At 44.8% G+C, this 72,089-nt stretch overlaps 1 long non-coding RNA gene across 1 annotated transcript; it reads right to left on the reverse strand.

Moving 5' to 3' along the window:
* Window positions 1-20,095: 20,095 nt before the first annotated feature.
* Window positions 20,096-36,258, reverse strand: LOC141147829 (uncharacterized). The gene is made up of 3 exons (XR_012245159.1): window positions 35,976-36,258; window positions 20,870-21,028; window positions 20,096-20,733 (listed from the first exon to the last, which is right to left on the reverse strand). It is a non-coding gene; the product is annotated as an uncharacterized lncRNA (long non-coding RNA).
* Between the last annotated feature and the right edge of the window lie 35,831 nt (window positions 36,259-72,089).

A 72,089-nucleotide genomic window follows, 5' to 3' on the forward strand; every position in this document is an offset into this window, starting at 1 on the left:
GATAGGCTGTGTTGATGAGTCGGCACTGATGGGCACTGATAGACTGCGTTGATGAGGCTGCACTGATGGGCACTGATAGGCTGCATTGATGAGGCAGCACTGATGGGCACTGATAGGCTGCGTTGATGAGGCAGCACTGATGGACAATGACAGGCTGCATTGATGAGGCGGCACTGATGGGCACTGATAGGCTATGTTGATGAGGCGGCATTGATAGGTACTGATGGGCTGCGTTGATGAGGCGGCACTGATGGGCTGCGTTGATGAGGCAGCACTGATAGGCTGCGTTGATGAGGTGGCACTGATGGACACTGATAGGCTGCGTTGATGAGGCGGCACTGATAGGCTACGTTGATGAGGCGGCACTGATGGGCACTGATGGGCGTCGTTGATGAGGCGGCACTGATGGACACTGATAGGCTGCATTGATGAGGCGGCACTAATGGGCACTGATAGGCTGCGTTGATGAGGCGGCACTGATAGGCTGCGATGATGAGGCGGCACTGATAGGCACTGATAGGCTGTGTTGATGAGTCGGCACTGATGGGCACTGATAGACTGCGTTGATGAGGTGGCACTGATGGGCACTATTAGACTGCCTTGATGAGGCGGCACTGATGTGCACTGATAGGCTGTGTTGATGAGGCGGCACTGATAGGCTGCGTTGATGAGGCCGTAATGATGGGCACTGATAGACTGCGTTGATGAGGCGGCACTGATGTGCACTGATAGGCTGCGTTGATGAGGCGGCACTGATGTGCACTGATAGGCTGCGTTGATGAGGCGGCACTGATGTGCACTGATAGGCTGCATTGATGAGGCGGCACTGGTAGGCTGCGTTGATGAGGCGGCAACGATGGGCACTGATAGACTGCGTTGATGAGGCGGCAATGATGGGCACTGATAGACTGCGTTGATGAGGCGGCACTGATGGGCACTGATAGACTGCGTTGATGAGGCGGCACTGATGGGCACTGATAGACTGTGTTGATGAGGCGGCACTGATGGGCACTGATAGACTGTGTTGATGAGGCGGCACTGATAGGCTGCGTTGATGAGGCGGCACTGATGGGCACTGATAGACTGTGTTGATGAGGCGGCACTGATAGACACTGATAGACAGCATTTATGAGGCGGCACTGATGGGCACTGATAGACTGTGTTGATGAGGCGGCACTGATAGACACTGATAGACAGCATTTATGAGGCGGCACTAATGGGTACTGATAGACTGTGTTGATGAGGCGGTACTGATGTGCACTGATAGGCTGCGTTGATGAGGCGGCACTGATGGGCACTAATGAGGAGATACTACTATGTAGACATGTGCAATTTGTTTTGTTCCGAATGAGCGAATGAGTTTTTTAACAAATTTTCAACATATTCGTTCATTCGGAAATATCCGAATTAACGAAAACCCGCTTAACAAATTTTTCTGAATATTTGTAAATTCGAAAAATTAATCAATTTGAAAATTCAAAATAATAACTAACTAATAATAACTTAACTATTGTTGAACGTTACGAATTATCCGAAATAACGATTTGCCGTATCTAAATGAATGGGACTTAACTTGTAATTAGTAATAATAATAATAATAATTTTAAAAATGTATTATTATTATTCTTATTATTAATATTTATTATTAATTCATTCCGTTCCATTTGTTTAGATGCGGCGTTCGTTATTTCTGATAATTCATAACTTCGGATAAATTTGTATTTGTTACGTTCACTAACAGCCAAATTTGAAAGGAAATTCGTTATCCGAAATAACGAATGCCGTATCTAAACGGATGGAACGTAACTAATTAATAATAATAAATAACAATAATAATAATTTCAAAAATGTATTATTATTCTTCTTATTCTTCCTATTTATTATTAATTTGTTCCGTTCCATTAGTTTAGATGCGGCATTCGTTATTTTGGATAATTTGTAACTTTGGATAAAAAAAAAAAATTCCAATACTTATAATTTAATAGTTAGTTATTATTAGTTAGCTAGTTAGTTATTCTTTTGAATTTACGGATTTTCTTTCTCATTTTCGGATTTTTGAATTTACGAATTGCGACCATAACCTCCAAACATTATATATATATATATAAAATTTATTTATTTTAGCAGAGATCCTGGAGAATAAAATGGTGGTTGTTGCAATATTTTATGTCACACTGTATTTGCACAGAGGTCTTTCAAATGCAATTTTTTTGGAAATAAAAACACTTTAATAAATTAAAAAAAAAAAAGAAACAGTAAAGTTAGCCCAATTTTTTTTGTATAATGTGAAAGATGATGTTACGCTGCGAGAATCGTGGGAGAATGGTCTGAATGGGCCCTCAATGTTTGGTGAAAGTCACATTCACTGCTCTGTAAATATTCCCCTAGTCTTGGAACACACCTGCAGTCACACACATCACAATAGCTCATATCATCTTAGCCCTATTAGGGTACAGTCGGGGGGCTCTGAGCTCTTCACACCCGCAGGCGTCTCCAGGCATACAATACATAGTATACAGATTTAATTATGGATTAGATAAACTGACAGGACTGTGGCAGCAGCTGCTCAACGTCCCAACTGAGCCAATGGCTTCTGCCAGCAAAACGGAAGCTGTCAACGCTGAGAAGTATCACCTGAAGGGAAATTATTACCTGGCGTCCCAAGCTGTTCGTTTAGTGTAACCAACAATTAACCATACAGGGATGTCACTGAAATACAAACAAAGTCTTGTTACAAGCATGCTAAAGAAGGCGAGAGTAGATTCGGCAGAGTGATTGAGTGTACTCTTCTCCAATCTTGGCGTGTACTGCTGTATTTTTTCCAGATCTGTGCAGTAATCCAATGTGAGATTTGGAGCTTTCTGTAATAAAGATCAGTCACCAGGGCCGGGACAAGGGGTGGGCAGAAGGGTCGGCTGCCCTGGGCGCAGCGTGTATGGGGGGCGCCGCAAGTTCCTTCTACCAGTAGCGGCCCATGCATTGTGGGCGCACGGGTGCGCCCCCCCCCCTCCCCACTAACACCTCCGCCGCCCTCCCTAGCCTGAAAGTGGCCGGACGCATGTATTACTATGGTGGGGATAGGCGGGGGGTGTATTTTGAAGCACCTGATTAGAGCCAGAGGCTCAGGGCACAGAGCACTGCGTCCCGATCCCGCCCTGTTGTGTGACAATAGCAAATGAATTTTCACTATGGTCACAATACAGTTCCTCCCTGCCAATCAGGAGGCAGGTCGTGAGACCTGTTTCCCAATTAGCCAAAGCACCAGGCGATGCTATTGGAAGCCTAGCGCTTTGAAAGAGGAGACACGCTGGAGCCGGAGCCACCGCTGCACACCACACCATAACAGCCTGCACAGAACCAGTAAGTGCCGGTGGAGGAGGAGGAGGAGGAGAGGAGAGCACACCACCACTGCCTGCATGTAGGAGGTGGAGAGCAGAGCACACCGCTGTTGCATGCATGGGTAGGAGGAGAGGAGAGCACCGCTGCCCGCATGAAGGAAGAGGAGAGCACACCACCGCTTCCTGCATGATGGAGGAGAAGAGAGCACACCACCACTGCCTGCATGGAGGAGGAGGAGAGGAGAGCACACCACCGCTGCCTGCATGGAGGAGAGGAGAGCACACCACCGCTGCCTGCATGGAGGAGAGGAGAGCACACCACCGCTGCCTGCATGGAGGAGAGGAGAGCACACCACCGCTGCCTGCATGGAGGAGAGGAGAGCACACCACCGCTGCCTGCATGGAGGAGAGGAGAGCACACCACTGTTGCATGCATGGAGGAGGAGTAAAGGAGAGCACCGCTGCCCGCATGAAGGAAGAGGAGAGGAAAGCACACCACCGCTTCCTGCATGCAGGAGGAGAGGAGAGCACACCACCGCTTCCTGCATGAAGGAGTAGAGGAGAGCACACCACCACTGCCTGCATGAAGGAGGAGGAGAGGAGAGCAGACCACCACTGCCTGCATGGAGGAGGAGGAGAGGAGAGCACACCGCCGTTGCATGCATGGAGGAGGAGGAGAGGAGAGCACCGCTGCCCGCATGAAGAAAGAGGAGAGGAGAGCACACCACTGCTTCCTGCATGAAGGAGGAGAGAAGAGCACACCACCACTGCCTGCATGGAGGAGAGGAGAGCACACCACGACTGCCTGCATGGAGGAGAGGAGAGCACACCACCACTGCCTGCATGGAGGAGAGGAGAGCACACCACCACTGCCTGCATGGAGGAGAGGAGAGCACACCACCACTGCCTGCATGGAGGAGAGGAGAGCACACCGCTGTTCATGTGCGTGTAAGGGCAGGCGTCCCAATACTTTAGACAATATAGTATATATAGTGGCTATTGAGGATTTATTTGTTTTTTAATGCCCAGAGTTAAGCTTTAACATTGAGGTTCCATCCAGCATCTGCCCGGGGATGGGGAGAGGATGTTGGAATATCCTGTTTGTGTCAATGGGAAGACTCGCTGTTAGGCCATCACAGGACAGATGGAGAGCTAATAGAGTGTGATCGGAGCCATTTCCAGACATAATCCGATGTGTGCCGTGTGTACGCCGATCCCCAGGACTGTGTACGCCGGAGAGCGCTGGAGCAGAAGGCTTGCCGAATCACCCGGCATCAATCACGCCGGACAGCAGAAGGAGCTAAACGCAACACTTGCTTTATATAAAGGAACCGCTAAACTGAACACCGCAGGACGCCTTCCCATAATAACCAAATGATTAGCTTGTTTATGGAATAGACTTGTGATTTTTTTTTTTTAATTGAAGGACAATGTTCACAAAATATATTGCACTTTGATGATTGTATGGACTTCATACATGTACTGGTAGTATTCATGATATACATTCCTTCTTTGTTTCATAGAGCTTTAGGCTGTTGTGCTGTTCTTATGGTGAGGAATGGGGATGCTGGAGGTCCAGAAGCCCAGCAGTGTGGCACCCAGTGTGCCTTGTAGGGAGAGTCTCAGCAGTGATTGTTCAGTGGAAGCCCAGAGATGATGTGTGGCAACCACCAGAATTTGATAAGTCAGACGTGAAAGATTCTAATTTCAGTGATGGAAGATTCCGCCATGTGAAGAGTACTGCTCTTATGGTGAGGAATGGGGAGGTTGGAGGTCAGAAGCCCAGTATTATGGCACCTATTGTGTGCATTGTAGTCTTCCTCTGGAAGCCCAGAGACGATCTGCAGTTGATGACCACCAAAATTTGATAAGTCATACTGTATGTGAGATTCTAATTTCGGCCAGTAGTATGGTACCCAGTGTGCCTTGTAGGGAGAGTATCAGCAGTGAGAGTTTGATGGAATCCCAGAGATGATCTGTGGTTGGTGACCATGAGAATTTGATAAGTCATATATCAGATTCTAATTTCGGCAATGGAAGATACTGCCATGTGGAGAGTGCTGCTCTTATGGTAAGGAATAGGGACGTTGTAGCTTGTAAGCCCAGTAGTATGGTACCCAGTGTGCCTTGTAGTAAGAGTCCCAGCAGTGAGTGTTTGATGGAAGCCCAGAGATGATCTGCGGTTGGTGACGAACAGAATTTGATAAGTCAGACGTGAAAGATTCTAATTTTGGCGATGGAAGATTCTGCCATGTGGAGAGTGCTGGTCTTGATGATGAGGAATAGGGATGTTGGAGGTCAGAAGCCAAGTAGTATGGTACCCAGTGTGCCTTGTAGAGAGTTCCAGTAGTGAGTGTTTCATGGAAGCCCAGAGATAATCTGTGGTTGGTGACCACCAGAATTTGAGATGGTCTAAGATCACTGCTTGATAATAGGCCTTGAGCCCAGAGACGATCTGCAGTTGCTGGCCACCAATTTTTTTTAAGTCAGATGTGAAAGATTCTAATTTTGGCGATGGCAGATACTGCCATGTGGAGAGTGCTGCTCCTATGGTAAGGAATAGGGACAATGGAGTCCGGAAGCCCATTAGTATGGCACCCATTGTGTGCCCTGTAGGGAGAGTCCCAGCAACTAGTATTTGATGGAAAGCCAGAGACTATCTGTGGTTGGTGACCACCAGAATTTGAGATGGTCCAAGATCACTGCTTGATAATAGGCCTTGAGCCCAGAGACGATCTGCAGTTGTCAGACGTGAAAGATTCTAATTTCAGTGATGGAAGATACTGCCATGTGGAGAGCGCTGCTCCTATGGTAAGGAATAGGGACAATGGAGTCCGGAAGCCCAGTAGTATGGTACCCAGTGTCCCTTGTAGGGAGTGTCCCAGTAGTGAGTGTTCCATGGCAGCCCAGAGATGATGTGCGGTTGGTGACCACCAGAATTTGAGATGGTCTAAGATCACAGCTTGATAATAGGCCTTGAGATTCGAGACTTCCATGCCGGTGTTGGATTTAGACCTATATACAGGACAATCAAAATTTTAAATCTGGGTTTTTTTTCCCACCCCAAATGTAATGGTTCATTACATACTGTAATTTTTGCAAAATAAGATGATGTGAGAGGAATGAGTGGAGTTCCATAATAGTATGGTAGGCAGGAGTGACATTTTGATAATTGCAGCTCTTTCTGCCCACGAAAGCAGGGCATTAAAAAGTGCCTCGGTTTTTTTTGCTTGTTGTTGATTCCACTATGATTACAGGCCACAAATATCAGGAAATACCTTAGACTTCCCTTATATCCGGCACCAAGAAGACCCAGAGCGATCCTTCTGTGTGACCGTCCTGGTATCTGTGTCATGTGTTACACACACAGCCTGGACACTCCACACATGGATAATCCTGGAGAAGCTGGCCTGCTCCCAACTCACCCACACACTGCTCTGAGAATATTTTTAGATCAGATAAGAAACAAGTGACATTTCCTCTGCGGCTCTCAATACAGGAGGAATCAGAGGGCCCCACTCATGAGAGCTTACAATCTAGGAGATTGCGGAAACATAAATACTCAGTACTTTTTAAAGAGGAACTAAGTACAAAGTTGCTTCTGTATGAGTCATGAAACGCGTAGTCCCACATTAATAAAATACAATAAAAATGTGAGTTTATTAAATGTTTGCATTGAAGCCTGCAACTGTGCTCAGTGCACTGGGGGTACAATGCATTTTTTAATTTTTTTTTTACAATTAAATTTATTGATACTGCATGGGGTGGTTGGAATAGTCCCCCCCCCCCCCAAGTCATAGCATTTTGCTGTAACAAATAGGGTGCGCATGGGGTGTGCTGGCAGTGCCTGGGCACACCCTAATCACTATGTGTGCCGCTGATTCCCCCTACTGCCCAGGCCCTACCCCTCCTCTTTGTTGCCCCCCTGCCTCGCAATGCTGCTGGCTTCCCTCCTCTCCCCCCCCCAGGCTTCAGGATGGAGAGTGGGGGAAGGGGCTAGTGAATATGTAAATGAACACAGTGAACACACTCATTCAATTTGTGCATTCATAATCGAAGCATAGTAAACTGTGTTTACTATACTTCCGTTTCTGAATGAACAGGAAGCTGCTCAGCTTTAGTATGTTATTATATTGCTATGTTTAATAATAGTATGTTGAATTATAATATTATGTTATATATGTTATATTATATTAGTAGAATTTTCAATAAAAAATCTGCCCTGGAGCGTATAATTATTATTATTATTATTATTATACAGGATTTATATATCGCCGACAGTTTGCATAGCGCTTTACAACAGTAGGGCAGACAGTACACTCACAATACAATTCAATACAGAATCGATGACTAAATGAGGATCTAATGACGGGTTCCGATCGAACGATTCCTCGACGACCGATCGGATCTGTGAATTATTGAAAAAGGCACAAAACTCTGTCATCGATCGGTTCCAAGCAAAACCAATCAGTTTTAATTGAAATGATTCTGAAAGGATTGAAAACCAGATCATAGGAAAGGAAAAGTAGATAATTGGATAGGATTGTTAGTATTCCAAATCGTCTTTCCGACAGGTCACTTTAAGGCGGAGGACAGGCCCCCCCCATGGCGCAGCGTGGTACTCACGTGGATCTGGTGGAGAGGTGAAGTCATCTTTGTTGGACATGGTGGAGGAGCCCCGCTGGAAGTGTGGCCCTGGGGCTGGAGGACGGGGATGCAGTGGCTGTGGGTCTCTCTGTAGACTGGAAGAGACACAACATGTGTGTCAGAGGAGCCGGGGAACATAGGAGGGGGGGGGAGGGAGGGGCGCCCAACACCAGATAACAGGAACTGTTTTTAGACCAGCTCAGCCATCAGCCAGGAGGAGCAAACAGCTGACAACAAGAAAAAGAAGTTTATAGAAAACCCCCTCAGGGAGGCTTCCCGAGCAACACCGAGCACAATCACTCCGAGGACGGGGCGATCACATTTAAAGGGGAACTGTCCCTAGAGAAACCCAGAAACGCAGCAGTTGATTTAAGGGCCCGTTCACACCAGAAATTGCACAGAACCTCACGTTTTTCACTGCATCTTTGCATGCATTTGAAGCGTGTTTGACTCGCGTTTTGCGTGCATTTTGCGTTTAACCACTTAGGGACCAGGCCTATTTTTTGCTAGAAAATTACATGGAACCCTCAAACAACATATTATATATCTATATATATAGATATATATAGATATATAGATCTATATATATCTATATATATAGATCTATATATATATATATCTATATATATAGATAGATATATATATAGATATATATAGTTATATCTATATAAATAGATAGATAGATATATGTACACACAGGATAGATAGATAGATAGATAGATAGATAGATAGATAGATAGATAGATAGATAGATAGATAGATAGATAGATAGATAGATAGATAGATAGATAGATAGATAGATAGATAGATAGATAGATAGATAGATAGATAGATATTTTAATTTTTTTCAGACACCCTAGAGCAGTGAGGGCAAACCTTGGCACCCCAGATGTTTTGGAATTACATTTCCCATGATGCTCAGCTACACTGCAGAGTACATAAGCGCACACCTCCCAACATTTAGAGATGGGAATGAGGGACACCTACTAACAAATGTATGTAGGCATGGGACACGCCCCCTGCCACACCCCCTTAAAGGAGAATTAACCAAAAAAAAAAGGTTAAGTAAATCCATGAGGGATTTTTTTTTACCACTACTATCCCTTTATATTGGCTTTTAAAATTTACAAATGCAGCAATTTAGAATTTGGATGAAAGGTTTAGCATTTTTGTAGGATAAAAAGTGCATTCTATATAGATCAGATCAAAATCAGGGACAAGTGAGGGGGAAAGAGGGACAGAGGGACCTTGCTCCAAATCCGGGACAGTTGGGAGCGATGTATATATAACTAGACATGTGCACACTGAAATATTTCGTTACTCCCAAAAATCGTTTTTATTTATTTCGTTTTTCGTTAAAAATTGCATTCGTCCGAAAATCCAAATTAAGGTGGAATCTGTCATTGAAGGCTTATGGTGTCTGTCGAATGTCCAAAGAAGATTCGACGGAGCAGCTAAACTGTACAACGCCGTATAGTTTACCTGCTCCGTCGAATCTTCTTACAACTTTCAACAGACACCATAAGCCAAAGTACGTGGGTACTTAGTTCTAGCTATTTTACTGCTCCTCCTCTTTGGTTACAATCAGCCAATAACATTCATCATCATCATTATTTTTATTCATCTTTTCTCTCTACGTCGAATCTTTTCTCTCTATGTAGAATAATCTTGGACTAATAGAGTTAAGGTTAGGCACAATCGACCACAGGTTTGATGGACACAGATTGTTATTGTCATCATCATGTCAATTCTCCTATCTATATCGAACTGTTGTAGCAACAAAAACGAAAATAAAGCATTTGTTTATATCGGATCTTTCGTTTTTCGGATTCTGCACTTTCGTTATCGTTTGTTAAAACAATAACAAAAATACCTGAAATTCAGAGGAAAATGCATTCAGACAAAAACTAATGCACATGTCTATATATAACATTTTTTCAGACACCCTAGAGCAGTGATGGCGAACCTTGGCACACCAGATGTTTTGGAACTACATTTCCCATGATGCTCAGCTACACTGCAGAGTGCATGAGCATCATTGGGAAATGTAGTTCCAAAACATCTGGGGTGCCAAGGTTCGCCATCACTGCCCTAGAGAATAAAATGTTGTTGGCAATACTTTGTCACACTGTATTTGCGCAGCGTTCTTACAAGCGCAATTTTTTTTTTTAATTAAAAAATACGACAAGAATAAAGTTAGCCCGATTGTTTTTTTTTAATTGTGAAAGATGATGTTACGCCAAGTAAACTGATACCCAACATGTCACGCTTCACAATTGCTACTGAGGGGAAAGGATCGGATCATCTCCACCGCTACCAGCGGTTCCGGTAAGCGTCGGAGAAGACCAGAGGGGGGGGGGGTCACCTCTCCCACCACCGATTAAAGTGATCTCGCAGGGATTCCGCTGTGGAGAACACTTTTATCTGAAAGAGGACCGCCCGCCGTTGAAGAAAATATCAGGGTTATGGCAGCTATCTGCTGCCATAACCCTAGTATTCTACGTCAAAGTACCGACATATAACGCCGGCGGCTGGTCCGTAAGTGGTTAATGCTGTATTTGCAGTGCATTTTTCTATATGTTTTTGGGCTTGGCTTTCTTGGCTTAACCACTTCCTACCAAAGGTATGTACCTGTACGTCCTTGGGTTTCAGTGGTTATACCGGGATGGTGGGTGCACCCATAGCTCCTAACTGTCCCTGATTTGGAGGGACTGTCCCTGATTTGGAGCAATGTCCCTCTGTCCCTCATTCCCCCTCACTTGTCCCTCATTTTGATCTGATCCATATAGTTTTATATAAAATGCACTTTTTAGCCCACAAAAACGGTTTCCCAGTGCTAAACCTTTCATCCAAGTTCTAAATTGCTGCATTTGTACATTTTTGAAAGCCAGTATAAAGGAATAGTAGTGGTAAAAAAAAACCTTGTGGATTTAATTAACCTTTTTTTTGGTTAATTCTCCTTTAAGCGGGTGTGGCAGGGGGCGTGTCCTATGCCTGCATACATTTGCTAGTAGGTGTCCCTCATTCCCATCTCAAAATGTTGGGAGGTATGGGTGCACCTACATTCATCAGCCCGCTATTGATCTTTGCAGCCGGGAATTGATTTTCAGGCAGAAGTGATCTGAGTGGCTGATTAGCCGCTCAATCACATTTACGGGTGGGCGAGGGGTCCCACCCCCTCCCGCCCCAGCCTCTCCGGTCCCATCCCCACCGGCCCCATCGCTCCCGACCCTGTACAGAGAGAGAGGAACTGACATCGCCCCCCTCTCTCTGTAACCCCGGAAAGCGGGAGCGGTGAGTAGTTTGTCACTTCCGGTTCCTCCCCTTTGCTTACCTCGCCACCAGCGGGCTGGAAAGCAGCCGATTAGACCAATCTGTGTCTGATCAGCTACATGGGAGGCCAGAGGAGAGATTTGGGATCTATTAGACCCCAAATCTCTCCATAAAGAGGACCTGTCACGGCCCATGCTGTCACGAGGGATGAACAACATTCCTTGTGACAGCATGGGCCGTGACAGGTCCTCTTTATGGAGAAATTTGGGGTCTATTAGATGCATCATTGAATGTAATGAAAAAAAACAGCATTGGTTCCAGTGACCTCAGTATTAACCCCCAGCACTGGTGTCAGCGACCTCAACAATAACCCCTAGCATTAGTGTCAGTGACCATAATAATAACCCCCAGGATGGGTGTCAATGACCTCAATAAAAAAAAAAAAACACATTGGTGTCAGTGACCAAACATATTACTGACCCCCAGCATTGGTGTCAGTGACCTCAATAATAACCTTCAGCATTGGTGGGAGTGACCACAATAAAACCTTCAGAACTGGTCAGTGACCACAATAATAATCCCCAGCACTGATGTCAGTAACCATAACAATAACCCCCTGTATTGGTGTCAGTGACCTCAATATTAGCCCCCAGTATTGGTGTCAGTAACCATAATATTTACCACCAGGATTGGTTTCAGATACCTCAATAATAACCCCCAGCACTGTTATCAGTGACCATAATAATAATCCCAAGCATTGGTGCCAGTGGCCTCAGAATTAACCTCCAGTATTGGTTTCAGTGACTATAATAATATTAACCCCCACCATTGGAGTCAGTGACCTCAATATAAATACCCGGCATTGGTGTCAGTGATCATAAAAATAACCCCCCAGAATTGGTATCAGTCACCTCAATAATAACCCCCAGCATTGGTGTCAGTCACCTCAATAGTAACCCCCAGCATTGGTGTCAGTCACCTCAAATATAACCCCCAGCATTGGTGTCAGTCACCTCAAATATAACCCCCAGCATTGGTGTCAGTCACCTCAAATATAACCCCCAGCATTGGTGTCAGTCACCTCAATAATAACCCCCAGCATTGGTGTCAGTCACCTAAAATATAACCCCCAGCATTGGTGTCAGTCACCTCAAATATAACCCCCAGCATTGGTGTCAGTCACCTCAATAATAACCCCCAGCATTGGTGTCAGTCACCTAAAATATAACCCCCAGCATTGGTGTCAGTCACCTCAAATATAACCCCCAGCATTGGTGTCAGTCACCTCAAATATAACCCCCAGCATTGGTGTCAGTCACCTCAAATATAACCTTCAGCAGTGGTGACAGTGACCAGTCACTTCAGGCTCAGGCGTGAATGATCATACACAGTATTCGTTTTCTGGGTTCATCTGGCAGTACAGCAGTAGAATGTTTCAAATGTAAGTATTCAGAAGAAAAAAAAGTTACAATCTTATACAAGGTATCATTCAACCGAAGACTGTGAGCTTCATTACCCCCCAGGGAGAGGAAATAATCAAATGATGTGTTTATAAACAACACAGAGGAGAGCTACTAAATTAAAATAAACAATTTAGTAGTTAGAGGTCAGGAGGTATAAACTAACAAAACTGACAAAATATAAAATATAACATCATAGAATATAATGAATAAAGTGTAATATATATAACAAACACGGACAATCATTAATGAATAAATAAATGTAACATAAATACTCAAATAAATAAAAATAATCATAAATAAATAAATAAATACATTCAATAAATTAATACTAAGTAATAGTAAATAAATAATTTACCCCTAACCCTTAAAAAAGTAAAAATAACTAAACACCCTAACACAAAATAAATAAATGTATATTATCATTATTATTATTATTATTATTATTAATCATTTTTTCTGGTTTGGGTGTTTATTATTATTATTTCTAATAATGTATTTAAATATTTTTTTAAGGTTAGGGATTAATTATCATTTGTTTATGTATTATTACACATTATTAATTTATTTTATTTATGATGATTTTTAGTTATTATATAATAAATAAATAAATATATATATATATATATATATATATATATATATATATATATATATATATATATATATATATATATATATATATACATAAAAAAAAGTATATATATATATATATATATATATATATATATATATATATATATATATATATATATATATATATATATATAATAAACAAGGACAATGATTTTTGTTTTTTGTGGTTGGCTGTTTTCTGTTTTGAGCTCTTCTGAAGTCTCATAGTTCATGGGAGTTTCCTGAGAAGTGTGAGAAGTGTTGGTGGGAATTCAGCCACGGAGCTGTTACTGAACATATTCCATCATTTGTTTTCCAGCTCTGAGCAAAGGAAGGAGGTCTCATGGTTAGAAGCCGCACCTCATATTTTGAGAAAATCTCAGCCTAACAGTCTTTTTGTTTTAATGAAAATGGGCCCCCAGGCAGGCTACAAAATCACTGATCACCGCCATTACTAGTAAAAAAAAAAAATTAATCAAAATGCCATAAAAATATCCCATTGTTTGTAGATGTTATGGGGTTGATTTACTAAAGGCAAATAGACTGTGCACTTTGCAAAGTGCAGTTACACTCTGCAAGTGCAGTAGCTCCAGAGCTTAGTAAATTAGCAGAAGCTCTGCTGACTTCTATCATCCAATCATGTGCAAGCAAAAATGCATCTTTTTTTATTTTCCTTGCACGTGATTGGGTACTCTTTGCAAAATGAAGCCTTACCTCATTTACTAAGCTCTGGAGCAATTGCATTTGCAGAATGCAACTTTGCAAAGTGCACAGCCTGTTTGCCTTTAGTAAATCGACCCCTATAACTTTTGCGCAAACCAATCAATATACGCTTATTGGGATTTTTTTTTACCAAAAATATGTAGAAGAATATACATTGCGCTAAATTTATGAATAAATTGGATTTTTTACATTTCTTTATTGGATATGTATTATAGCAGAAAGTAAAAAATATAGTTTTTTTTTTTTCATAATTGTCACTCTTTTTTTTGTTTATAGAGCAAAAAATAAAAACTGCAGAGGGGATTAAATGCCACTAAAAGAAAGCTCTATTTGTAGGAAAAAAAGACATCAATTTTATCTGGGTACAGCGCAGCGCGACCGCGCAATTGTCATTTAAAGTAACGCAGTGCTGTATCGCAAAAAATGGCCTGGTCAGGAAGGGGGTAAAACCTTCCGGGGCTGAAGTGGTTAAGCATTCCTCACCCGTCCTATGCCACATTTGGCATGTAATTTTTTTTGGGGGGGGGGGGAGGGAAGCTGGTACCTAGTTTTGACAGGTACCCTCTCCCACTTCAGCTCGGACCGCGATCCCAGCAAAAGTTCTCCTCTCCCCCTCCCTCCCAGCAATCTTCTAGGACAAGTCACAGGTCCTAGAAGATTGCCTAGCCATTAAAGGAGGCGCAGCGCGACTCGCACATGCTCAGTGCATACCTGGCTGTGAAGTCCCGGCTCAGTCCCACCACCTGGCTCAGTGGTTCCACCTAACAGCAGAGATCATCCACCTGCTCCTGCAGCCTCCGGTTCTTGCATTGCAGGTTGGTGATGGGAGAGGGGCCCCACCAGGTGCAGCATGTCCTCCAGCTTCCTCTCCACCCTAGGCCTCAACTCCTTCATCTCAGCTTGCAGCCCGTGCACAGTCCCCCATAGTGGACATTCCCTCTCTTCCTCCTCCGGTACACTCCTGCAAAGCTGCCACACCGACATCTCCACCCCAAGCTCCATGCTCCATGCTGTTAGGAAAGTGAATGAATATCGGGTCTGTTACCCGTCACCTGATTGGCTGAAACTACAGGCGCTGTGATTGGATGCCTATCAGGAGGAGAGGATGGGAGGAGACACATAGAGGACACCGCTCGCCGCCGTCACCCACTGCCCCAATGAGACAGGGTAAATGCCGGGCAGACGGAGAGCGAACGGAAGGGGGTCACAGTGGCAGCATTCAATGGCACAGTGGCGGCATTTGATGGGCACAGTGGCTTCCTTTGATGGGCACAGTGGCTGCTTTTGGCCACAGTGGCTGCGTTTGATGGGCACAGTGGCAGCATTTAATGGGCACAGGGGCTGCATTTGATGGCACAGTGGCAGTATTTGATGAGCACAGTGGCAGTATTTGATGGGCACAGTGGCTGCAATTGATGGGCACGGCGGCATTTGATGGCACAGAGGCTGCGTTTGATGGGCACAGTGAGGCTGCAATTGATGGTGTTTTTTTCAGAACTTTTAAGTTTGTTTGCGCCGCCCCCAAAAATTTTGAGCACCAGCCGCCACTGCAGCTGGATGAATGCTGTAATGTACCTGGTGGTGGAGCCTGAAACATTGGGGAAGTCCTCTCTTAAAGACTCTGGAGTCACTGGTAAGGTAACAGGGAACGCAGGAGCACAGAGTGACACAAATGCCTGGTAAGTCTCTCGATGGCAGGTGCTGGTGTGCACCTGGAATGCAGGGATGGCAGGACCGGTCGGTCACACTGGCAGAAGGAAAGTAATCAGGAGTCAGGCAGGAGAGTAATCAAGAGTCAGGCCAAGGTCAGTAAAAGCAGGACGGGTGAGCAGAAGGAGCATACAGAAGCATAATCCAGGAACAAGCCAGGGGTCGGTACAGGCAACGTTCAGGCAAAGTCAGGGGCAGGTCAGGTCGGCAACAGAAGATCAACAGGAACATGGGATCGTAGTGGGCCAAACAGCACTGACGCACTTTAAATAGTACCCATTCGTGCACGCAGGCACCCACAATCCAGTCATGGGTAGGGTTTCTTACATCAGTGCGCCTGCATGCAGGAATGTTTTTTCCTGACAGATGCCTACAATATTGTTGGAATCCTTCCAGAGCCTGGAGTGGCTCTGCTACATCAGCAGATGTTAAAACGATGACTCCAAGGACCAGTACACCACCACAGCATAGGGAGCTCCACCTGCCAAAGGAGGGGAGGATCATGTAAGTTAAAGAGCAAATACTCTCTCCTAGACTAAACAAACAAGTAATCGTTGCAGTGCAAGGGCAATAGACAGCTGATTCTGGCTCACTTTAACCTACCTGATCCTCCAATCCCTCAGCAGGTGGCACGCTCCTATGCTCCAGTGGTGGATTGTCCCTCAATGTCACCATGTCTGATGTAAGGCTATGAACCTTGCATTTGTCTTGATGATGTCAGAACTTTAGATTGGTGGCGCATGGGGGAGAAGACTTTGTGGGGACAGGTCTAGCGGTACAAAGGAGCAGAGGATCAGGTAATTTGAGTGTCATGGTCCCACCCCTGAGGGGATGTCATCACAGCATCCTTTACTGATAGTTTGCTGAATCAGAGAGCACTGAAAATGGCATTGGAGCCACTTTCTGCATAAGCAGAGGAGTCCCCCCGTCTGGTGTAAAGACACGTCTGAAAAAATCTTAAATGATTGAGTATAAAATATGAATACATGGATAAAGAAAAACATACTGTATGGAGTCGCCCCCTCCCATTGGTCGCGTCACTACACACCCCTCCCAATCACAGCCTATCTCTGGCACAAACCCCCTCCCAATCACAGCCTGTCTCTGGCACACACCTCCTCCCAATCACAGCCTGTCTCTGGCACACACCCTCTCCCAATCACAGCCTGCCCCTGGCACACACCTCCTCCCAATCACAGCCTGCCCCTGGCACACACCTCCTCCCAATCACAGCCTGCCTCTGGCACACACCCCCTGCCAATCACAGCCTGCCCCTGGCACACACCTCCTCCCAATCACAGCCTGCCTCTGGCACACACCTCCTCCCAATCACAGCCTGCCTCTGGCACACACCCCCTCCCAATCACAGCCTGCCTCTGGCACACACCCTCTCCCAATCACAGCCTGCCTCTGGCACACACCCCCTCCCAATCACAGCCTGCCTCTGGCACACACCCTCTCCCAATCACAGCCTGCCTCTGGCACACACCCCCTCCCAATCACAGCCTGCCTCTGGCACACACCCTCTCCCAATCACAGCCTGCCTCTGGCACACACCCCCTCCCAATCACAGCCTGCCTCTGGCACACACCCTCTCCCAATCACAGCCTGCCTCTGGCACACACCCCCTCCCAATCACAGCCTGCCTCTGGCACACACCCTCTCCCAATCACAGCCTGCCTCTGGCACACACCCCCTCCCAATCACAGCCTGCCCCTGGCACACACCTCCTCCCAATCACAGCCTGCCTCTTAAACACCCCCCCCACCTCAAGTACAGCCTACATCCTGAATGGGGCTGAACAGACTCTGGAATACAGGCACACGGTGTGTCTCCCCCCCACTAACAGGAAGAAGAGATACATGGTCACATGACAGAAAATGCTTTTTGGTGTTGAATGAAAAAAAAGTCTATTTCATTTGTAAATATATATAATTATAAAAACAATGTTTTCTACCAAAATCATAATTTTAGTGCCATTTTAAATGGAACAAACAAATGAAATTTAAATTTATATTTTTTATGTATACGTAGTAACACTATTTTTTTTTTTTTTTAATGAACACTGATCAAAGTGGAAAAAAAATAGTTTTCTTAATGTTTTCTTAATGAGGGATTTCCTCTCACTTCCTGTTTTAGCTATGGGACAGGAAGTGAAGGGAAATCTCAACAATGGGGACACAGATGGGCAAAAAACTTCACAGGGATTATAACCCCCCCCCCCTCTTCCTCTATCCAAAATGAAAAGCATTTGTTTTTTCCTTTTGACCCCTTTCACACCAAGGCGCTGCAAAAACGCCCTAAAACACCTTAGCATTATTACAACGTTTTTACCGCGTTTTAGGGGTGCTAGCGGTAAAATTAATGCAACGCTGCAGGCGTTTTAACAGCGTTTTTCAAACGTTATTGAAGCATGGGCGTCAAAAAACAACCCCACCTCCCTACATCCTGTTTACTTCCTGTTATATTGTTGAGGTGAGAGAGGGTACATAAAGAAGATGGAGTTCATGGAGCTTTTTTTGTTGTTTGTGCTACTCTATTGGGAGCATATCCACCAACAGAGGCAGCACAGTGACTATTGGGTTCATCCCATCCACCAAGCGCACACCTCAATTGCACAATTTGCGTTGCTATTTGAGGACTTGAGATTGCACCCAGACAAGTTCAGAAATTATACTCTGATGAGCATTGCAACGTAAGTATCTATATCCTAATCCCGCTCCCACCAATCCCAAATCCCTAACCCTAATCCCGCTCCTACTAGTCCCAAATCCCTAACCCTAATCCCACTTCCACTAGTCCCAAAACCAGAACCCTAACCCCGCTCCCACTAGTCCCAAATCCCTAACCCTAATCCCACTCCCACTAGTCCCAAATCCCTAATCCCGCTCCCACTAGTCCCAAATCCCTAACCCTACTCCTGCTCCCACTAGTCCCAAATCCCTAACCCTAATCCCGCTCCCACTAGTCAAAAATCCCTAACGCTAACCCTAATCCCAACCCTAATCCCGCTCCCACTAGTCCCAAATCCCTAACCCTAATCCCGCTGCCACTAGTCCCATATCCCTAACCCTACTCCCGCTCCCACTAGTCCCAAATCCCTAACCCTAATCCCGCTCCCACTAGTCAAAAATCCCTAACCCTAATCCCAACCCTAATCCCGCTCCCATTAGTCCCAAATCCCTAACCCTAATCCCGCTCCCACTAGTCCCAAATCCCTAACCCTACTCCCGCTCCCACTAGTCCCAAATCCCTAACCCTAATCCCACATCCACTAGTCCCAAAACCAGAAACCTAACCCCGCTCCCACTAGTCCCAAATCCCAAACCCTAATCCCACTCCCACTAGTCCCAAATCCCTAAGGCTGCTTTCACACTGGGGCGGTAGGGGGCATCGGTGGTAAAACAGCGCTATTTTGTAGCGCTGTTTTACCACGGTATTTGGCCGCTAGCGGTGCGGTTTTAACCCCCCGCTGGCGGCCAAAAAAGGGTTAAAACCACTTGTATAGCACGGCTATAGCCGCGGTATTGCTGCGGTATAGCCACGCTGTCCCATTGATTTCAATGGGCAGGAGCAGTGAATACACCGCTCCTTCACCGCTCCAAAGATGCGGCTTGCAGGAGATTTTTTCTTCTCCTGCCAGCGCATCGCTTCAGTGTGAAAGCCCTAGGCTGTTTTGGGGCGGTTTGCAGGCGGTATTTTTAGCACAATAACGCCTGCAAACCGCCCCAGTGTGAAAGGGGCCTAACCCCGCTCCCACTAGTCCCAAATCCCTAAACCCGCTCCCACTAGTCCCAAGTCCCTAATCCCACTTCCACTAGTCCTAAAACCAGAACCCTAATCCCTCTCCCCCTAGTCCCAAATCCCTAACCCTAATCCCAACCCTAATCCCGCTCCCACTAGTCCCAAATCATAAACCCACAGTAGTGTAAACATATTACCTATTTTCTGTCCCAGATTTGACTTTCTTCTTGATATGTTGTCGCCTGCCTTACTGAGACATGATACCAACTACAGAGAGGCAATACCTCCGTGTGAATGTTTGCTTATAACACTAAGATAAGTTTATAATGGTGTATATAAGTAGACAAAGTAATAAAGTATATCAAGTATTGAATAAAAACAACATAATTGCAAAAACAAATATTTATTTTACTCAATATATATTTTTTTTCAATCAAACAGTAGAAAAAGGTGATAGATAACAATAAACTAGTATACAACAATAAAACAACTTTGATAATTGAATTTTTTTATGTTTTTTTAACATATAATCTTTATTAACAAATTTAAACTTGTTAGTAATGGAAACAATAATAATCTAACAATCAAAACATATAAAATTATAGATCATGATATAAGGGAGGGGTGGCATGGGACTCCTCTCGACGGGGAGGAGGATGAGTTTGTCGTGCCCTATACATTGGGACACGGGCAGTGTCATAGGTGGGAGGAGGTAGGATGGGATACATTGGTGGTCCGGGGTACTGGACAGAAGATGGAGCAGGGTATTGTAGATTGGAAGGGCCAGGATATTGTACGGGTCTAGATTCAAAATTGGAATACATCCCACTGTTTTGCACATTGACGTCTGGTCTGGAGGATGGACAACTTTTGTTCTGATATGATTCAATGACCTTAAGAATATCACTTCGCATTGAACATTGCGATTTTTTGTCAACAGAATCTGAGTGGTATTAGACTTCTGGTAAAGTCAGCACTTTCCCCCATTTCTTTGTGATGTGCAGCCAACATCTGCTTTACCACCTCCACAAAGTCTTCACATTGTCGCTGTTTGGTTTTATATTTTTCTCTAATTTGTGCTGGCTCCAATTCGTTATCGATTGGATTGTGTGGCTCATTTTCCTAAAATGAAGGACAAATTGACAATGGAGGATCAGCCACATCCTCCTGCTGCTCGGTATCCTGCTCATCCTCCGTTTTTCGAGTCCACGTTGCATTCAGTCCTGAAAAGAAATATAGAAAAAACAATCACTATATATGTATATATATATATATATATATATATATATATATATATATATATATATATATATATGTATATATATTGAAATTAATAACCCTTCATGATGATATACTTACTCCCTCAGCTCCATCACTGGTTTTAGAAATCGAAGGTCCAAAAAATGGCAATAAACTCTAGATTTTTTGTCACCTGACCCACTTCTTGTTTGTGTTTGTTTTTTAGCTCCCTCCTGTAGTTGCCTTTCAAGGTTTTCCAACATTTTTTAAGTTGTTCAACTGAAAGATATGAAATTATATTGTATGTTTATTTACAGATATCTTGCCACAGGAAATAGCTGCACATCACTACAATATGAATATTGCATAGGAATATTGACGATTAATGAGATTGTGAAGCTAACGTGTGCTATATGGAATCTAAAGAAAGAATTCATGCCATTATCAAATAAAGAGAAGTGAAAGGATGTTGCCGATCGCTTCTGGAGTAAAACGAACTTTCCTAATTGCCTGGGAACTATTGATGGAAAACACATTAGGGTTATAAAACCCTGTTACAGTGGAAGCAGATATTTTAATTACAAGAAGTATTTTTCAATTGTTCTTATGGCTGTTGTAGATGCAGACTACAAATTCTTATTTGTTGATATCGGAGCATTTGGAAGTTGTGCAGACTCAACTGTATTCCAAAATTCTAAGTTTGGAAAGTGGCTAGTTGCAAAGAAACTAGATTTACCAGAGAACAAACCACTACCTGGGACTGAAAATCCAGATATGCCTTTTGTGTTTGTGGCTGACGAGGCATTCGCTATTAATGAACACCTAATGAAACCATACTCACAGAGGAATCTCGACCCCCGAAAGAGAATATTCATTTACCGTCTCTGGGCACGCAGGCTAGTAGAATGTGCTTTTGGAATACTTGGCAACAAATGGCAAATTTTCCACAAACCAATAGAAAATAGAAAATTCTAGTAATAAAAGCAGCATGTGTTCTACATAATTTGGTATGGGAGAGAGATGGTGTAAATTTTGAGGACACTTTGGCACACAATTTAGAACCTGCTGAGTTTGTCCATGTTCGTGGTCCGACAGTTGGATTCACAGTAATGGATAAATTGGCGGATTATTTCATGAGCCCTGCTAGTCAACTTAGTTGGCAGGGTGATATGATATAACCCTTTCTTCAATCCATGCATTAAAACATATTTTCTTCTATTCAAAGATATTTGAAGATATTTGCAATATGTATTTGTTGTAACACCGTTAAATAGTTTTTGATTAGCTTAGAACAATTCCTTATTCTATTTAAACACGCATTTAAAAATATAAAACGTTGTGTCTCTTTTGTATTATATAGTATTTTGAGTTTATTGCATACTGTATATTTTGTGTCATGTAATAAACCTAATACAATGTATGTTTTTTTTTTCTTTTATATATGTAATCAATAACTTTCAAACATCACTACTGAATGTGATTACGTTTCTGGATTTGTGATTAGTGGGAGTGGGATTAGGGTTTTGATTAGGGATTTGGGACTAGTGGGAGCGGGATTAGGGTTAGGGTTCTGCTTTTGGGACTATTGGGAGCGGGATTAGGGTTGGGATTAGGGATTTGGGACTAGTGGGATTAGAGATTTGGCACTAGTGGGAGCAGGATTAGGGTTAGGGTTCTGCTTTTGGGACTATTGGGAGCAGGATTAGGGATTTGGGACTAGTGGGATTAGGGTTAGGGATTTGGGGCTAGTGAGAGCGGGATTAGGGTTCTGGTTTTGGGACTGGTGGGAGCGGGATTAGGGTTGGGATTAGGGATTAGTGGGAGTGGGATTAGGGTTAGGGATTCGGGGCTAGTGGGAGCGGGATTAGGGTTCTGGTTTTGGGACTAGTGGGAGTGGGATTAGGGATTTGGGACTAGTGAGAGCGTGATTAAGGTTAGGGATTTGGGACTAGTGGGAGCGGAATTAGGGATTTGGGACTAGTGGGAGCGGGATTAGGGTTCTGGTTTTGGGACTAGTGGGAGCAGGATTAGGTTTGGGATTAGGGTTCTGGTTTTGGGACTAGTGGGAGTGGGATTAGGGCTAGGGATTTGGGGCTAGTGGGAGCGTGATTAGGGTTCTGGTTTTGGGACTGGTGGGAGCGGGATTAGGGTTGGGATTAGGAATTTGGGACTAGTGGGAGCGGGATTAGGGTTCTGGTTTTGGGACTAGTGGGAGCGGGATTAGGGTTGGGATTTGGGACTAGTGGGAGTGTGGTTAGGGATTTGGGACTAGTGGGAGCAGGATTAGGGTTGGGATTAGTGACTAGTGGGAGTGGGATTAGGGTTACAGATTTGGGACTAGTGGGAGCGGGGTTAGGGTTCTGCTTTTGGGACTATTGGGAGCGGGATTAGGGTTGGGATTAAGGACTAGTGGGAGTGGGATTAGGGATTTGGGGCTAGTGGGAGCGGGATTAGGGTTCTGGTTTTGGGACTGGGGGGAGCAAGATTAGGGTTGGGATTAGGGATTTGAGACTAGTGGGAGCGGGATTAGGGTTCTGATTTTGGGACTAGTGGGAGCGTGATTTGGGACTAGTGGGAGCGTGATTAGGGTTAGGGATTTGGGACTGGTGGGAGCGGGATTAGGGTTGGGATTAGGAATTTGGGACTAGTGGGAGCGGGATTAGGATTAGGGTTCTGGTTTTGGGACTAGTGGGAGTGGGATTAGGGTTGGGATTTGGAACTAGTGGGAATAGGGTTAGGGATTTGGGGCTAGTGGGAGCGGGATTAGGGTTCTGGTTTTGGGACTGGTGGGAGCGGGATTAGGGTTGGGATTAGGGATTTGGGACTAGTAGGAGTGGAATTAGGGTTAGGGATTCGGGACTAGTGGGAGCAGGATTAGGATTAGAGATTTGGGACTAGTGGGAGCGGGATTAGGGATTTGGGACTAGTGGGAGCAGGATTAGGGATTTGGGACTAGTGGGAGCGGGATTAGGGTTAGGGATTTGGGACTAGTGGGAGCGGGATAAGACCCCTTTCACACTGAGGGCGTTTTGCAGGCGCTATAGCATTAAAAATAGAGCCTGCAATCCGCCCTCAAACAGCCGCTCCATTGTTTTCAGTGTGAAAGCCCGAGGGCTTTCACACTGGAGCGGGGCGCTGGCAGGACGTCAGGAAAAGTCCTGCCAGCAGCTATGGGGTCCCCAGGCAATCAGAGATTATGGGGTCACATAGTATACACACACACAGTATACACATACATGTTTCTATTGGCTGTCCCTGGTCCATACTGTCTATTAGCTGTCCCTGGTCCATGCTGTCCCTGGTCCGTACTGTCCCTGGTCCATACTGTCTATTAGCTGTCCCTGGTCCATACTGTCTATTAGCTGTCCCTGGTCCATACTGTCCCTGGTCCATACTGTCTATTAGCTGTCCCTGGTCCATACTGTCCCTGGTCCATACTGTCTATTGGCTGTCCCTGGTCCATACTGTCCCTGGTTTTACTGAGGCTGGCAACCCTGATGGGGCCCCCTAGTGGCCCAGGGCCCTCAGGCAGTGCCCGAGTGGCTCAGTGGTCAGTCCGGCCCTGGTAACAAGCAGTTTCTTGTTTTACTTCAAATCTTCATTTTTCTGGGATTAATTCTTTTTTTTTGGCACTTTAATTTTGTTTTTTTTTGGCACTTTGATGGTCTGTTTAATCATTCTGACCTTCCCACAATTTCAGTCCCGTTGCTGTAGACGTTCTCTTTTCTGCTTGCATGTTTACCTTTTTGTGAGATCATGTGGCTTTTCTACTGCTCAGGGCGGATTATAGGCGCTATTCAGGCATTTTTACAGCGTTTTCAATTTGTTTCAATGGAGAGGGGCGTTTTTGAAGCGCTTTTTTTCAAAGCTCCAAAAGCTGCTCCAAAGATGCTGCTTGCAGGACTTTTCTCAACGCCTCACCAGCTCAACGCCTCAGTGCGAAAGGGTCCATTGAGATGCATGGGGAGCATTTTAATAGCGTTATTTTGTAGCGCTAAAACGCTGCAAAAACGCCTTGGTGTGAAAGGGGTCTGAGTTCTACTTTAATAATCTGCCTCATGCTGTGTCAGCTGTTATTGTTGTATATTCAGGACATCGCCTAGCAAAGTATTTGCTGTGAAATTGACTCTCGGGGACGGCTAAACTCAGGTCAATATTGTGAGATCCCCCCCCCCCCCCCCATCCTGTGGTCTTCCTCTTCTATGGCTGAAGTGGAGTTTTCGAGTGTTTCACGGGAGAGGTCAGGAAATTCCACAGGAACTCTCCACATACAGGAATGTTAAGTGTATTTTTTACTTTTTTTATTTTGCTTTTCTGAACTGTTTCATATCCTCCAGGAAACATTTAACCTCTTCAGCCCCCTCAACTGTACATTCCCCTCCAGAGCAATTTTTACATTTCGGCTATGGGCCCGTCTATTCAAAAAAGTAATGCATACACTATATTGTCAAAAGTATTGGGACACCTGCCTTTACACGCACATGAACTTTAATGGCATCCCAGTCTTAGTCCGTAGGGTTCAATATTGAACAAAGAAGGGAGACCAACTTATTTAGGAAGGAGGCCGTGCCACGTCCAATAGTACATAAACACAAGAAAGGAGTTCCCCTAGGTGGACTTTACCGGCACTTGCATGATAGAAACAAGTTTTTAGAAATAGAAGCTATAATGCATCATAAAAAGGTGTAAATTTTATTCAATTAGAGAGATACAAATATTAAAAACAGAGTGGATATCATCCATAACAAAGCAGTGCTAATGGGTAAATACATAAAACAGTCAAGTAATTAACAATGGTGAAAAGGAACCTCTTTTCAAGCCCGATGCGTTTCGGGGTGTTTAGTGTATCTAGGGTCCTTCTTCAGGGGCATGATCGAAAAAAGGGGTTCATCTAAATGTGTTGAAAAAAATAATATACATATAAATCAGCATGTAAGAGTATGGACAGGGGTCAAATAGTACACAGTAGATATCCAATGGGGGTTTTTTATGATCCAATGATCACCTACCTGGGAAAGTTCCATTAACTACTTGTAGGAAGAGGTTTAAAAACACAAAGCCACTGAAAAAAGCAGGGTGTCGGTGGGCAATTTAGGATGTGGAGGGTATACGTGCTATTAATAGATGGTATAGGTTGCAGAAAGATAAGCAATAATTTCCATATAGGAGTATAACACTATACCCATCCCGCCCGACCCGGGCATGCGCTAGCCAGAGCGGAAAGCTGAGGTCACAGGAAGGCGCCCCTAAAAAATGAAAAAATTAAGGTACTTTTAGCAGAGATGCACTATATAAAAAAAGAAAATAATGCCAAAGTGACAGACCAAAAAAGGGTGTGCAAAAGATATGCATCTATATTTCATATTATGGTGGTAGCCGTCAAGTATATGCATATAAAGAACCAAATAGTCAAGGCTAAATAGTCAAGGCTCCGCCTTGCGCCCACCGCCTCCATGTTGCCACTCCGGCGAGCATGCTCAGTTCGCCGGTGAGGCACTTCCGTGTCGGTGGGGCGGGTGTGCGCGACGTCGCTCCAACGTCATTGCGCCTTCGCGCATGCGCGGTAGGAGCGTCGCCGCGCACCCTCACTTCGGGAGGCCTTATTGGGCGTCCCAGCTGTCGGCCTCCACTACACAGCTGTGCGTCTTATTGACGCCAGCTGATTGGAGTCTGTCATACATTTAAACCGGCCCCACTCACTTCCTGCTATAGCGCTCTATATGCTGGATGCAGGTTTGCGTGGCTGGCCGTTTTGTAACACTCTGGTCCTCACAGGTATGTTCATTTACTTACATTGTTTGCTCATTTTGTTCCTTCTCAAGGATCTTTAAAGACCATTATTATAGATGTCTGATATCTCTCCTTTTTAGTACCTAATCCTCTACCCTGCTATGGTAATATCCTATTTGTTGTAGGCTATTGGAAACTTATACACACGTCCTTTTTAGGACTATATTCGTCTTTGACATATGGATGTAATATCTTCATGTCATTTTTGTCCAAATTATTTAGCCCCTTATCCAACAAATCTCTTATGATATATGTACCCATTTGAACATATATATCTTCTCACCATATACTTTTAACTAGGCATTTCTCCCAACATGCACTAATCCTATTTCAATAATTATCTTATTATATACATACGTTTATTACCTCTGCTTTTTATTAAGTACATTACCATTTCCATTATTATTTATTTTTGTATATTATTTTCGCCCCTCCTCTGTCATTTAGCCTTGACTATTTGGTTCTTTATATGCATATACTTGACGGCTACCACCATAATATGAAATATAGATGCATATCTTTTGCACACCCTTTTTTGGTCTGTCACTTTGGCATTATTTTCTTTTTTTATATAGTGCATCTCTGCTAAAAGTACCTTAATTTTTTCATTTTTTAGGGGCGCCTTCCTGTGACCTCAGCTTTCCGCTCTGGCTAGCGCATGCCCGGGTCGGGCGGGATGGGTATAGTGTTATACTCCTATATGGAAATTATTGCTTATCTTTCTGCAACCTATACCATCTATTAATAGCACGTATACCCTCCACATCCTAAATTGCCCACCGACACCCTGCTTTTTTCAGTGGCTTTGTGTTTTTAAACCTCTTCCTACAAGTAGTTAATGGAACTTTCCCAGGTAGGTGATCATTGGATCATAAAAAACCCCCATTGGATATCTACTGTGTACTATTTGACCCCTGTCCATACTCTTACATGCTGATTTATATGTATATTATTTTTTTCAACACATTTAGATGAACCCCTCTTTTCGATCATGCCCCTGAAGAAGGACCCTAGATACACTAAACACCCCGAAACGCGTCGGGCTTGAAAAGAGGTTCCTTTTCACCATTGTTAATTACTTGACTGTTTTATGTATTTACCCATTAGCACTGCTTTGTTATGGATGATATCCACTCTGTTTTTAATATTTGTATCTCTCTAATTGAATAAAATTTACACCTTTTTATGATGCATTATAGCTTCTATTTCTAAAAACTTGTTTCTATCATGCAAGTGCCGGTAAAGTCCACCTAGGGGAACTCCTTTCTTGTGGTTAGGGTTCAATATTGAGTTGGCCCACCCTTTGCAGCTATAACAGCTTCAACTCTTCTGGGAAGGCCGTCCACAAGGTTTAGGAGTGTGTCTATGGGAATGTTTGACCATTTTTCCAGAAGAGCATTTGTGAGGTCAGTCACTGATGTTGGACAAGAAGGTCTGGCTCGCAGTCTAATTCATCCCAAAGTGTTCTATCGGGTTGAGGTCAGGACTCTGTGCAGGCCAGTCACGTTTCTCCACCCCAAACTCGCTCATCCATGTCTTTATGGACCTTGCTTTGTGCACTAGTCCAAATCATTTGGTGGAGGGGGGATTATGGTGTGGGGTTGTTTTTCAGGGGTTGGGCTTGGCCCCTTAGTTTCAGTGAAGGGAACTCTTGAGGCATCAGCATACCAAGACATTTTGGACAATTTCATAGTTACATAGTAGGTGAGGTTGAAAAAAGACACAAGTCCATCAAGTCCAACCCATGTGTGTGATTATATGTCAGTATTACATTGTATATCCCTGTATGTTGAGGTCGTTCAGGTGCTTATCTAATCGTTTTTTGAAGCTATCGATGCTCCCCACTGAGACCACCGTCTGTGGAAGGGAATTCCACATCCTTGCCGCTCTTACAGTAAATACTTACAGTCCCGATACTTTTGACAATATAGCATATTAGTGAATGGGGCAAGTGGTCAGTAATAACACAGCAGCCACTGCTTCCTTAAAGAGGAGCTCCCATTTAAAAAAAAAAAAAAAAAAATTAAAAGTCAGCAGCTAAAAATACTGCAGCTGCTGACTTTTAATAATCGGACACTTACCTGTCCCAGGGTCCAGCGATGCGGGGGATCGAAGCCCCACTCATCTCCCCCTCCATTCGGTGGCGTCGACATTGCAACTGTGGGCGCCTGGCTGTGGCTTCACAGCGGGGCACCCACTGCGCATGCGCGAGCGGTGCCGCGCGCCGTGATTGGCCGCGCAGTCATCTGGGACCTGTCACGTGTCCCAGATGATTGACAAGAGGGAGCAGAGCTGAGCCCTTCCTGCGCCGAGGGGAAGTGATGTCACCAGCCCTGGCACTGAAGGAGGCAGACTACGAGGGACCCCCTAGCAACAGCCATTTAGAGGTGAGTAAAAAAAAAAAAAAAATTCCAAATATTTTTTTTTTTTTTTTTTTTTAGGCACATTCATGAATTTTTTTTTTTTTTTTGGGTGGAACACCACTTTAACAACCACTGACATCATTTCCCATATATGGCCATATTTAGGCAATGATGTAACCCAACTCCATTCCCTGCCCATTTGTTTATGTGGCCGTGGATTCCCAGTAAGTGAATGGATCACGTGATATCAGTGGTTAGTAAGGATGTAGCTGCTGTTTTCTTTAGCAACCATTGACAGCCAGAAGCTGTCACGGTTGTCCACGCTGAGCACACTAACTTATGATTGGACAGAACCAGGGGCGGACTGACAAATCATGGGGCCCCCGGCCAATAGGAGATTATGGGGCCCCCGGGCAATAGGAGAAGATTATGGGGCCCCCAGGCAATAGATTATGGGGCCACACAGTATACACACACAGACACACAATATACACACACAGTATACACACACAGAATACACATACACACACTGAAAAGGTACTGGAGAGGCGGGGCAGCTATAATCTTGGAATTTAAAAAAAAAAAACACAGATCTTTACATACTGTCCCTGGTTTTATTGAGGCTGACAACCTTTATGGGGCCCCTTAGTGGCATGGGGCCCTCGGGCAGTGCCCGAGTGCCCGAATGGTCAGTCCGCCCCTGGACGGAACACTGCGCTTATCCCTACATATGACTCCCAGGCATTGCTGGGTGCTTGGCCCTGACTTCATTATCTTGATCTATGATACTCTACCTTACACCGCCGTTCCACGAACGTTGTTTTCTCTTTTAGGGATCATTTCTGCCACACACAGGGGATGTATGTTAATATACATTAAATTATAATACATCTTGGTTGAATTGCAGTAGCTGTGACACACTTAATAGCTTCTAATGGAGTCTATGAGGCCGGGAAGCTGATGGGGTTTTATCCACAACTCATTACAGGAGTAATGAACACTGAATGTGCGATGGATAAAGACGGAACATTTGCACTTAAAGCATTTATCCTTTTCTTGGTAGCTGCCTCTTGAATTATGTTCTCTGTAGAGTTGTTGATAAAGATCTGTGCTTAAAGGGCATGAGAAGGAAGGTGTCCATGCTTTCTCCTGGATGATAATATATAAAGCCAAACTCTCAGCAGATAATAAAGAAACAAATTAATGCAGCTCTGTATTTAGTAATACACGTTATTACAGTCCCCTGTACAGCAGAGCTTAGGTTGGGGGAGTTAGGAGCAACACTGGTAAGAGTACGGGAGTTGCCTACTACCCAGCAAGCCTCTCCTGTCCGGCCTGAGTTTTGGAGACTGCCGGATAATAGGCCTGGCTATGGAAGCAATGAGTGCTCTTGGGGGGGGTTCCTCATTGGGGCCAGCTCTGTCTGCCTAGCCCTATCTATTGTAATTGGTTGTGGTGCTCTATTTGAGCATCCCAAGTCCAGGGCTCTAGGCTTGTGAACGCTTTTTGCTACAGAGCTCCTGTACCCTTGGTTTGCCTTATTTGTTCTTGTCCATGTTGCCTTGTGTTTGGATTGTCCTGTTATTGACCACCTTGTATGGATCATAGACTACTCTTCTGATTGCTGTCTGCCCTGACCTTGGATCGTCTCTGAATTGGGCTTCGTCTGCCACCTGCCTGAACCTTGTACTATCTCTGGATTATGCTTTGCCAGATGTCTGCCCTGATATTGAGCCGTCTCTGGATTTGGCTTCGTCTGCTACCTGCCTTGACCTTGTACTCTCTCTGGATTACACTTTGTCTGCTACCTGCCTCAACCCTGTGTAGCACCCTGGTGTTTAAGCAGGGTTACTCCTAAATTTACCGGCCAGGTATAGCTATCTTGGCTAATTGTTAAGGACCAATGGATTTCACTCTAATGCAGCGTACACAAGGGCGGACTTTTCGACCGGACTGGTCCGACGGTCTATCCGACAGACTTTCGGCGGACTTCCGACGGACTTTCCCAACTAACGGACTTGCCTACACAAGATCACACCAAAGTCCGACGGATTCGTACGTGATTGTGTACGACCGGACTAAAATAAGGAAGTTGATAGCCAGTAGCCAATATCTGCCCTAGCGTCGGTTTTCGTCCGTCGGACTAGAATACAGACAAGCGGACTTTTCGACCAGACTTGAGTCCGTCAGAAAGATTTGAAACATGTTCCAAATCTAAAGTCTGTCAGATTTTCGACCAAAAAAGTCCACTGAAGGTCCGATGAAGCCCACACATGGTCGAATTGTCCGCCGGACTCGGTCCATCGGACCAGTCTGGTTGAAAAGTCCGCTCGTGTGTAAGCGGCATAAGTCTGTAATTGCTGCAGTTTTCTCTTTTGCCGCTAGGTGGCCGGGTACCTGGTGGCATTAGATATGAGAAGGACACGGCAAGGTCAGATTATGGGTATATTGGGTATCCCAGCCAATAGGCAGGGGTTTTCTTAAATCCCTTGGCCTTCTGGGAGAACCTATATATTTGGGTGGAGTCAGGTTATCGGAGTTCTGTGCCACTTGGATGGCTGTCTGGGTGGACGTGTGTCATGTGCCACGGGCTGCTAGGCCGGAGTTTGGGCCTATCCCGGGCACGTCTGGCTGCTAGGCTGTATGAGGGCCTATCCAGAAGCAAGAGAGCAGAGCAGGGTTGGGATTGTGGCTTGCAACCGTTCTGCCGGCCGGAGAACCTGTCGTGGTCGGAGGTAGAGGGGAAGCTGTCGCCACTAAGGGGACCAACCGCCTTATTACCAGGGACCACAGTGAGTAGCTGAAGCAAGTACCGGAGCAGTATTCTGAGTATAAATACTGTATAATAATAATAATAATAATAATAAGTTATCTGACTTCCTGTTAGAGTGTGGCTAAGTTCTTAGCCGCGCTCCCGAACCATACCAGGCCGCATATGCCTTCCCTTACTAAACCATAGCAGGCCACATATGTCGTCCCTTCCTGAACCATACCAGGCCATATATGCCTTCCCTTACTGAACCATACCAGGCCACATATGCCGTCCCCTCCTGAACCATACCAGGCCACATATGCCGTCCCCTCCCGAACCATACCAGGCCACATTTGCCTTCCCCTCCAGCACCATACCAGGCCACATATGCCGTCCTTTCCTGAACCATACCAGGCCACATATGCCGTCCTTTCCCGAACCATACCAGGCCATATGCCTTCCCCTTCCGAACCATAACAGGCCACATATGCCGTCCCTTCCTGAACCATACCAGGCCACATATGCTGTCCCCTCCAGAACCATACCAGGGAACATATGCCATCCCTTCCTGAACCATACCAGGCCACATATGCCGTCCCTTCCCAAACCATACCAGGCCACTTATGCCTTCCCCTCCCGAACCATACCAGGCCAGATATGCCGTCCCTTCCTGAACCATACCAGGCCATATATGTCGTCCCTTCCTGAACCATACCAGGCCACATATGCTGTCCCTTCCTGATCCATACCAGGCCACATATGCCGTCCCTTCCTGAACCATACCAGGCCACATATGCCGTCCCTTCCTGAACCATACCATGCCACATATGCCGTCCCTTCCTGAACCATACCAGACCACATATGCCGTCCCCTCCTGAACCATACCAGGCCACATATGCCGTCCCCTCCAGAACCATACCAGGCCACATATGCCATCCCTTCCTGAACCATACCAGGCCACATATGCCGTCCCTTCCTGAACCATACCAGGCCACATATGCCTTCCCCTTCCGAACCATACCAGGCCACATATGCCGTCCCTTCCTGAACCATACCAGGTCACATATGCCGTCCCCTCCCGAACCATACCAGGCCACATATACCTTCCCCTCCAGAACCATACCAGGCCACATATGCCGTCCCTTCCTGAACCATACCAGGCCACATATGCCGTCCCCATCCAGAACCATACCAGGCCACATATGCCGTCCCTTCCTGAACCATACCAGGCCACATATGCCGTCCCCTCCAGAACCATACCAGGCCACATATGCCGTCCCTTCCTGAACCATACCAGACCACATATGCCGTCCCCTCCTGAACCATACCAGGCCACATATGCCGTCCCCTCCAGAACCATACCAGACCACATATGCCGTCCCCTCCTGAACCATACCAGGCCACATATGCCGTCCCCTCCAGAACCATACCAGGCCACATATGCCGTCCCTTCCTGAACCATACCAGGCAACATATGCCGTTCCTTCCTGAACCATACCAGGCCACATATGTCTTCCCCTCCCGAACCATACCAGGCCACATATGCCGTCCCTTCCTGAACCATGGAAAGTGTTTCCACCGCTCAGGCTGACACTGACCCAGGTGTAAGTAGAAGTTTCAGAGCAGAAGAGCTCCAGGTGCTGGCTGAATGCTAGGCAAAGCAGGCTTGAATGGAGGAGAAGATTTGGATGCCGCACACTGGATGTAGTCAAAAAACTTCACTTTATTGAAAAAATGGGATCATCAAAACAACAAGACTGTCATGCAGAAAGTACAGGTAAGCTGACACGTTTCGCACTCAGGACTGAGTGCTTACTCATAGCTAACAAATATTAAAAAGACAAACTCTTATATAGCTCAATGGAGTATCACATGATTGCCCAATTAGATGGTCATTGAGTCTCAGCTGGAAGCCAATTTAATGAGGTCTCGGCATCTGCTGGCTATTTGGTGTGTTAACTGATTGAGAAATGTTTTCAAAACCGTGACATGTAAATAGATGACAAAGAATGTGAAAAAAGATGTGTATATGCACATGTGTAGGCAAAAAATATATATGTGTGTATATATATATAGTGAATCCTATCAATAAACGTGTATATAATAATGAATATACTTCTATAACGTGTATATATGAAAGGTGATAAGTATCAAAAAAAGGGGTTACTATTAAGTGAAAGGAAAAAATGTGTAAAAAATATTTCTCATTAAAAAAAGAGAAAACATATTGATACAAATATTCAGACAACGTGCAAAGTAAATGTGAAGAGTGAATGTAATGAAACTATATGTGAACAAAATATATAAATATGATGAGACTCTCTATAATATGCCGGTGAAGTGGATGAAGCTCTCTATAATAAGCCGGAATAATACAGGTGAAATATAGAGCAATGTGACCTGAAATAATGCGTGATGTGCCCGCGGTTGATAACAAGGTACATATAGGGCCCTATAATAATAAAAATGAACTGTGGGATTCAAAGACATAAAATCACGCTGATAAAGGTTGCCCTGATCTGGTCAAATGGCAGTGATATATGCAGGGTCCCAGTAGACTGACTTGTAACGTAATGATTCTAAATGATGAGCCTGGCCGAGAGCAGGGTGTGTGTAGAATTTCAAGAATGAAGCAGCGGTGTTCAAAGTAATAGAACGCCGCTAGTCTGTGTCACACTAAATGTCTAGATGGAATTATAGTGATGGTAATAAAGTTGGTAGAGGTCTCGGCCAGTCACCCAAGTTTAATGGATCACAAAAAGGGACAAATGAAAAACAAGTAAGATACTATAGGCTGGGATATGAAGACATAAAATCACGCTGATCAGGGTAGCCCTGATCTGGTCAAATGGCAGTGATATATGCAGGGTCCCAGTAGACTGACTTGTAGCGTAGTGATTCTAAATGTTAAAATATGTTAGTTTGTGATCCGTCTCGGGTGGCTCATATAAAAGCATGTCTCAGTATATGTGTGTCAGCAAATGCCAAGACCTCCAAACAAAACATATTGGAATAATACATCTTATGAATCCACTAATACAATACTCAGATATTAACACCGGCAAGTGAAACAGATGAAAACAGGCATATAATGATCGACGTGAATCCAATCTATGAAGACGATGAGAAGAAATGTTATAATGCTGCATTCTAAAGAGAAACTACATATTCATATTGCAACATTACACTCACAAAATAAGCACTAAACACAAACGATACAATGTATGTCAGTTTATGTACATATAAATAAGCTTAATATATCTGAATTATGATCCCAAGGTGTCCAAAAAAATATGTATATGGACAACAGGGTGTACAAAATGTGAACAAATAAAAATAAATAAATGAATAAAATAAAATAAGGTAAAAAAGTGTGAAAACATATTGCGTAAAAACCTAATATATATATCAGGTGTTTCCTACACAACTAGAAAGATGTATAGGACAATGAAAGTTTCCATATATATCTATGTAATGAAAAATGAGCTGGAATAAAAGAAATAATAATGAAATAAAATTGTGAACCTCATGATACAAATCATGAATAATTATCAAAAGAAAACGATAAAAAAGGTAGATATAATAACACAGAAATGTGTAGAAAACGAAATAGAATAAAACTATTTATCTCAATATTGTCGCGATATGCATCCTCAGATAAAATTAACTTGTACTTTGGTCAGGTATATAAAACACCCGAACATGATGGATATCGCGAAACAATAAAAGATATTGTATATTGCTATTATTAATATGACCTTTTGCATACATCTATTGTTGGCCATGGTTCCCTGGGAATTCCTGCTCTGCCATAGTTACTATACTGAGTATGCAGAGTAGGGGAACTTGTCGGGCATATATACCAATCAAGGTGGTAAATATTATATATTCATGTATAAGATTGGATATGTTTGTACATAGGCCCCAATGGTCAATAGATGGAAAAAACTCCTATTTTGGCACCATCTGACCGAAACACAAAACAAGAGGAAATAGAAAATGGCTGACAAAACGTGAAAATGTAAAAAATGAACATGAAATGTTCTTTATAAGGACTCATGATAGTGTAGGTGTTATGACCATGTTCAAACAGTATAGGAAAGAGCCAAGCGAGTTAATTCCCCCTCCACCAACCTCTGAAATACATCAAGATCTTTGCCCCTGGATGCCACTGGGTAAAAATCAGATTTAAATCTGATTATTAGTTTTTACTGTAAATCAGTGGGATCCATGGGGGGTGGATCCGAATCATCTGCCAGTGTTATTAAATCTTGCAGTGCACACACTTCATTAAAAGAGATAGGTGAAGGGGGAGACTCACCTGATTCGCCAAGGTTCCCTGGAACGTCCTCTTCTCTAGAACCACCAAAGTGTTTCTTAAGTGTTAATAAGCGAGAAAACCTGTTAACGTCCAAAATAGTGTGAAATCAATCAAAATGTCTATTAGGGCTAAAATTAAGGCCTTTTGATAGAAGGTTGATCTCCTCTTCATTTAAAAGTCTCTTTGAGATATTAAATACGGTGAAACTCATTTCTTCATTTTGCCTCTCAAGCTGTAATGTGAGTTGTTTGGAGTTCTTGTGTCTCCTACCGCCCCTTCTTGTTTTTTTATGGACAATTTTTTCCTCTTGGTGTAACCCGACCTGTATATATACACATCTTTTTTCACATTCTTTGTCATCTATTTACATGTCACGGTTTTGAAAACATTTCTCAATCAGTTAACACACCAAATAGCCAGCAGATGCCGAGACCTCATTAAATTGGCTTCCAGCTGAGACTCAATGACCATCTAATTGGGCAATCATGTGATACTCCATTGAGCTATATAAGAGTTTGTCTTTTTAATATTTGTTAGCTATGAGTAAGCACTCAGTCCTGAGTGCGAAACGCGTCAGCTTACCTGTACTTTCTGCATGACAGTCTTGTTGTTTTGATGATCCCATTTTTTCAATAAAGTGAAGTTTTTTGACTACATCCAGTGTGCGGCATCCAAATCTTCTCCTCCATTCCTTCCTGAACCATACCAGGCCATATATGCCGTCCCTTCCTGAACCATACCAGGCCACATATGCTGTCCCTTCCTGATCCATACCATGCCACATATGCCATCCCTTCCTGAACCATACCAGGCCACATATGCCGTCCCTTCCTGAACCATACCAGGCCACATATTCCGTCCCTTCCTGAACAATACCAGGCCACATATGCCGTCTCCTCCTGAACCATACCAGGCCACATATGCCATCCCTTCCTGAACCATACCTGACCACATGCCCTCAAGATGAGGAAGGGGCCTGCCTTGGCAGGGGCAAGGTCCTCTTCTCCACAACCATGGCCAGTGGTTGTTGGGGTCTGGGAGTAGGGGCTTATCAGATTCTTAAAGCCCACTTTAAAAATAAGGGACCCCCGTAGATACCAGCCCCTCTCCTACTTGAATAACAATGAGAGTTTGTTCTCTATGGACCCACAGTATGAAGGAACGTAGCCAACCTCTCCCTCTCTGACATTGACTACGGACTATGAGATTTATAGTGTGCATAAGGCAGTGTAAATGACCACAACTAACGTGCACTGCTCATTCCTAACTAATGGAAGCGAGAGGGGGGGGGAGAGGTTCAGGAGCTCACAGAGGATACTACAGTAAGGGAGCAAAAAACCCATTAAGTAGTGATTTTGTGAAAAATAGATTACAGGACCATTAAATAGTAGATTTCTATGAATTATTTTTGGAGAATAAGGATATCATTTAGTGTCACTTTACCTCTAGTAACATCCCTGACTTCTGACTATGGGGACATCTAGTGGCCAAACAGGGCTTTACAACAGGCCAACTCAGTGCCCTACAGCACATGATTAATTACTACCAGCTAATAAAACTGGCAGCATCTGTAAGGGGTTGAACAATAGAATGACATTTAATTTAAAGAAAATATTGGAAAATTTAGGCAAACCGAAAAGAGATCGTGAAGCAAGGCCTATTCCGAGTGCCCGTTGTGTGAGATGATGTATGATTGCGGTACACAGCTGTTGGAGAATTTCACAGATCCGAGTCCATAAAACACGGTTATGGCCACCTTGGGTAATCATCAAATATTTCACCTTCCAGTAAAAACAAAGTGCGGTAAACTCACACCGGAGAGGTATGTGCTCAGGCAGTTACGTTATTTCTCACAGAAGGGAAATTGAAAGATTGATGTCTGTGGAAGATTCCCGGGTTTATTGTTGGAGAGAACAGAGGCATTTTTTTTTATGTTCACTTCAGCATGAGCTACAGAAATTGAGAGGAAATTAAATGAAAAAATTATGTTCAAAATTTTTATTTTATTTATATTTTATTTTTTTATTTTTTTTTTTATATAAATATGACCACGGTCAGATTACAGCATTAGAAATCTATTTTCAAATTAAGTGCATCCAAGCCGAGTAGTGAATCGGTGTTACACTTCCAGGTATTTGTTACTAGGGATGAGCCCAACTGCCCCGGGTTTGGATCAACGTTGCTGAACCCGAACCAAATCTCTCCAAATTAAAAATGCCCAATTGGCTAATGGGCAAGGGCATGTCAAAAATAGCATGGGGGATGGGCTCTGCTCTAAGGAACGTGTACCAACGCATTTAACCACTTAAATGCAGGGCACTTTCACCCCCTTCCTGCCCCATAAACAGAGCTTTTTTTTGGTGGCATTCAATCACTCCCATTTTTGTTTTTTTGTTTTTTTTTTGCTAAACAAATAAAAAAGACCGAAAAATTGGAAAAAAATAGTTTTTCTTCTGTTATAACATTTTGTAAGTAAGTACATTTTTTCCTTCACTGATGGCCACTGATGAGGCTGCACTGACGGGCACTGATGAGGCTGCACTGATAGACAGCACTGATGGGCACTGATGATGAGGCACTAATATGCAGCACTGATGGGCACTGATAGGCGGCCCTGATGGGCACTGATGATGAGGCACTAATATGCAGCACTAATGGGCACTGATAGGCGGCCCTGATGGGCACTGATGATGAGGCACTACTATGCAGCACTGATGGGCACTGATAGGCGGCCCTGATGGGCACTAATAGGCAGGACTGATGGGCACTGATAGGAAATGATGGGCGACACTGATGGGCACTGATAGATGGTACTAACAGGCAGCACCGTTGAGGAGGTGCTGACAGGCATTACTGATGGGCACTGGTTGTCATCCCTAATGGGCAATGGTTGGCATCCCGGGTGGGCACAGGTTTGGGCAGCACAGTGGTGTAGTGGTTAGCACTCTCGCCTCACAGCAATAGGGTCACTGGTTCGAATCCCAACCACGACACTACCTGCCTGGAGTTTGCATGTTCTCCCTGTGCCTGCGTGGGTTTCCTCCAGGTACTCCGGTTTCCTCCCACACTCCAAAGACATGCTGGTAGGTTTATTGGCTTCTGTCCAAAAATTGGACCTGGTGTATGGGTGTGAGTTGGGGACCTTGGATTGAAGACCCCTTGGGGGTGGGGACCGGTGTGTGTGTGGAGCGCTGCGAAGATTGATGGCGCTACATGGGTACCTTAAATATATATATATATATATATATATATATATATATATATATATATATAAATTATAATATATTGGATGGGCATATTGATGGGACGCAAATGTGCAGGGATGGGGAGAATTGTGGGTGCTCACTCAGGTTGAACTGGATGGACTGGTGTCCTTATTAAAGTGGTGTTCCTGCCGAAATTATACTTTTTAAATAAAAATACCCCTATAATACACAAGCTTAATGTATTCTAGTAAAGTTAGTCTGTAAACTGAGGTCTGTTTTGTTAGTTTATAGCAGTAGTTTGTTATTTTATAAACTTACAGCAGGCCGTGGCCATCTTAAGTGTGGGCATCTGAAGCCAGACTGTATTTCTTCCTGGAGCTCATCCTTGCATATCTCGCACATGCTCAGTGCAGCACAAGCAGTGTAATAGGTTTCAGGTCCGTTGCCATAGCAACGGCAGTGTCAAAGGAAGTTGCCGCCCCTTCCCAGAAGACATTGCAAACAGGAAATGAGGCGATGGGTCGCGGCCAGGGAGGAGGAAGTGAAAAATGAATACAGCAGATATACAGTAGGTGCTGAGAAAAAAAATAAAAAAATATCCAATTTGTTTACAGTGCGCAGTTTAGTGAGGGATGCTGAAGAGTTGTAAAAGTGGGTGGAACTCCACTTTAAACCTTACTATGTACTGTAACTATGTAATTATGTAGGTTGGCACTTGTGGGCATTCTTGATGGGTCTGCACTAATAATCAATGTGCTGATGTGTCAGGAGAGCCGTTTATGGTCTCTCCTCTACTCGCGTCTTGTCAGCGCGAATAGAGTGAAGACCGATAGCGGCACTTCCTGGTTGAGATGTGATCGGCTGTGATTGGACACAGCCGATCACATAGTAAAGAGCCTTTGTCATAGGTTCTTTACCGAGATCGGAGATGTCAGAGAGACACACCGCACCACCGATTGCCACGCTGCGTGCGCTCGGGGGTGCTCGCAAGCGGCCTATCCTGCTGAACGTCATATAATGATGCCCAGTCAGGATAATGAAACCACTGCCCAGCTGTCATTCTGCTATAGGTCGGGCAGGATGTGGTTAAAAAAACAAACAAAAACATTTGACCAGGCGCAGTGAGTTTTTTTTAAAGTTTGTAAAGTGAAACATTAAAAATGCCAAATTCCTTTATCCACTTGAGCTCTGGAAGATTTTGCTCCCTTTCATGGCCAGAGCATCTTTTGCTATTCGGCACTGCGCTACTTTTACTGGCAAGGCAAAACATGTCGGGGGGTGTGGCCTGGGTGGCATTTAGGTTGAAGGTGCTTCCATTCTTTCCATGAAGGTTTTGTGTGATGTGTGGCTCCTGGGATTCCTTTTCTTTCCTCACTGACTTTGATGGTGCCGAGAAGAGCTCTTTCCTTGCCCGCACCCCCAGCGGTTGTCAGCATATAAGGACCTACTAGAGTCTGAAGCAGCACTATTCATTTCTTTGTATGGGATCAGGACAAGGGCCTCTTTCCCACAACTCTGGCTGGTGGTTTTGGGGGTCTGTGGGTGAATCGCTTATTAGAAATATGAGGGACCCCTAGATACCAGCTCCTCCTCTACGTGAATGAGTATGGGGTGCATAGTCTCCTACTCATTTACAAAAAAAAGATGTAAGCTAGAAATAAGGACACCCAAATGTTTGACAAATCCTTTATTAACCACCTGACTTCTGGAAGATTTACCCCCTTCATGACCAGGCCATTTTTGTGCGATACGGCACTGCATTACTTTGACTGACAGCTACGCGTTTGTCAGCAATCTGCAGCGGGTCACTTTTCAGAAGGCACTTGACAAGGGGCTGGGAGGAATTATGTCCCCCTCCTCATTGCCTGTCTTAACCCCTAAAATCTCACCCCACCGTGTTGCAACTGAGTGCATTGCACGTGGCTTAAAGAGCGGTAGTGGCGCGAGTGAATGGGTAACTTTTGGCGGGTGGTATTTCCCACCGAATGCGTCATGCTAACTGCATGAGTCACTTCTTATAGTCAATACCCACACCAGACAATCCTGGGAGATGACTCTACCCCCCTCCAGCACACAGCAGGTGAGGGATGTCCATTCCCTCCACTCAGGTCTCAGATTACACTCAGCTCTGCTTTATACTGTGCAGTGTGTGACATCAGATCCCCCCGCCTCCTGCCTCCTGGAGCTAAAAAATGCGGCGTAATTTCTGGACTTTGAAAGCGAGAAGAGAAGAGAAGACTGCAGATAAACAGGTACAGCTTATGTAGGAGGATTTGTTTAACAACCTCCCACCCGCCATATAGTAAAATGACGGCGGGCGGGATCCCCTCTTGCTCTGGGCCGACACCATATGAAGGCGCCCAGGGGGGCGTGCAGCGCGGTGATCTCTGTGGCGCCGTGTTCTTAGGACATGGCGCAACCCGGATCTCGGTAAAGAGCCGATGATGTGGCTCTTTACCCATGTGATCAGCTGTGTCCAATCACAGCCGATCACATGTAAACACGGAAGTGCCGTTTATTGGCTCTCCTCGCCTCGCACTGACAGAGTGTGAAGCGAGGAGATCCGATCAGCGGCATCTCCTCGCAGGGGAGACCTATACAGGTAATCATGGCACCGATCATCAGTGACACCAGTTAGTGCCCATTAGTGATGCCAGTCTGTGCTGCCTTTCAGTGCCCATCAGTGCCTGCTCATCAGTGCACATCAGCCCTGCTTATCAGTCCCGCCTATCCGTGCTGCCTATCATTGCCCATAAGTGCCGCCTATCAGTGCCCTATCAGTGCTCATCAGAGTGCCATCTCAGTGCCTTCTCATCAGTGCCCTTCAGTGCCGCCTCATCAGTGAAGGTCAATAATTACTTATTTACAAAATTTACTGATAGAAACTAAGAAACTTTTGTTTTTCTCAAAAGATAAAAAACCCAGAGGTAATTAAATGCCACCAAAAGAAAGCTCTATTTGTGTGAAAAAAAATGATAAAAATGTAGTTTGGGTACAGTGTAGCATGACCGCGCAATTGTCATTCAAAGTGTGACAGCGCTGAAAGCTGAAAATTGGCCTGGACAGGAATGGGGTGAAAGTGCCCGGCATTGAGGTGGTTAATCTCTGTGTATTACTTGAGGTTACTCAGTTTACTGGAAATAGGTAAGGTTTTCACAACCACTTTGGGGGGGCTAGTTAAAACGTGGCTAAACAGAACATTTTTACTGCCCCCCCCCCCCCCCCCCCCAAATCACAGGTGTAAATGTATCCTTATGAATGAGCCCTCAATTACAGTATGTTACACAATGTGCTAAAAGTTTTGAGACTATTATTATATCCTGTCATATCGGTGATACGGTAGAAAGTTCTCATTAGCTGTAGTTGAAGTGCGATGTGAACATCAACTCCACGTAAAAAGAATGAATTGCATCGGCCAGAAGTCTTCTTTCTTGTCCCCCTGCCTGGGTTGGCTGCTTCTATAACATGTAAAAAATGATTGATCCGCTATGGATATTGCTTTTCCCGCTGTCCAACCTCATTAGGAGAGAATTCTTGTGCAAATAGAAGGTAATGAGCAACTGTAACCAATGTGGGAAATTACCTCTGCAGAATCCCTCTGCTTGATGGTGACTTCACTGGTTAAAGGGAGCCATGTGCTTTGTCCATGCAGGGCATGCCATGAATACTCACTTTAGAGCTGAACTCTAGTCTTGTCAGGACCCAGGTCACCTGATGGTGGCACTGTGCTTCCCAGAGCGTAAGGTTGTAGTTCCGGTGTTCACCAGCGGGTGTCTCCCAGCAGGCAGTAGATCCCAGTAATCGGTCTCCATCCGATGCTGGCCGCTGGGAGGGTATTTAGTTCCTTCTCTACATTTCCCCCTCATTCCAATGTTTTTGTCATCTAACTGGTGAAGGCCCAGATTCCAGGGCTGCTAATAGAAATCACGGGGCCCTGTATGGCCTACCTGACAGGCCACCGCCCGCCGAAAATATCAAATGATGTTTTTGCTAAAATGCCACAGCCATGATGCTATGCTTCGCAGCCATGGCAGAGATTATACCCCTGTCGAACAAGACCCATTCAAGTGAAAAGTACTGCTCTGCAAGTGCCCCGCATCCTTGTGCAAAGCATGCAATTGCAGTTCACTGGATCAGGGTTAAAGCAGGTGGCAATATCGGCACCCCCGATATTCATTTTGGATAATGAGCCCCCCTCTCACTGTCCTAAAATGACCCCCCTGTGTGCCCTCAGCAGCTGCCAGTGGGAGGGGAAGACGGTAGCACTGTGGGGGAGACACATAGGGGTCCCAGACAGCAGGTGGAAGGGGGTGCAGATAGTAGAACCAATCCCCTTGCAGCACAGCTGGAAGGAGAAAAGAAAAGTAGAAGCCAGCAGTGCTGCGGGGGATCACAAGTGTCAGCAATAAGGCGGTATAGCCGGTAGGTGCCCTCCTTTTGAACTGATAAGACCTGGGCCCAGTACAGGAGGGCTGGCTGTACTGCCTTATCAGTGACCCTGCCTGTTTCTCCTGGAGGTGATGACAGGATATAACAGGGCACGGAGTGGCACAGGTGCCTTGTAGGAGATCATGGCCGGAAGAACCCTGCAGCAGCTGCCGAGCAGCAGGCGGACTGATGAGCTGGCTGAAGCGGAGACACAGCAGCAGGTATGGAACCATGGGCAGCAAGCATATTTGCAAGAAGGCGGATGCAGGATCTCGGGTGGTCAGGCAGGCAAGAGTAGGTATCAGCTGGGCAGCAGAGGTGCAAAATCAGGAACCATAGCAGGGGTCGATATCGGGTGAGCAGAGAAGGTACCAAAACAGCAGGCAAAAAGCAGGGTCAGGTCACAAGCAAGAATCGGCAACGGGGTATCAGGAACAATCAGGTTAAAGACAAGCTGGGAAGTACAGCATCAGGTCACAAACGAAAGAAGCTGATGACCACTCAGCAATTCTCTGATCTCTGGAGCCACTTTACATAGGTAAGTGAGCGCCACATATTTACGCACACTCACAATTACGCAAATGTGCAGGTGCGTTAACACGTGCACGAGTTAGGGCATGTCTAGTGATGCACATGCGCGCGAGTTAGAGAATGTCTGGTTGTCACTCGAGAAGTGTTATTAGCATGTGTACAGCTTCGTGCACGACTGTGCATACGATTTCCCTGACAATATTGCTGCTTATTCTTGACAAGTCTGCTTAGAGAGATGAAATGTGTGTTCCATATCCCCCCCCCCCCCCACCACCACCAATCCCTCACCTATAAGGCAGAATGTATTGTTTGCTTTGTCTAGTGGGGTTTTAATAAAGAGTAATACTTACCCTAATTCACTTTCCTGCAGCATCCAGTGCTTTAGTCTATTTCTCCCCCACCTGAGAATATGATTGAGCCCTCAACATCATCATATAGAATGCAGGCCCAGTGGTGGCTGCTGATGCTGTATTGTACCTGATCTCTCTCTGATATCAGAGAGAGGGGTGGAAACATAAGTGGAGAAGAGGCTCAGGTTCAGGGGAACCATTGGTCCATACCAGTAGGGAGAAAGCTTGTGGGACCATGGAATAAGGATTGGCCTGGCATTGGGCTTGAATGGTGGGGTGAGTTTTAATGATATCACTACTGTGCTGCTCACTGTTCTCCTTGCTGGAGAAGAAGCTGTACCTGAGGAGCTGCAGAGCAAGGATCTCCCTGCTTCTGCTTTATCTATTCTGTAGATCTGTGCTTCCTCCACATCTTCTTCTGATTCATTATTCCCAACCAGTCATCACATCACCAGTTATCAGAGGGGCTATTCTGACATAAGGAAGTAAAGTTCTGCGCCTACCAATTTGGTCACCACCACATGTGCAAAACAAGGCCATATTAGTCAATAATATGGAAAAGTTCTGCTGCTCACCAAAGTTCAAGCTCTTAACATAGTGGTGGACAGGTGGCTCAGAGGTGATATTCCACCACCTGGACCCTTTTTTAATGGGGGAAATCCCATTGAACTGTACCACAAACATGTGCATTCGAGTGATTGCAATGAGGTCACTTGATTTGGTCATGTTTGGTAGCGGTACTGCTTGCCAAATGCATCATGCTGTTTAAAATTTGCAAGTCAGCGGCAATACAGTATGTACAGACATGTCTGCCAGCAATCTTAACTTGCCAGTGGGTGGTGAAAATGTGGGCTGTCTATTTTCACCCTGTTCCATTTCAAATGCTACTTTATGCATTGGCACACCTTCTTAGACCCAGTCTGTCCGGACAATATGGCCACCTGCTGACTTGGCTGACTTGGCACTATCCACAAGCAGCTTAAAATGATTGTAAAAGTTTAAATGTCATTTAAAAAAAATAACAAACAATGGTTTTGCACAGAGCAGCTCCCATACTCGTGGCTCTTTCCCCCCCACCACGAGTGCATAACCATTTCCAATAATTGAGCCTCAGTGTAAAAAATGTTCTAACTTACGAAGCCATCCACAACTCTGCCCCCAGCTACATCACTAACCTAGTCTCAAAATACCAACCAAAATGTTCTCTTTGTTCCTACCAAGACCTCTTGCTCTTTAGCCCCCTTGTCACCTCCTCCCATGCTCGCCTCCAGGACTTCTCCCGAAAGTGCGGCAGAAACTGTTGGCGCTATATTAATCCCGTATAATAATAATAATAAACTGTGAAAGCTCTGTTTTTTATCAACATTTCAATGGTTCCTTTAGAAATTTGTTGGATGGAGGGGGAGTTGTACTAGAGGTAACCCAATGCTTCTTCAAGTAAACTTCTTAAAATTTATATATGTTTTCAAAACTAGTGCTAACAAGTCCAAATCAAAGAAGTCCTTCCAATGTTTAATGGGGACTTCTCCCGGCTGGGTGCCCTTAATACAGCTCAAGCAGAAGCTTTTCGGGGGCACATCTCCGTAATCCGCCTAACCTGGCACCTCTGGATTTGAAGAAGCAGTGGCTCCTCTGTGATAAGAAACTTTCCACAAAATGTTTCTAGTTGGATAAACACAAAGTTCAACTGAAGAACTTTAATAAATAACGATTCTGAAGTACATTGCCTTCTTCTTTTGGCCATCAAAGTGGTTCCCATTAGCTGAGAATTTCGAGAGGAAGAAACACGTTAAATAAAGCCAAGTAGTGCTATCAGCTTTTGAGGATTTCCTGAGCAGAGAAGTAGAAATATGGCAAAAAAGACAGTTTTGTCGCTTTCATTTCAGGAACACCTATGTTCTTGCAACAACGGCATTTCAACTTAATCCAATGCGGCTCTAATTTGTTTTCCTTTGTCCAAGTGCAGCCACTGACAAAGCCTCTTTTTTTGTCTGCCGTAATAGCTTTTTCCCAACCTGCAGGTTCTTTAAATGCTGTCCCACTTGAAAAGTTGGAACTTTATCTGTTGAGAAATACCATCAGAACGTCTCCCGGAATTTGCATTATACTGGGGAGCTACAGAGGATTGGGTTGCTGCTCCTGAGTCTTTCTTTTATAGAGTTGGCAAATGTTTTCCCCTATTGCCACTTCTGCCCAATCCAGAGTTCTCAAATTAAAAAAAATAAAAATAAATTCTTGCAAAGTTTATTTTTAGTGCTATTCATGTTGTAGAGACAAGCAGTCCTAGGTAGGATTTTCCAGCTATATAGTAACATAGCTTGCCAGGTTAAAAAAAAAAAAAAAAAAAAAAAAAACATGCACAACAAGTTCAACCAAATACTAAAATTTAAAAACAGCATTCTTAAAGCCTAAGTTTAAGTAACAATATTTAAAAAAAAAAAATCAGCACAAGGGACTGTACTTACATTGAATGAGAAGTGTCCCTTTGTGCTGGTGTTGGCTGTGCTAGTTGAAATCCTAAGTCCCCTGTCCCCCTCCCATACCTCCACCGTCATAATCTTCTGGTGCTGCGGAGGTTATTATGGGAACTCATCAAGAGTGTCCTTTATGTCCGACCTCTCCACCCCCCTTCCTCATTCATAGAAGCTGTACAATAGCTTCTTTCAATAAAAAAGTGTTCAATTAATGGAAGACAGGTGGATGAATGAAATGTCCGCCTCCTCTCCTCATAGATGCAGTTGCTGTTCAGGTGATAATTTTCTGTTTGACTCAGTCAAAGGATATGAAGTGTTTGGCGCCAATAGTGCCACTCGCTAATTGAACTTTGACCAGTTCCTTAGGAGCCTTAAGTAGGTAGCCCAGTGTATCACCAGCTTTCATTTTGTTGTCCTTTGCACTCTTTCCGGTTCTGCCAAATCCTTTTTTTGAACTTTCAGGAGAATCAAGTGCATGGCTTTGACGAAGATCTGTGCATGCACATATTACAGTCCGTGGCCTAAAAAGCAGGGTTGCAGCCATGTGCACTAATGCATTCATCCATGTCCATGAGCGCGCACATCTGTCATGAGAAGGTTTACCCGTTGGTGGCGCTATCAGTCTCTTGGATCGCAGTACCAGTGTCCACCAGCGGGTGTGTTCCAACACCTAGGACCTGTAGTAAGCGGACTCACCTGCTGGTGGCACTGTTGCATCCTTGGGCCTTAGTACCGATGTCCACCAGCGGGTGAACTTCGGCAATGTGGAGCAGACAGCACCCTCTGCGCTCAGGTGTAACATGAGGTCAATTACTGCAGCCTTATAAATACCCGGCAAGCCCTCACATGCTTGCCTTGGTATCTCTCTCCCTGCATTCTGACCTCGCTGCCTGTTATTTTGACCTTGAGCCTGCATCTGCCCTGATCTGATCTGATCCAATTCCTATCCCGAGCCCTTCCTGGTCCTGTCCCTTCTGTTTCCTGGTTACCTTCGATCCCTGCCCTGCATCCCATCCATCCTCTCCCTGTTCTGTTGGTTTCCCGTCCTTACCATCTGCTGATCTCCCAGTGTATGACCTTGGCCTGCCTTCTGTTTACGGTTCCGGTATCTCCCATTTTATTGTACATACTATTTTGTTGTTTGTGGGTCTTTTGGTTGGTTGTGCACTGTTATATTCACTTACCTGTCACTTATGTAAATAAACACCATTTTTATTCACTTATATACGTTTCTGGCTTCTTCTGTGCAGTCCACACTGTCTGGTTTACTAATTCCCTGATAACATCTGCCATTGACTTTATGATAACTCCATCTCCCCACATACAGCACCGTTCCAGACCTGCACTTTGTGCTATCTCTGTGGCCATCTTGAAAACATGACTTGAAAAGCCCATCACCACTTAATATTAATAATAAGATATAGATAAATATGGGCCACACACCAAAGATCTTTCTTCTAAATGTTCTTTATTGAGTCATCCATAATATAGTTGCTTCCATGATGCCCCAGCCCAAGGATCACCCTGCCTTAATGCATAGAGCTAAGTTATCCTTAAGCTAAGACATCATGAAACCCAATCTCCCCCTACTGACCTCTGCTCTTGACCCGACTTTTCCTTCTTCCTGATGTTTTGGTACCTTTGCTGCCTTTTTGGTATTGGCCTTGACCTGGACTTGGTCTTTGCCTGGCTGTTGCTGACCTCTGCTCATCCTGGTTCCTGCATCTGTGGGTTCCATTGCACAATCTTTATTTCCGGCTTTCTGAGCTGGTTCCTGTCTGAACATCTTCAGCATTTTGACAGACCCTAGTCTGTCTTCAGACCGACCATCTGCTTTGTCTGGATCTACTGCCACTCCTTGTTCCGTGACACCCTGTTACCACTTCCAGGGTGGTATTGGACAGGAGAAGTAAGGAAAACCAACTCATCAACCTGGCCTCGACCAGGTACTTCACATTTAGATGGTAAGCTCTTATGAGTATGGCCTCTCCAACTGAATTATTATAACTGTAGTGTCTCCCTTTATTTTGTAAAGCGCTGTGCAAATCGATATTAATAGTTTTTTTTTAAATATTGGCACCTCGTTGGCCAAGTCAGTCATCAAAGGGTCTCCAAGACTCAGAAACAATGGATTAGAGATAATTTAGCTACAGTTCCTAATCCGTACCTATAGTTTAGCTCTAACTGTTTATCTTGCCAAGGGGATGATGAATAAGGTGATATATTTACCTTAGTCTTTAAGGTAACTTAAAGACTAAGGAAACTATAGGCACTCACATGCTGCACATACAGTACTCATCCATGGTGCCTGAGGTTTCTCTGCTGACAGCTCATTTACTAGTTTTGATCAGGAGCCAAGGGAACATCTTAGACCCAGTTAAAGGGCTACAGGAAGGGGTTCATTTTTGGGGACATTCTCACTCTCCATCTACAGGTTGGTTTACACAGTTAAAGGGGAACCAACCCCTTTCTACAAGCATGTGTCCTCCCCCCACAATACAATGCTAGTGCCTAGAACAAGCTATCTCAGCCAGGTTTCCTCCAGATGTAACTATGGGTCCCTTGAGCAAGAAGCAATTTCTGCCACTCAAGTAAGATGCCACTGAAGGTAACAGGTAACAACATTATATGACAACACTGTAGTCACATTAATAGCAGTGCCAATCAAGTGATAGTTGGTACTTGTGCTCAGAAATAGCAGAATCTGTGCTTCTTGGTGCTCAAACAAGGTGCCCCCACATAGATGTAAACTCACCCCTCAATATGGACCAGCTATCTCTAGTATGGTCAGATAAGCATATGGGGAGACCCCTGAGGATTTTCTTATGCTGACGGTTCCTCGAGTCGATATACCTCATGCAAGTAGATATGAAAGAAGGAACTTCATTGTGCAATAACTTTTTTAAAAGGTTTATTTAAAATCTTAAAAGCAAAATAGTTAAACTCACATGTAGGGGTGCCTGTGGCATGGCACCTAGTGTAAATAGCAGGTGTTTTTTTGGGGGAAATCGGCCCATAAGTAATGGTAGAGCGCTGCCGCAGTTGTTGCCCAAATCCTGGAAACAAGTGGTAGGCGGAAGTGTGTGTGATGACGCTATCACGCCTCGACGCATTTCAGCCAATCAGTGGGCCATGATCAGGAAGCTCTGTACCTACAGGCATGATCCCAGGATCAATCTTTTCAGCCAGCGATCCCCTGTAATGCCGAAATGATACGAGTGGCTAATTAGCCACTCGATCACTTCTGTGGGTGGTGGAAGGGGGTCTCTCAAGTGGGCTCTACTGTATGATCGCAGTGCCCAGGAGGGATGTGGCCGGCCGTGATGGCTGCCCTGTATAGGGAGAGAGGAACTGACGTTGTTCGCCTTCTCTCTGTAACCCCAGAAACCAGGAATGTCAAGTAGTTTGTCACTTTCAATTCCTGCATTCTAGTACCAGACCTTCTGTGCAACTCTAAACTGGTAACCTGTAAAGGTGTTTAAAGTGTCACCTATGGAGAATTTTAAGCACCGTAGTTTCTACGGTGTTAAATCAGGTCGGGGAGTCTCCAAACAAGACATTCAGATGAGATAGTAGACCCAGATCTTTGTAAAATATAAGTAGGTAGGTGCTTTATTCATACACTCAGTGGAGAGACACAACACACACCGATATTCAGCACTACCAGGCCGAATGAAGAAGGAAGTGTCTCTGACTTAAAGCGGGGGTCCACCTATCTATCGTTTTTTTTTTTTTTTGAGTTCATTCACAAACTTTTCTTTTCAGCATTACATACTCACATATTGTGTGTAATATGTCCGCCTGTGTCAGATTTCGTTGGAAAGAATAACTTATATTATTCACTGCAGGCGGTTTCCATCTTCATTGTGGGCATTTGAAGCCCACAAGCATTTATTTCCTGGATGTGGTGAATGCTGTGCTCCCAGCATTCACCGCTCGTTCCCGCACATGCTCAGTGGCATCCTGGGAAGCCTGAGACTAGCTCCCAGGAGTTTGGGAGAGGCTAGAAACATGCCTACTCCCACGGGAGGAGAACCAGGAAGTGCAAAGAAGAATAGAAAAATAAAAGGTAATTACGGCGATTTAAATTTTTTTAAACGGCATGTCAGCATCTAGGCAAGGAAGAGAATACATACAGATATTGTTCAAAATTTGGGTGGAACCCCGCTTTAAAAACATCAATTTTAACAATATATACTTTATAAATATGCATAATGCATGTTATAGGGATGATCGTATAGTTTAGTCCAATCAGCATTCATATCTTCTTAGTAGCAAGGAAACAGTTAAATGGGTGGTTACATCATGTGGCTGATAGAAAGCGAAAGAAAACATGGGCGCCGCCATGACGGTACTGGATCAGACCAGCTAGATAAGACTGTCCATTTCTCTGTTGCTTCTTATCTGGCGGTGAAGGTCATCATAGACTGAAAACTCTGTGTTTAAGAGGAAGCAAGAAAGTGTATTACAAATTCTTAAAGTGATAGTCCTATATATATATATATATATATATATATATATATATATATATATATATATATATGTAAATATGTGTATATATATATATATGTGTGTATAAGAGTTTTTCTCCAAAAAAATTGCTTTTGAAAAACCAATTGCCAATGCAGCACCCTCTACCCAAAGGTAGGTGCTAGAGTAGTATTTTTCTAGCTCAGGTCCCAAGTGCAGGTAAATTTAGCCAGGTCTGTGCTTTAGGCTGGGCCTGGTTGTTGTGATTTGGGACTGGGAGTGATCAGTGTAGTGGGGGGTGTGGCCACCTACACTCTGACTCAGAGATGCCTCTCCTGCTCTCAGAGGGATGATTCTGGAAGAGATGTTGTACTTGAGATCTGAGTGGCAGGCAGCTCATGTGAGGAGCCCTGACCAATCATTAACTTGCATTGGCAGGGGGCAGACCTCTCATATAAGCTGGAGTCCCATGCTTCCAAGGAGGAGTTTGGAGTTCCAGAAAGACAGCATGGAGTAGTGAGGTGCTGTTCTGTGCATCCCCATGCGTAGATGCGCCATGCGCGGAGGAGGAATGGAGGAACCATCAGGAGGGAGCTAAAGATAAGGATCTTCCTCTCCAAGGAGGCATCAAGCTGCTGTGACCGGGGAACACATGACTTGGATGTAAAGAGGATCAAGCAGAGGAAGTAGCAGTCAAGCAGAGGAGAGTAGAGCAGCATTCTGTGACCGGGGACACAGAGCTGTTCTGGAGGAGAAGGTCGGTGTAACATAAGAAGAAAAACTGGTCAGAGCAGTGCAGAATGCTGTGGCCGGGGAACACAGCATTTATCGTCCTGGACTAATTAAAAGCAATAGTCCATTCATGGTTGTATGGAAAGCAAAAATAAAATTTAAGTACAGCGCTACGTTTAGAAAGAAAGTGAAAAGCAGCCAACACACCTATAGACGCAAGGCAGAAAAAAACCAAAAGAAACAAAAGTGTGGCGCTATATATCACATCCACAGCCGTGTGTATTACAATAAAGACATATAAAAATAGTGAATACTACCAAAAAAATGTATGATCATAAAATGGATAGTGTCAAATAATTAATCAGTGTTGATCACATATAAAGTAAATACACAATAATGCTTAATTATCAGATGTGCCAGTGATTAGTAGAAACCCGTGCTGGTTCCATGAGCCAGACACCAAACATAAAAAACATAAAACTTTAAAAGTCCATAAAAAATGTGTAGAAAAATAGTGAAGAAAACATCAGCAGAGTTCAAAGGGGGTGATGCATGGCCAGATGGTATTCACAGAATTTTAGTCGCACCAAATCTGACGAGTGGGCAGAAGTCGCACCAAAGTCGCACCAAAACTGGTGAGTGGGCAGAAGGAAAACCACAAGTGTGCATAGATTGTACATCAGTGCCAGGGCCAACACCAGGAGTAGAGGAGGCTTACCGGAGAAAATTGACCTGAAATGGCGTACGCCAGACAAGTCAAAAAAGCATAATGACCACTGGTTCTGGGGAATGCGTCTTGTCAGATGTCATCCACAGATGGTGGAAAGAAAAAGGGGGGGGGGTCCGCACGGCTTCCTCTCCCATAGGTAATCCAGAATAAGCCAAATGTGTAGTTTCATATGCCATGCAAGGAGCAAACAAAACTCACATAGCGTAATAAAGTTTTAAAACACTAGTTTATTAAAATAATAAAAAACAAACATGTCGGGTGGACCCCTCACGATCGCCGCTATTTGCTATTGTTTCGTTCTTCCAAATGTGAGTTTGTTTTTTATTATTTTGTGGATGACATCTGACAAGACGCATTCCCCAGAACCAGTGGTCATTATGCTTTTTTGACTTGTCTGGCGTACGCCATTTCAGGTCAATTTTCTCCGGTAAGCCTCCTCTACTCCTGGTGTTGGCCCTGGCACTGATGTACAATCTATGCACACTTGTGGTTTTCCTTCTGCCCACTCACCAGTTTTGGTGCGACTTTGGTGCGACTTCTGCCCACTCGTCAGATTTGGTGCGACTAAAATTCTGTGAATACCATCTGGCCATGCATCACCCCCTTTGAACTCTGTTGATGTTTTCTTCACTATTTTTCTACACATTTTTTATGGACTTTTAAAGTTTTATGTTTTTTATGTTTGGTGTCTGGCTCATGGAACCAGCACGGGTTTCTACTAATCACTGGCACATCTGATAATTAAGCATTATTGTGTATTTACTTTATATGTGATCAACACTGATTAATTATTTGACACTATCCATTTTATGATCATACATTTTTTTGGTAGTATTCACTATTTTTATATGTCTTTATTGTAATACACACGGCTGTGGATGTGATATATAGCGCCACACTTTTGTTTCTTTCATTCATGGTTGTATGTCAGGTCATTGTGTGGGGATACCGAATTATCTCCGGCCTGGATAGCATAATGGCAGTTCCTTCCAAAGACTGTGTGAGTGTTTAACTCTCTGGGACATTGGGAAGAAGCGGGTACAGTTTCTGGCCTTTTGATTCTCAGGGAAAATCCCATCAAGGACTACAACTGAGGAGTTATTCAGAGTAATTCTTAGTTGCTCAATTGGAAGGGAAGAAAAAGGACATTAGTATGTTTTTGCAGTAAGGATTTGCACAGAAGAAAAAGAAGTAATAGTCTGCAGAAGAGTGAATTGAAACCAAAAGAAACTGGGAAGAAAAGAATGTATCCAGTGTTCTTGCAAGGCCACGGCCATTGAATAACTATTTACCACATGCAATGCATCAAATGATAAAGGCATCTCATGTTATCCTTTCCCCATCCAATCCTGAAATAAATACGACAGAAAACCTAAGATTGACTGTTCTCTTACGTTAATGGTTTGTGGGGAGTATGGCAGTGGGGTGATTGGCGGATTGCTACAAACCAAATCAGCAGCCCTTACGGGGGATACCGCTACACCATTTTATTCTCTAGGGCCTCTGCTAAAAATAATAATAATAATAATAATAATATATACTGTATATAAATAAACAAATAAATATATATATATATATATATATATATATATATATATATATATATATATATATATATATATATATATATAATGTTCTAAGTAATTTTCTAGAAAAAAAAGTAGATTTTTATATGTAGGAGCGAAGTTACATAGTTACATAGTAGGTGAGGTTGAAAAAAGACACAAGTCCATCAAGTCCAACCTATGTGTGTGATTATATGTCAGTATCACATTATATCCCTGTATGTTGCGGTCATTCAGGTGCTTATCTAATAGTTTCTATTGGACCGGATGGGAAGTGGTTAAAATCTCTCCCAGCAAAGCCATCACCATCCTGCAACAAGTCAATGCTCAGCCTGTTCACTCATATCCCGCCTGACATATCACTGCACCGGACTGCCATGTCTGGCGGCAGGAGGCACGTCCACCCTACACAGGACACCGTAGACCGGCCTCCATTCCCCGCAACCCCCAACTTGTACTTCAGTGACCTCATCATCTGCAACAAGAACATTAATCTACAGCAAGAACATTAAAATTTGAAAAAAAAATGACATTCATATTAAACTTCACTATGATAACCGAAAACGGGGACTAGTTGAGAACGTACCGTCGTTACCCTTTAATCAGAGCATACAGAGACCAGAGACCTGCCTATGATATTACCGCTGTCAGAACAATCCTTTGTCGCAGAAGGAACGTTATGAATAAATTCACCTTGCTAATCTTCTTTCAACTAAAACACAGCGAGCGGCCCCGGCTCGCTGATGAGTTTGGTGACAGATTCTTTCTTCTGATTAACTTTTAAGTAATTTCACTTGAAATGATAATGAAATCATTACATGTGTCATTGGCGGGATCATATACAATGTCTCTGCAATATGACAGCTAAGGACACCTTTTCCACAACATTATCACCCAAACCTAATTCTTAGTGGGGCGAGGGGGAGTCTACTATAAACGGGGGGGGGGGGGGGGAGTCTACTATATACAGGGGGAGTCTACTATATACAGGGGGGAGTCTACTATATACAGGGGGGGAAGTCTACTATATACAGAGGGGGAAGTCTACTATATACAGAGGGGGAAGTCTACTATATACAGAGGGGGAGTGTACTATATACGGGGGGGGAGTCTATTATATACAGTGGGGGGAGTCTACTATATACAGGGGGAGAGTCTACTATAAACGGGGGGCGGGGAGGAGTCTACTATATACAGGGGGGAGTCTACTATATACAGGGGGTTGTCTACTATATACAGGGGGGAGTCTACTATATACAGGGGGAGAGTCTACTATATACAGGGGGAGAGTCTACTATATACAGGGGGAGAGTCTACTATAAACGGGGGGGGGGGAGTCTACTATATACAGGGGGGAGTCTACTATATACAGGGGGGGAGTCTACTATATACAGGAGGAAGTCTACTATATACAGGGGGGAGTCTACTATATACAGGGGGGGAGTCTACTATATACAGGGGGGAGTCTACTATATACAGGGGGGAGTCTACTATATACAGAGGGGGAGTCTACTATATACAGGGGGGAGTCTACTATATACAGGGGGGGAGTCTACTATATACAGGGGGGGAGTCTACTATATACAGGAGGAAGTCTACTATATACAGGGGGGAGTCTACTATATACAGGGGGGGAGTCTACTATATACAGGGGGGAGTCTACTATATACAGGGGGAGTCTACTATATACAGGGGGGAGTCTACTATATACAGGGGGGAGTCTACTATATACAGGGGGATTCTACTATATACAGGGGGATTCTACTATATACAGGGGGAGTCTACTATACACAGGGGGAAGTCTACTATATACAGGGGGGAGTCTACTATATACAGGGGGGATTCTACTATATACAGGGGGGGAGTCTACTATATACAGGGGGGAGTCTACTATATACAGGGGGGGAGTCTACTATATACAGGGGGGGATTCTACTATATACAGGGGGAGTCTACTATATACAGGGGGAGTCTACTATATACAGGGGGGGGGGGATTCTACTATATACAGGGGGAGTCTACTATATACAGGGGGGGAGTCTACTATATACAGGGGGAGTCTACTATATACAGGGAGGGAGTCTACTATATACAGGGGGGGAGTCTACTATATACAGGGGGGGATTCTACTATATACAGGGGGGGAGTCTACCATATACAGGGGGGGGAGTCTACTATATACAGGGGGGAAAATAATGATTTGACCCCCTGCAGATATTGTAATTTTTCTCACGTACAAAGAAATGAAGGGTCTATAATTTTTATTAGGGGTGTATTTTATATGATAGAGACAGAATATCAACCAAAAATCCAGAAAAAAACACGATACAAATGTTAAAAATTGAGTTGCAGTTCAGTGAGTAAAATAAGTATTTGAATCCCTTACCAACCAACAATAATTCTGGCTCCCACAGACTGGCCACAGTAGGTGTTCATATGGTACACAGATTAGTTCTGTCAATATAATAAGGTGCTCCTAACTACAACTTGTTATGTGTATAAAAGACACCTGTCCACAGAATATCTTTCTTCCATTCAAACCTCACCATCATGGGTAAGACCAGGGGCGGCTGGTGCTCAAAAATTTTTTTTTTTTTGGGGGGGGGGCGCAAACAAACTGAAAAATTCTGAAAAAAAAAACATCAAGCGCAGCCACTTTGCCAATTGAATGCTGCCAGTGTGCCCATCAAGCGCAGCCACTGTGCCAATTAAATTCTGCCACTGTGCCATCAAATGCAGCCACTGTGCCCATCAAGTGCTGCCAGTGTGCCCATCAAACACTACCAGTGTGCCCATTAAATGCTGCCACTGTGCCATCAAGCATAGCCACTGTGCCAATTAAATGCTGCCAGTGTGCCCATTAAATGCTGCAACTGTGCCATCAAATGCAGCCAATGTGCCATCAAGCGTAGCCACTGTGCCAATTAAATGCTGCCAGTGTGCCCATCAAATGCTGCCAGTGTGCCCATTAAATGCTGCCACTATGCTATCGAATGCCACCAGTGTGACCCCCCCCCACCCGCTCGCCGTCTGCCTGGCACTTACCCTGTCGTGGTGGGGCAGCGGGTGACGGCGACGAGCGGGGTCCTTCAAGCCAGCGTCTCCTGCCGTCCTCGTCTCCCGACTCCCGTCCTCTCCTCCTGATAGGCGTCCAATAGCGGCGCCTGTCGTTTCAGCCAATCAGGTGACAGGTAACAGACCCCAGCACCTGATTGCCGGAGAGGTGGTTCAGTGTTAGGAAAGCGAATATTCATTTGCTTTCCTGAAAAAAGCTGAGTGAACTGTCACCATTTTTGATGCCTATTAGAGCCACTTATTTCGATTTTTTTTTTTTTTACCAAAAATATGTAGAAGAATACATATTGGTCTAAACTGATGAAGACATTTTTTTTTTGGATATTAATTATAGCAAAAGTTAAAATATATATATATATATATTTTTTTCTCAAAATTGTCGCTTTTTTTGTTTATAGCGCTAAAAATAAAAACCACAGAGGTGATCAAATACCACCAAAGGAAAGCTCTATTTGTGGGAAAAAAGAACATAATTTTTATTTGGGTACAGCATCGCACGACCGCGCAATTGTCAATTAAATCGACGCAGTGCCATATCGCAAAAAATGGCCTGGTCATTAGGGGGCAAATCCTTCCGGTACTTAAGTGGTTAAGGTTGCCTACCCCTGGCATAGACTATCAGAAGTGTCTCTTGCAGATAGCAGGCAGCAGACAGAAATCACACTAGGTGCTTTGGATTGAGGCAAGCACACATGATAGAAGGATGTGCTTGGTTCATTTTTTCATTTCAGAGATTTACAACCACTTTAATTTTCAAGTGAAGTCCAATGAGATGAAAACGAGTCACATGGCTGAAAATCAAGATCCTTATCCTTGTGTAAAGGTTTGTGATTTAAGCCCACTGTGTCTATAAAAAGAACCTGTGAGGGTCGTCCTGTGAAGGATGTACCCGCGGGCGCATTTGTTTATGTTGACCTGAAAAAGGACAACGCTCTAAAATTCTCCTGAAGACGACTACTGTAGAAGTGAAGCAATGACTTTCTTAGTCAATCAGCTCGAAATATTCACATTTGACGGGCGCGTGCCCGCCGTGGGTTGGCCGCTGAGGGTTATTATGAGTGGCATGCGTTATTTATCACAGAACTCTTTAGAATGTTTCCACTTTGTGAATTCCCTGGAGATTTCTCCTGTTCGGTTTGATGTTCGCTGCAATATGTTTTTATTTGGTTGTTTATTCAAAAGTATCAGACGCACTCGCCCATTAGCCGCTCAGTCGGTGAATTCATTATGCGGACCTTCAATAGGATTAATAGTGACGGGAAATATAACCACGTATCGGTGGCAGTAATGACGTGACCGCATCAAATGCTGGGTGAACGATTTAGCATTTAATTTGAATTTTTTAATTTATTTTTTCCTATTAATAGGATATCCAGCTGACCGAGCGTTGATATCGTTATATTGTGGGGATGCTTTCAAGTTGAACTTTGAGCAAGACATGTGGATAGGAAAAAAATATCTTTAGCAAGCATAGTCCTCATTCATGTCAAATAAAAAAGAATAAAAAAGAATAAAATGAAATACAAATAGCTAAAATACCCAAATGGATTTAGATCCCGTTAGGTTTTTTTTTTTTAATGTACAGTCGGGGGAAAATAATTATTTGAACCCCTGCAGATTTTGTAAGTTTGCCCACTTACAAAGAAATGAAGAGTCTATAATTTTTTATCATATGTGTATTTCAGAGACAGAATATCAACCAAAAATCCAGAAAAAAACACACAATACAAATGTTATAAATGGAGTTGCAGTTCAGTGAGTAAAATAAGTATTTGATCCCCAAGCAAAACATGACTTAGTACTTGGTGGAGAAACCCTTGTTGGTGATCACAGAGGTCAGACGTTTCTTGTAGTTGGAGATCAGGTTTGCACACATTTCAGGAGGGATTTTGGTCCTCTCTTCTTTACAGATCTTCTCTAAATCCTTGGGGTTTCTTGGCTGTCTCTTGGCAACTCAAAGTTTCAGCTCCCTCCATGAATTTCCTATAGGATTAAGGTCTGGAGACTGGCTAGGGCACTCCACGACTTTAATGTGCTTCTTCTTGAGCCACTCCTTTGTTGCCTTGGCGGTATGTTTTGGGTCATTGTCACGCTGGAAGACCCTTCCATGACCCAGCTTCGGTGTTCTGGCTGAGGGAAGAAGGTTCTCATCCAAGATTTTACAATACATGGCCCCGTCCATTGGCCCCTCAATGTGGCAAAGTTGGCCTGGACCTTAAGCAGAGAAACAGCCCCAAAGCATAATGTTTCCACCTCTGTAGTTGACTGTAAGGATGGTGTTCTTAGGGTCATAGTCAGCATTTTTCTTCCTCCAAATACAGTGAGTTGAGTTAATGCCAAAGAGCTCAATTTTGGTCTCATCTGACCACATTACTTTCTCCCAATCCTTCTCTGAATCATTTACTGTAGATGTTCATTGGCAAACTTCAGACAGGCCTGTACATGTGCCTTTTTGAGGAGGAGAACCTTGCGGGCGCTGCAGGATTTCAGTCCATGGCGGCATATTGTGTTACCAATGGATTGTTTGGTGACTGTGGTCCCAACTGCCTTGAGATCATTCACAAGCTCCTCCTATGTAGTTCTGGGCTGATCCCTCACTTTTCTCATGATCATCCTCACCCCATGAGGCGAAATCTTGCATGGAGCTCCAGACTGAAGGCAATTGATGGTTATTTTGTATTTCTTCCACTTGCGAATAATCGCTCCAACAGTTCTCTCCTACGCACCAAGCTTCTTGCTGATGGTCTTGTAGCCCATTCCAGCCTTGTTTAGGTCTACAATCGTGTCCTTAACGTCCTTTGACAGCTCTTTGGTCTTACCCATGATGATGAGGTTTGAATGGAAGAAAGAGATTCTGTGGACAGGTGTCTTTTATACACATAACGAGTTGTTGTTAGGAGCACCTTCTTACATTGACAGGACTAATCTGTGTACCACGTGAGCAACTACTGTAGCCAGTCTACGGGAGCCAGAATTATTGTTGGTTGTTCGGGGATCAAATACTTATTTTACTCACTGAAATGCAACTCCATTTATAAAATTTGTATTGTGTTTTTTTCTGCACTTTTGGTTGATATTCTGTCTCTATCATTTAAAAGACACCTATGATAAAAATGATAGACCCTTAATTTCTTTGTAAGTGGGCAAACTTACAAAATCTGCAGGGGATCAAATTATGATTTTCACCACTGTAATTAAATTGGAACTAAATTCTCTCAATCAGTAAATTATTTGTAATCCTTATGCTGTTAGCATTAGTAAATAGATAGTATATTATATTTACTGGTTTTAAACTTTTTTTGTAATATTTCTCTACTTCCCAGTTTCTCTGGCCTAGGCCAAAATGATGTCATACATCCCAGGCGTCTTCATGGGAGGAGGGGCTTTCTCAGCTAAGCACACCCTCCTGTCTGCATACTTGAGCTAAGGCCAAATGGATTCCAGGAAGTAAATACTACATGAATCATTTGCCCTTACTCAAGATGGCCACAACTAGAAATGCTAGGGGTTGTTTTGTAAGCTAAAAAAGGTTTATATACAGTTGTGCTCAAAAGTTTGCATACCGTGGCATGAAATTTTGGCATTGATATTGAAAATATGACCGATCATGCCAAAAAGCTGTCTTTGGGAACCTTCAAGGCTAAAGATAACTGACATCCTTCTTTAGGTGGTGGGTTGTGAGGCATAGTGGGCGTAAAGGTGGTCCTGCATGTGCAGGATTGCTGTCTCCTATGGTAACAGAACTTAAACAGTTCCTAACTCAAAGTAACAGTTCTCTCAGCTGTACTCCAACTTCTCCTTGTAGTTCTTCAGCCCCTTGAGCTCCTGGTCTCTCACTGGACCCTCTGATTCACTAACTCTGAATCCCGTGAGCTCCTCAAGGCTTCTGCGGTGGTATCTCCCTTAAGCGTCACCCACGCTTCCCTGCTGGTTCCCTACCTTGGCACTTCAGATACCTTCAAGCTTCACCCCTGCTGACCAGCTTGGTCCCTAGCTTGACACACAAGGCTGCTCTGCAAGCATCACCTCTGCTGGTTGGGTCCCTAATCACTGCCTGAAGTTTCCCTATTCTCCACCGTGCCAGTTCGGTGAGAATACTGCGTGGGTACTTGCTTCAGTTACTCACTGTGGTCCCTGGTAAAAGCGATTGGTCCCTTCGTGGCAACAGCTTCCCTTCTACCTCGGACCACTGACAGATTCTCCGGCCGGCAGAACAGTCACTTTAGTTGGACTGCAAGCCGCAATCCCAACCCTGCGCTGCCCTCTTACTTCTAGATAGGCCCTCACACAGCCTGGCAGCCTGATGCCTCCGGGATAGGCCCAATCTCCGGCCTAGCAGCCCAGGGCATATGACACACGTCCACCCAGACGGCGATCCGGGTGGCACACAAGAACCTGGATCACCTGACCTCACCCGAATATTTAGGCTCTCCCAGCAGGCCGAGGGATTCAACAAAATTCCTGCCCATTGGTTTAGATACCCCATATACCCATAACCTGACCTTGAGTTGTCCTTCTCAATCTAATACCTCCAAGTGCCCGGCCACCTGGTTGTAGAAGAGGAAAGTACAACCAGGCCAAACTTAGGGAAAAGTCAATGGATCCCTAGTAATTAACTACAGTAGCTACTCCTGACAAGGAATTTGGCGAGGAGCTCCCTGACTAAACTCCAGGGCGCTACATCAGGTTAGTGATCATATGAAGCCATTTATTATCACGTAGTTGTTTGGCTCCTTTTTAAATCACAATAATAACAGAAATCACCCAAATGGCCCTATTTAAAAGTGGCCATCCCCTGGAATGTTTGGCCTTGAATATGCCAGTCAGTGCTGTTCAATCACTTATTAAGAAGTGGAAAATTCCGGGATCTCCAGATACCATGAAAGGGTCAGGTAGGTCTTGATACAAAGAACATACAAAGATGTGTACCTGTGACCTGTGTCACCTGTGTATACAAAGATACACAGGTGACCTCAGGATAAATACAGGCTGCTCTGGAAAAAGATGGTGTGGTTGTTTCAAGGAGCACAATACGACGATACTTGAACAAACTGAGCTGCATGGTCGACTTGCCAGAAAGAAGCCTTTACTGCGCCAATGCCACAAAAAAGGCTGGTTACAATAGGCCCAACAACATCATGACATGCCTCACAGCTCATGACACACTGTAATCTGGAGTTATGAGACCAACATAGAGCTTTATGGTCACAAATAGAAGCACTAAGTTTGGAGAGGAAGAATAGCATCCCCACTGTGAAGCATGGTGGCGTCTCACTGATGTTGTGGGGGTGTGTGAGCTTTAAAGGCATGGGAAATATTGTTAAAATTGATAGCAATATCAATGCAGCATGATATCAGAGAATACTGGGCAAACAATTTGCATTCTGTTGCATGAAAGCTGGGCATGGGACTCTCCAGCATGACAATGACCCTAAGCACAAGGCCAAGTTGACCCTTCAGTGGTTACAGCAGAAAAAGGTGGAGGTTCTGGAGTGGCCTTTACAGTCTCCTGACCTTAATATCATCAAACCACTCTGAAGAAATCTCAACGTGCGGTTCTTGTAAGACGGCCTAAGACTTTGCATGACCTGGAGGCATTTTGCCAAGACGATTGGGCATCTCTACCACCTGCAAGAATTCAGGGGGGCCTCATAGACAACTATTACCAAAGACTGCATGCCGCCATTGCAAGGGCGGATCCAGGGGGGGCAACGGGGCAAGTGCCTCCTCCGAGAAATGCGGGTGAGTGAGCCGGCGGGCGGCTCCATAAGTGAGAGAGCCGCCGGGCGGCTCCATAGATAAAAGAGCCGCCGGGCAGATCCGCAGAGAGAGACAGCGGCAGTGGCGTTGTTAGGTGGGTGCGGGGAGGTGCGGTCCGCACCCGGGTGACACCCGCCAGAGGGGTGACACCCGTAGGTAGCGGCACGCACCGCTAACACCGCCCGCTGACCTGATCTGCTCCTCAGGTCTTGCGCTGTGTCCCTCAGCGCAGCGGACTGAAGCCGCCTCCTGAGTTGGGATTCTATGCTAATGGGGGCTCTGCACTGAGGGGGATTCTATACTAATGGGGGGCTCTGCACTGAGGGGATTCTATACTAATGGGGGCTTTGCACTGAGGGGGGATTCTATACTAATGGGGGGCTCTGCACTGAGGGGGGATTCTATGCTAATGGGGGCTCTGCACTGAGGGGGGATTCTATACTAATGGGGGGCTCTGCACTGAGGGGGGATTCTATACTAATGGGGGGCTCTGCACTGAGGGGGGATTCTATACTAATGGGGGCTCTGCACTGAGGGGGGATTCTATACTAATCGGGGCTCTGCACTGAGGGGGGATTCTATACCAATGGGGGGTTCTGCACTGAGGGGGGATTCTATATTAATGGGGGTTCTGCACTGAGGGGGGATTCTATATTAATGGGGGTTCTGCACTGAGGGGGGGTTCTATACTAATACGGGCTCTGCACTGAGGGGGGATTCTATACTAATGGGGGGCTCTGCACTGAGGGGGATTCTATGCTAATGGGGGCTCTGCACTGAGGGGGGATTCTATACTAATGGGGGGCTCTGCACTGAGGGGGGTTCTATACTAACCCCCCCTAAATCTCTGGGACACAAGAGACCACCTTAGCAGGTGGCAAGTGACAATCTTCATCTGGTGACAGACGACGTGGCAACAGACAATCCGCAACATGTGGCAGGCGACATGGCAAGTGACAATCTGCATCTGGTGACAGGTGACGTGGCAAGTGACACACTCGGGGCTCCCACTGATTCTGCACTATGGTGAGTTAAACTATTTAATTTTTTATAACAATGTAATAATAGTAATAATGCGCTTCAATCATCCTGACACCATAACAACCATGGTGCCGTGATGATTGAAGCGCCAACACCAGCCATTTCCCCTATAGATGTACCCCAAAAATATATATTTTCTGGCAGTGCCCCTCCCGAGACTAGACTCTGGATCCACCCCTGCGCCATTGATGCTAAAAGGGGGCAATACACGGGATTAAGGACCAAGGGGAGGAAGACTTTTGAACAGGGGGCATTTCACTCGTTTTCTTGTTGCCATGTTTTGTTTTATGATTGTGCTATTCTGTTATCACCTAAAACTACAGAATATGAATCCCATTAGAAAAAGAAGAATTGTGTTTTTCCGGCTCACTCAGGTTTTCTTTAAAAATGGTACATACCATATATTACTGATTCTCCAAGGGGATGCAAACTTTTGATCACAACCGTATACTGCAAATTATGCTTTAGAATGTTTAATAGAAGTATGAGGATTGTTTAACCACTTCCCGCCCAAAGACTTCATATGACGTCTTTGACTTTCAGTGGGAATATCTGAATGATGGGTGCAGCTACAGGCATTATTCAGATATCCTTGTTTTCAGCCGGCGATTCTGTGCACCATAAGAATGATCATAGCGGCAGTTCCGCCACTTGATCATTCTTACAGGTGACGGGAGGGGACATCGTGCTTCTCCAGGCTTTCCTGTGCCATCGGGGACCCGGAGAAAGAATCAGCCGTCGCATGACGATAATAGAGATTTCCGGTGACCAGATGGTCACCAGTCATCTCTATGACCTTCGGAGGCCTGGGTGCGACGTTATGACGTCATGTCCGGGCTGCGGATGTAAAAAAAGCCGCGATCGCAGCTGTCAGCATGAGATCGTGGATTTAATGGGCACTGTTGGGGCTGCCCTGATTATCAGTGTAGATGTCCCCTGTGTGGATTGCCACTCACCGGCTCTTCTCTCCTCACACGCTATCATCTTAAGGAGACTACTGCCGCCAAATCCTGTGTAGATTCTGTGTCCAATCACAGCTGGTCACATGGTAAAAAGCCACTGTGATTGGCTCTTTACCCCGATCTGTGATCAGCTCTGCCTGAAGGGCACAGTGATCGAGCACAGCGATCACAGATCCCTGCTGATGCGTGCCACAGGGGGGTGCGTGGGAAGTGAGATCACGGGAGGACGTCAATAGACCCCCCCTAGAAATGTGTAGCTATCGTTCAGCTATAGTGCAGTCCTCCACACCCCAATAGCAGAACTGTAGTAAGATTGAGCCGGCTACTCTGTAACATCCATAAAATGTAAATCTTTATTGGCTACATAATAAAGCACAATAGCACGATACTTACGTGTTTCGGCCAAAACACATTAGTATGTTACTACTGTGTTTTATTATGTAGCCAATAAAGACTTATATTTTATGGATGTTACAGAGTAGCCGGCTCTATCTTACCACAGTTCTATATAGAACTGTGATAAAGGGAGCGGGTAACATTAACTTTTTACTAAAAACTTGTCCTAGGACCGAGCCGCCATCTTGCCTCTTTTCCTGCGCCTCCCTTGTGTGTTGTCTTTTGGCGTCTGCGGCATTTTGCTCTTCAAAGTCTGTTTTTAAAGTAGCAACTTTTTTTTGTGCGTGTCAGAAATTATTAGCAGATCAGCTAAAGAGAGATCCATTTCCCTTCTTCCCCGCACGGTGCATCCATATTGACGTTCTGTAATTTATAAAGCTGTGAATTAATTGCTCAGCAGTATTAAAGCAGAGAGATTATAAATTGTGAAGATATAGCGCACCGTGTAGCAAAAACCCCACGAGAGGAATTTATCATCACCAAAGAGAGGTTCAGGCTCAGTACTTATTAAAGTAGAACTGTGGCCTTCCATTAAAAAATATATGAGCTGCACTTAATTATAAGTGTTTCTGCAATTACGGCTTTCTCTTAATCCTCCTGCAACGTCCCACAAGTACTTGTTGATCCTGCCAGTGAAATCCACTTATGGTGGTTGTAAACTCTAAACATTTACCCAGCGAAAGTGCCTGGCCTCAGATGATACACAGAAATGGAACGAAATTCTCCTACACAAGTTGTACTCGTTTATCTGCAGTCTTCTCTTTTCTGCATCTATTCAAAGTCCAGAATTTATAAAGCTTGTCCGAGCTAGCAGAAAAAAAGTGGGCGGGGAGCTGAAGTTACACTCTGTAGAGCTCAGTGAGGAGAGCTCTAATGCTGCGTACACACGAGCGGACTGTTCGACCGGACTTGTCCGACGGACCGAGTCCGGCGGACAATTTGACCGCGTGTGGGCTTCATCGGACCTGCAGCGGACTTTTTCGGTCGAAAATCTGACGGACTTTAGATTTGGAACATGTTTCAAATCTTTACGACGGACTCAAGTCCGGTCGAAATGTCCGCTGTACGTCTGTATGCTAGTCCGACGGACAAAAACCCACTCTAGGGCAGCTATTGGCTGATGGCTATTAACTTCCTTTTTTTAGTCCAGTCGTACGTTATCACGTACGAATCCGTCGGATTTTGGTGTGATCGTGTGTAGGCAAGTCCGTTTGTTCGGAAAGTCCGTCGGAAGTCCACCGAAAGTCCGTCGGATAGACCGTCGGACCAGTCTGGTCGAAAAGTCCGCTCGTGTGTACGCGGCATAAGGAAAGACCGTCCGGCCCCCGCATACAGTATATCATTAACCTGCCTACCCTTCTCCCAGGGGGAGGTTTAGTGTGGATGGTGGTCCCCAGGCCCAGAATTTAAGTCTTGGATAAGCTTATCCTTTAGTTAAAGTTTCATAGAATCTGAGGAAGTTGGGGTGGAGGCGCATGAAACACGTTGTGATTCATCGTATTGCTTTCCCCGACTGGACACCAATTTCCATATAGGATTCAGGTTATGTTGTATAACGGGGAATGAATAACGATTTATTGTGAAACATATAGAAATAACAGTATAGTATATTTTGTACATTACTCTGCACCATAAAGTACAACTATAGGCAAAACCTTGTTTTTCATTTTGGATAGAGTAAGGGAGGGTTATAACCCCTGTCAGATTTTTATTTCGCCATCTGTGTCCCATTGCGGAGATTTCCCTTCACTTCCTGTCCCATAGCCAAACAGGAAGTAAGAGGAAATCCCTGCAAATTAAAGTGGTTATAAAGGCAGAAGGTGCATTCTATGCATTAAGAGAAAAAGCCTTCTGTGTGCAGCAGCCCCCCTCAGCCCCTATAATACTTACCCCCATCTCGATCCAGCGATATTGCACAAGAGACACGGCTGTCCGAGACTCTCCCTTCTCATTGGTTGAGACAGCAGTGAAGCGTCATTGGCTCCGGCTGCTGTCAATCAAGTCAGTGAGCCAATGAGAAGAGAAAGGGGGCAAGGTAAGGCTGTGCGGATGGACACATGGAGCTGCAGCTCGGCTCGGGTGCCCCCATAGCAAGCTGCTTGAGGTGGGGGCACTTAACAGGAGGGAGGGGTCAGGAGCACCGAGGAGGGAGAAGAGGAGGATCTGCGGCTGCTCTGTGCAAAACTACTGCACGGAGCAGGTAAGTAGGACATGCTTGTTATCTTTAACAAAAAAAACTGAGACTTTAGTATCACTAAATTCCCTGAGGACCCCCAGATCCCCAGAACTAGGGTTCCCAACGGAAGATTTCACCTCTATTACTTTTTTGGGGACACTTTCACTTTCAATAATAACGGTTAACAGGACAAAAAAGTTTTGCCTTTAGTTATACTTTAACAGTCCCATAGCTGTAAGAAATAGTTTTAGTGATTAGTGATATGAGGGATATTGTTCCCTCTCCAGACAATCTTGGCATTAGATGTGACAGCGGGATGCCCTGGCATTGTGAAAATGTAGGAAAAAAGGGCATAAGATTCACATTAAGGGTTAATGCGAATTTCCAGACTATCGATTCTAAATGGTGAAGACTGTAATCCAGTAGTGGCTGGTGCTGGAGGATTTTGGGGGGGCGTGGGCGGCCCCCTCCAGGTCCGCACTCACCCTACAGTGGAGCTCTCTTGGACTGTCTGACGCCACAGCTTCCGTTTTATCCGGTCTTCTTTTCCGGGTTCTGATTGCCTGGCAAGCTGGAAGCCGATGCCCATTCACTAGCATCGCAGGGTGGGAGGGCTCTAAATGGTGAAAACTGTAATCCAGTGGCGGCTGGTGCTGGAGGATTTTGGGGGGGCGTGGGTGGCCCTCTCCAGGTCCGCACTCACCCTACGGTGGAACTCTCTTGGACTGTCTGACGCCACAGCTTCCATTTTTATACGGTCTTCTTTTCCGGGTTCTGATTGCCTGGCAAGCTGGAAGCCGATGCCCATTCACTAGCATCACAGGGTGGGAGGGCTCGGGGCGCAGTGCTCTACGCCTCAAGGACAATATAAAACTGGCCAATTGGGGCCTTGGGACGTGGTCACGTGCCTGTGAGGGGGTTACAGACCTGGTAGAAACCTATTGGTCCAGCGCCCAGCACAGTGCACGGGCTACACTGATGGTGCGAGCTGGGGTGCAGTGCCATGGGCTGGGGGTGCAGCGCCCCTGCACCCCTTGTGGGTCAGCTGCCACTGCTGTAGTCCCAGATCGGGGACTGAAGCTTGAAGGCTTCAAAGTGTATTGGGTGAGATGAAACCTTCAATCCTGTGTATGGTTTGTACTGCATGCCTGCAGCCTGTGTGGGTACACAGGTGTGCAGGGTCGTTATATACTTTAGCCTAGAGACAGAGGAGCTCCCAGTTTGGAGACAGCTCCCAGTGTAGGAGATAAAAGTTCTCACCCAGGAGTCAAAGGAGCCCCAGCCAGGAGTCAAGTAACAGAGGGTCTCACCCAGCGGTCAGGGGAGCCCCAGCCAGGAGTCAAGAGACAGGAGGTCTCACCCAGGGGTCAGAGAAGCCCCAGTCAGGATTCAAGAGTCAGGAGGTCTCACCCAGTCAGGAGGTCTCACCCAGGGGTCAGAGGGGCCTCAGCTAGCACCCAGGAGACAGGAGGTCTTGTTCCAGGAGTCAGGTGGGCTCCTATCAGGGTGTCAGGAGAATCCCTATTCAAAGGCCAGGAGTGGACCGTGCAACAGGGTGCATTGACTAAAGTCTTAGTGAGCCAAAAGAACCAGGAGAGCTGGGCAATACAGTCAGAGGGACTCCTAAAAATAGTAGCGGTGCAGCTGACGAGGGAGCCAGGTCGCTCTGCTTTTTAAGTGGACTATTCATGTTGATGGTGGGAAACCCTGTTTGGTCAACAGATGTTATGCAAACTTTCCATTCTGTTAAATAAAAGTGGGCTGCTACGCCCTAAAATACAGTTTGGACTGACGCAACTCATTGGAAAAGCACCTACCACATGCGTATAATCACTCCAACACCACAATGTATACAAGTATCTGAGTCATTTTTTTCTATTATTTTTTATTCGCTGTAAAGTGCTGCTGTGTATTTCTTACATGTATTCCTTGAACAGAGCTGGAGCTCTCCTTTAAGAAGGAACATCCTCTTGCAGACACAAGCTGTAGACGCTCCTGATGTAAAATGTATTTCTGCTGTTTTGTGATTTACAAATGTGAACATTATGCAGGAAAACTCCAGACGGTGGTGGAGTACAGAATGTACAGCGGGGGAGAGTGTGGGGGGGGGGGGAGTTGGAGGGCCCCTGTGTGCCGCCTGTGCCCAGGAGAATATTACAATACAATCACGTTCCCCGCAGAGCGCAGAAGAGAACGAGTCCCGTTTGGAAATGATACGAGGAGGCAGCAAACAACTTACTGAGGTCAGCGGGAGAAGAAGAGTTTTTATTCTGCTGTTTAGTAAAACATGACAACATGGCTTCTGCCGAGATCCCTCCTGTGCAATCTGTACAGATCCTGTTAGGAGCAGCAGGGCGGACATCTTACTCTAATTGACCTCCCTCTGTTCTTGGCTTCTTCCCACACCTCTGTACTGTGGAAGAGGGTATAATTCCCCCTATAGCGATGTGCCGCCATATGCCAGATTTGTTTTTCTTTTTTTTTTAACTTTAAAGCTGAAATTTAGGTATGGACTATTTTGCCTAGTTACATTCGTCCAGCTTGGAACTATGTGACTATGTATGTGCCATACCTGTGAGATCCCTGGGGAAGCTGGAAATAGTTGTAGAAGGCACTGCTACTACAATAATCTCCTATGTCTTCCGGGTCTCATTCAGGCACTCAGTATAGAAAGCCATTCAGAGAACACTTTGCCATTTTCTCTGGATGAGGGGACAGTGATGTTACATTCTTCACCTCGTCCAATCAGAGAATGCTTTGCATTCATTGAGAAAATACAAATAACGTTCTAAATGGGGCCCTTGCTAAGTGCCTGAATGGGACTCGGAAAACAGAGGAGATCAATGTAGTAGCTGTGCCTGCTAGATACCTCAACTTCAGCTATACTGTCATTTGATATATACGAACCTAATACAAAGAAATAAGGTTTGTGACCCAGTTCTATAAAAAAAAAAAAAAAAAAGGGTATGTGGTTTAGAGTAGGTAGTAGTTGGTCACATTCAACTGGTCGTGTTCTGTAAAGTTGAATACGTTTCGCTGCTTATCCAAGCAACTTCTTCAAAACCAAAGAACCTGCTTAGACAAGCATCAAAAATGTTTACCATTACAGAACAAGACCAGTCGAATGTGACTTATTGCTACCAGCTGTACAATGACTGGGATAAATGAGACATTTCAAAGAATTACTGTTTTTTGGAGCTCACTTGTTACAGTTCCTCCAGGAATATTAGGACTTGTGGCTACTGACCGATGATTCTCTTGCCTGTCACCTTCCCACAAGCTCTGCTTGAACTGACTCCTCTCTTGCCTGCTGTTAGTCTGTAAATTTTGTATGGACTTGACTACTCTTTTGCCTGGTGCCTGCTTATGACCTTTGCCTGGACCTGAACACTCTCTTGTCTACAGCTTGCTCATGACCTTTGCCTGGACCTAACCACTCTCTTACCTACAGCCTGCTCCTAACCTTTTTCTGGACCTGACTGCTTTCTTACCTACAGCCTGCTTATGACCTTTGCTTGAACCTGACCGCTCTCTTGCCTGGTACCTGCTCATAACATTTGCCTGGATCTGACCTCTCTCTTGCCTGTTGCATGCTCATGACCTTATCCCGGACCTGACCACTGTTTTGCCTGGTGCTTGCTCACAACCTTTGCCTGGACCTGACCACTCTCTTGTCTGGTGCTTGCTCATGACCTTAGCCTGGACCTGCCCACTCTCTTGCCTGGTGCTTTCTTATGACTTTAGCTGGATCTGACCACTCTGTTGCCTGGTGCCAGCTCACAATGTTTGCCTGGACCTGACAATTGTCTTGCTTGGTGTCTACTCGTGACCTTTGCCTGGACCAGCAAGACAATTGTCTTGCTTGGTGTCTACTCATGACCTTTGCCTGGACCAGCAAGAAAATTGTCTTGCTTGGTGTCTACTCATGATCTTTGCCTGGACTAGGCAAGAGAGTAGTCTTGCTTGGTGCTTGCTTATTACCTTAGCTGGATCTGACCACTCTCTTGCCCAGTGCCAGATCACGTTTGCCTAGACCAGACAACTGTCTTGTTTGATGTCTGCTCATGACCTTTACCTGGACCTGACCACTCTTTTGCCTGGTACCTGCTCATGACCTTTGCCTGGACCTGACCACTCTCTTGCCTGGTGCCAGCTCACGAAGGTTGTTTGGACCTTACCATTGTCTTGCTTGGTGTCTGCTCATGACCTTTTGCCTGGA

The sequence above is a fragment of the Aquarana catesbeiana genome, linkage group LG06 (assembly GCF_042186555.1).
Source record: "Aquarana catesbeiana isolate 2022-GZ linkage group LG06, ASM4218655v1, whole genome shotgun sequence".
In the NCBI taxonomy this organism is placed as follows: domain Eukaryota; kingdom Metazoa; phylum Chordata; class Amphibia; order Anura; family Ranidae; genus Aquarana; species Aquarana catesbeiana.